A 72089-nucleotide genomic window follows, 5' to 3' on the forward strand; every position below is an offset into this window, starting at 1 on the left:
CTTAAGTGAAATACTACAAGAACAATTAAAGAAACTGATATTTTTTAAAACATAAATTTAAAATTGTTAAAGAAAACCTTATTAAACAAGACCGGGGCACTTCATTAAAATTCCACCTACCCCACACCCAATTGAAATTTGCCCTTGGGAATTCCTGCATAGGATCCTCCAGAGACAATCAATCTCTCACCTTCCATCATGACTGCAGGTGATGCTCGGTGCTGCAGAATCATCCTCATACATCTACAACAATCTGCACAGGAAACTATACCTCCACCATCACCTGCACATTGGTTGAGCTGATTATATTATCAGACTAGAGGACAGCCATTGGGATAGAGTCCTGTTGCTTAGCACCTTGATGCCTACTGTGTGGCAGGAGAGGTTGAGCATTATTTGTACATGCTCATTCCAAGCACCCACCAGAACTCTAAGTCATTTTGGAACCTGAGCAGTCTCTGTCTCCTCCATAGGTTTCAGCCCCACTGTTATTTCTTCCCTGAGGTTTATTAACTTGGGATACCCTGCTGTGTACTAGGCACACCTGGGTACATTTTGGAGAAATGGGAGAGATTCAGAGACACTTGTTGTGGTGTGTAGCTGATTCTCCACACAAGGCTCTGCAGAGAAGCCTCTATTTGAAAGTGGATATGGGGGATATGAAGTCATGTAACTGGAACTAGATGACAAGAGGGGGAAACAGGAAAACTAGGACCGTGGAGCAATAAAAAATTCACCAAGAAAGGTACATGGGCTGTACAAAGAGTACTGTTTAGAACATTAGAATTTTAATCAAATGCCTTGAAGATAACCCATTAATGCAAACTTGTGCAATCCAGGAGGCAAAGTAGTTATTTCACATTACTAGCTTTCTTGAGACTTTGCTTTGCTTTATCATAAAGTGGTGAGTTGTTATACTTGTGTGTTGTAGCGTAAAGATAATGTTTAAAGTGAATTCAATACAATGAAAGAAACAAAAATTCAACTTGTCATTTAAAAAAAATCACCATGATGATGTGATAATTTTCTGCCTATACAGCCTAAAATTCATAAACTTAAATTCGTCAGGAAGAACCTCTGAAAAAAAACACAATTTGAGGAATTTTCTTTAAAAGGATGTTTCAGCAATTATCTAATATGTTGAGATGAAGGAAATAATTGGAACATATTCAGATGAAAGAGAATAAATATACCTGAAAAAGAAATGCTATGTTTGATGAAAGACTGGACACTAAGTTTGTTTTGTACCTTTTTACATTTTTATCATTATTATTACTATTAACATCATGTTGTTCAACAAGACATGATTGGGTAATTGTTGTGGGGTCCAGGCCCCCAGATGAGATATATTTACTACAACCAGGTTAATGTAATGATTGTAAAAATTTTCCTGTGAATTCAAAATAGACTATCTCTGTTCTTAAGTGAAATAATACAAGAATAATCAAAGAAACTGACATTTTTTAAAACATAAATTTAAAATTGTTAAAGAAAATCTTATAAAAGGAATATGAAACAATGTTAAATTGGTGATAAAAGAAATTAAATAAAGACACTTCACATGTGTTGGATTCACTCCTCAGGAAGGCACAGGTTCAGATCAGGGTGAGATTAGACTGTTCTGCTTTCAAGAGATATGAGAATGGTCACATTCAGGCCACTTGGGCCTACTCTCTTGAGCTTCAGCAAATATGGGAATGGAGAGTAAAAAGATGTTTTCTTCCACTGCTAACAAACCAGCTTTCAGATCTGGAACAAAATATGTGCCACATTTGTGGTTAGTCTCTCCCAAGTCCAGTACTACATAAAAGGGGGACTTGAGGAGGCAATTCACAGTTACATCTGTAACATTCTAACTGACCATGCCAGAGTATATTTTCTCCCAGTATAGGGATAACCCTCAGGGCAATGATAACTATTGGACTGAGGAAAAACAGTATTCAGTGTACACCATGATGCCTGCTCTCTGGGAGTCTCTATCTCTGACCCCAGTCATGCCTCCAACCCATTCAACACAAAAAATATCAGCCTCTAAAAATATCATGTGTTTTCTTCATCACAGAACAACTTTGACAGTCACTTGGCATTTAGACCCAGTAATAGACTTCTGACAAGCATAAATAGTGCAAGAAATCCCACCACTAAGTCACCCATGAGCCAATCCTCATGTCAGCTATAACCAGTGGGAAGGGCAGACACAACAAATTTGTCCAAATTTCCCTGATTTAAAGTGGGTTCATTGATTGCTCATGGGCATGCCTCATGATAGGCTCTGCTAAGTGAGCACATGGGATGCTAAGCTGAATGTCTTACATCCAGTGGTAATATCTGTGACCTTGGAAATAAAAGGCAGGCTCAAGTTTGACCAGGGTCAGTTCATTAATCTTCTGTCTAACCCAAACTCAATTGGAAATTGCCCCTGGGCAGTTCTGCAGAGCATGCTCCAGGGAGAGTTATACTCTCACCATCCATTGGGGCTGCAGGTGATCCTTGTGGCTGCAGAATCATCCTTATGTACCTACAACAAACTGCACAGACCACACACCTCCACCATCACCTGCAAACTTGTGGAGCCTGTTATATTTTCAGACAACAGGGTAGCCATTGGGTTAGAGCCCTGTTGCTTGGCAACCTGATGCCTATTGTGAGGCAGGAGAGGTTCAATGTCATTTGCACATGCATATTCAAAGCACCCCCAGGAATTTTCAGAAGCTTTGGAACCTGGGTTGACTCTGTCTCCACAACAAGTTTGAGCCCCAGGGAGATTTCTTCACTCAGGATTCCTAACTATGTGTTTACTGCTCTGTATTTGATACACATGGTAAAGGGATTCCTATGTGGAGTAATAAGAAAGATTCAGAAACTCTTGGTGTGGTGTGTAGCTGATTCTGCACACAAGGCTCAGCAGAGAAGCATGTATTTGAAAGTAGATATGATGGATGTGAAGTCATTAAACTGGAACTAGATGACGAGAGGGAAAAACAGGAAACCTAGGATGGTACAGCAATAAATTACACCCCTAGGAAGATACGTGGACTTTATGTAGAGTACTGTTTATAACATTAGAAATCTTTATTCAAATGTCTTGAAGATCACCCATTAAAGCAAACTTTTGCAATGTGGGAAGCAAAATAGTTATTTCAGGTTACTATCTCTCCTCATAATTTGCTTTGCTTTATTATAAAGTTGCAATTTTGGGTACTTTTGTATTTTTGGGGCTTATTGGTAATGTTTACAATGATTTCAATACAATGAAAAAAACAAAATTTAAACGTATCATTTAAAAAATCACCATGAAGGCACAATAATTTTCTGCCAATACAGCCTAAATTTCATCAACTCAATTTCATCAGAAAGAACCTGTGAAAAAACACAATATGAGGACTATTTTTTAAATATGTAGTTCAGAAGTTTTCTAATATGTCCAGATTAAGGAATTAATTGAGATATATTGAGATGCAGGAGAATATATGTACCTGAAAAAGAAATGCCATGTTTAATATGAGACTGGACACAATCTTGTTTTGTGCCTTTCTACACTTCTATCATTATTACTATTAACATTTTGTTTGTTCAATAGGACATGATTGGGTAATTGATCAGTTGGTGTCCAGGACCCTAGATTGGATATTTTTACTACCACCAGACTAATTGAATGATTCTGGTAATGTTCCTGTGAATACATAAGAGACTGTCTATGTACTTCTGTGAAATACTACAAGAATAATTAAAGAAAATGACATTTTTTAAAACATAAATTAAAATTGTTAAAGAAAATTGTATTTTACCAGGATTATGAAACAATGTTAAATCAGTTATAAAAGAAATTAAAGACACTTCCCATATGTTGTTTTCCCACCACATGAAGGCACAGGGACATATCAGGGTAAGATTTCACTGAGCTGCTTCATGGGATATAAGAAGACTTTTCACTGTCAGTGCTACTTGGGCCTGCTCCTTTGGGCTTCAACACATTTGGGAAAGGAGAGATTTGGTAAGTCTTCTTCCTTTCCTAATAAACATGCTTTCATATGGGGACAATAGTTGTGCCACTTTCATGGCTAATCTCTCCCAAGTCCTGCACCATGTAAAAGGGGGGCTTAGAGTGGGCATTCACAGTTACATGTGTATCATTCTAAATGACAGAGCCAGATATGTTGGCTCCCAGGACAGGGATATCCCTCAGGGCAATGAAAATTCATGGACCAAGGAACAAACGGCATTCAATGTACACCATCATGCCTGCCCTCTGGGATTCTCCATCTCTGTCCCTAAACATACCTCCAAACCACAAAAAAAAAATCAGCCTGTCCACATATCATGTTTTCTCTTCATCAGAGACCACCTTGACTGTCACTCAGCATTTAGACCCAGAATGAGATTTCTGGCAAGCATAAATAGAGCAAGAAATCCTACCACTAAGACAGCCTTGAGCCGATCCTCATGTCAGCTCTAAACTGTGGACAGGGCAGACATATCAATTGTTGTCCAAATATCCCTGAGTTAAAGTAGATTCATTAAATGCATATTTGCATGCCTCAATGTAGGCTCTGCTAAGTGAACAGCCAGGATGCTAAGATGCATGTCTTAGATCCAGCAGTAATTTCTGTGCCATTGGGAAAAAAAGCAGGCCAAAGTTTGGCCAGTGGCACTTCATTAAACTTCTGCCTACACAATGCTGAATTGGAATTTGCCCTTAGACATTCTTGTATAGCATCCTCCAGTGAGAGTCAAACCCTCACCAAACATTGGGGCTACATTTGATCCTTGGGGCTGCAGAATCATCCCCATATACCTGCAAGAAACTGCCCAGGACACAACACCTTCACTATCACCTGCAAGCTTGGTAGGCCCATTATGTTTCCAGACCACAGGCAGCCATTGGGATAGAGCCTGGTTGCTTAGCAGCCTGATGCCTATTGTGAGGCAGGAGAAGGTCAGCATAATTTGTGCATGGGCATTCCAAAGCAACCATGAGAATTCTAGGCCCCTTTGGAACCTGGGCTGACTCTGTATCCTCCACACATTGTGCCCCAGTGAGATTTCTTCCCTGAGGTTTCTTAATTTGGGATTTCCTGCTGTATATTAGGCACACCTGGGTACAGGGATTCTATATGGAGTAATCAGAAAGATTCAGAAACTCTTGGTGTGGTTTGTAGTTGATTCTGCACACAAGAATCAGCAGGGAAGCCTCTATTTGAAAGTGGATATGATGGATATGAAGTCATGTAACTGGAACTAGATGACAAGAGGGGGAAACAGGAAACCTAGGGCAGTGCAGCAATAAAAAATACACCAAGGAAGATACACAGAGTTTATGAAGAGTACTGTTTATAATATTAGAAATTTTACTCAAATGTCTTGAATATAACCCATTAATGCAAACTTGGGCAAAGCAGGAAGCAAAGTAGTTATTTCAGTTTACTAACTTTCCTGAGACATTACTTTGCTTTATGATAAAGTGGTGATTTTGATACTTGTGTGTTGTATCTTATAGATAATGTTTAAAATGTTTTCAATAAAATGAAAGAAAAAATAAACTTATCATTTAAAAAAAATCACCATGAGGGCACAATAGTTTTCTGCCAATACAGCCTACAATTCATAATCTCAATTTCATCAGGAAGAATATCTGAAAAAAAAAACACAACTTGAGGAATATTCTTTTAAAGCATGGTTCAGCAGTTTTCTAACATGCCCAGATGAAGGAAAAAATTATGATATATTCAGATGAAAGAGAATAAGTATACCTGAAAAAGGCATGCCATGTTTGATATGAGAATGGACACTATTTTTTTTTTTTGTGCCTTGGGGTGGGCATTCAGTTACATGTGTTTCATTCTAAGGGACAGAGCCATGATATGTTGGCTCCCAGGTCAGGGATATTCCTCAGGGCAATGATAATTCCTGGACCAAGAAACAAGCAATATTCAGCATACACCATCATGTCTGCCCTCTGGGATTCTCCATCCCTGTCCCCAATCATGCCTCCAAACCACACAACACAAAATACATCACCCTCTCCACATACCATATGTTATCTTCATCACAGGACCACCTTGACTATCACTGATCCTTTAAGCTCAGAATCAGTCTTCTGACAAGCAAAAATAGAGTGAGATATCTCACCACTAAGACTGCTGTGCTGGTGTGAATGCATTATGTCTCCCAGATAAAGCCATATACTTTGATGCAGTCTTGAGGGGCAGACGTTTTGGTGCTGATTAGATTTGCATGGAACTGTTTCCCACACAACTCTAGGTGATAACTCTGATGGGATATTTCCAAGGAAGTGTGGCCCCACTCATTCAGGGTTGGCCTTGATCAGTGGAGCCATATAAATGAGCTGAGTTGCAGAGAGAACTCAGTGCTCTGTGCAGCTATGAGTGACATTTTGAAGAGGAGCTACAGCGAAGAGGGACACTTTGAAGAATGCACAGAAACTGAGAGAGGATCTGCAGATGAGAGACAGCTTGAAGACAGCCATTGAAAGCAGACTCTAGCTCTGGAAGAGTTAAGAGAGGACAAATGTCCCAAGAGTAACTGAGAGACACATTTGAGGAACTACAGCCGAGAGAGGAGTGTCCTGGGAGAAAGCTATTTTGAAACCAGGGCCTTGGGGCAGATGCTAGCCACATGGCTTTCCAGCTAACAGAGATTTTGCAGACACCATTGGCCATCATCCAGTAAATGTACCCAATTGCTGTTGTGTTACCTTGGACACTTTATGGCCTTAAGACTAACTGTGTAACCAAATAAACCTCCTTTTATAGAAGCCAATCCATCTCTAGTATTTTGCATTCTGGCAGTGTTAACAAACTATAACAGATTTTGATACTGAGAGTGGGGTGCTTTGCTGCTGAGTTTGCAAATACCAAACATGTTGGAGTGGCTTTTTAAAGGGATAATGGGGAGATTCTGGAAGAATTGTGAGGAGCTTAGTAGGAAAGGCCTAGACTGCTTTGAAGAGACTGTTTGTGGAAACATGGACTCTAAAAATACTTCTGATGAGGCATTGGGCAGAAATGATGAATGTGTCATTGCCAACTGGAAGGAAAGTGTTCCTAGTTTTAAAGTGGCACAGAATTTAGCAAAATTGTGTCCTGGTGTTAGATGGAGGGAAAAATTTGAAAGCAACAACCTGGAATACTTAGCTGAGATCTCCAGACTATGTGTGGAGGATGTACCCTTTCTTCTCCTTGCAGCTTTTAGTAAAATGTGAGTGGAGAGAGAAACTTAGAACTGAACACTTGGTTTCAAAGAAACAAGAAATCAATGGCCTGAAATACTCTGGGCTTCCAGGGGGTGAAACCCCAGAAGTTACAGCCCAACATGGGGATACAAGCAAATATGGAAACCAGCTGCCATTTCATAACAAGCCAAGATTGGAGAAGGAGTTAAGCAGAAAGGATTTGTGGAAAGTCCTAGTGTCTGATGGCTTTGACCACTGTGTGCTTCATATGAAGCCAACAGAAATTTTGCAAGATATTTAAAGACAGAGCCACTACTTGTCTGAACTGGAGGGGACAGACAAGGAACAAATAGAAGGAAATGTTTGTTCAAAGACAGAGCTATGGAAGTTGAGGTCTGGAGTCAAGAGGCTTTGGGCTGGGAGAGCAGAGTGTCCCACATGCATGGAAAGGGTGAGTTTGCCCCAGAGGTCGAGGGTGGACCTTCTGCCTCAATGCTCTGGAAGAGTTTTGCCATGCCAAGCCACAAACGGGGTGGAGCACATTCCCAGGGTAATCGGGAGAGCCTGGCTGCCGCCCCCCTGTTCTGAAGTGGTTGAGCATGTGCCCCAGAGATGGAAGGAAATCCAGGTGCTGCCCCGATATTTGAGGAGGGTGGGGACTAGAAGGTGGACTCCCCAATATGTGGATGTGTTGGAGCACTCACCCAAGCATTTGAAGAGGAAAGAGCTGCTGCAAAGGCCCTTAGGAAGGGTTAGAATCCCACACTCTCAAGCCCCGAGGATGCAACATCATTCTGTAAATGACTCTCAGACTTTGAAATCTAGTGGAGTTTGTTCTGCAGGTTTTAGGAAGTGTTTTGATCCTGTTTACCCTGTTTTCCTTACTATTTCTTCTTATGGCAATGGGAAAGTTTATCTTATGAATGTCCCTCTTTTTATATTGGAAGCACATAATTTGTTCAAAGTTCACAGATCCACAGGTAGAGGGGAGTTATGCCTTAGGACTGACCCTGCCTATAAGTGATTTTGATTGGATCTTGTACTTACCTACCGTTACTGAAGTGATTTAAGTTTTTGTGATACTGTGATGGGATGAATGTATTTTGTATTTGGAAAGAATATGTTTTTCTGGGTTCCAGGGGGTGGAATGTGTGGGTTTGAATGTATTATGTCCCCCAGAAAAAAGCCGTATTCTTTGATGCAGTCTTGTGGGGCAGACATTTTGGTGCTGATTAGATTTGCATGGAAATACACCCCACCCAACTGTAGGTGATAACCCTGATGAGATTTTCCAAGGAGGTGTGGTCCCACCCATTCATGGTGGGCCTTGATCAGTGGAGCCATATAAATGAGCTGAAGGGTAGAGGGAACACAGTGCTCAGTGCAGCTGAGTGACATTTTGAAGAGGAGCTACAGCCAAGAGGGATGCTTTGTAGAATGTCCAGGAGCTAAGAGAAGAGCTGCAGATGAGAGACAGTTTGAAGACAGCCATTGAAAGCAGAATCTTGCTCTGGAGAAGCTAAGAGAGGACAAATGTCCCAAGAGGAAAAGAGATACACATTTGAGGAACTACAGCCTAGAGAGGAGCATCCTGGGAGAAAGACATTTTGAAACCAGAACATTGGAGCAGACACCAGCCATGTGCCTACCCAACTAACAGAGGTTTTCTGGACACCATTGACCAAACTCCAGTGAAGGTACCCAATTGCTGATGTGTTACTTGTACATTTTATGGCCCTAAGACTGTCAGTGTATAACCAAAGAAACGCACTTTAAGAAAAGCCAATCCATCTCTGGTGTTTTGTGTTCTGGCAGCATTAGAAAACTAGAACAACAGACATGAGCCAATACACATGTCAGCTATAAACAGTGGACAGGGCAGACACATTTAAGTTGTCCAAATTTCCCTGACTTAAAGTGGGTTCATTGACTGAACATGGGCATTCCCTCATGGTAGGCTCTGCTAAGTGAGCACCTAGGATTCTAAGCTACATGTCTTAGATCCAGTGGTAATTTCTGTGCCATTGGGAAAAAAAGGTAGGCCCAAGCTTGGCCAGGGGCACTTATTAAACTCCTGACTAGCCCACTACCAAATGGAACTTGCCCGTGAGCACTCCTGTATAGCATCATGCAAGGAGAGACAAACCCTCACCATTAATCAGAGTGGCAGGTGACCCTCAGGGCTGCAGAATCAATTTCCTATACCTACAAAAAACAGCACAGGGCACAACACCTCCACAATCACATGTACACTTGGGGAGCACATTATATTTTCAAATCATGGTGCACACATCCGGAGAGAGCCCTGTTACTTAGCAACCTAATGCCTATTATGAGGCAGGAGAGGGTCACCATCATTTACATATGCACATTCCAAACACCTGCCAGAATTCTAGGTGCTTTGGAACCTGTGCTGACTCTGTCACCTCCACAGGTTCAAGAACCAGGGAGATTTCTTCCCTTCTGTATCTTACCTTGGGATATCCCACTGTATGTTAGGCACACCTGGGTACAGCAATTCCTATTTAGAGTAATGGGAAAGATTCAGAAACAACACTTGGTGTTGTGTGTGGCTGACTCTGCACACAAGGCTCAGCTGAGAAGCCTCTATTTGAAAGTGGATGTGAAATATGTGAAGTCATGCAACTGGAACTAGGTGACAAGAGGAGTAATAGGAAAACTAGGACTGTGCAGCAATAAACAATACCCCAAGGAAGACACATGGATCGTATGAAGAGTACTGTTTATAATATTAGAAATTTTAATCAAATGTCTTGAAGATAACCCATTAATGCAAACGTGTGCAATATGGGAAGCAAAGGAGTTATTTCAGGTTATTAGGTTTCCTGACACTTTGCTTTGCTTTATTACAAAGTGGTGATTTTTGATACTTGGGTGGTGTTGTAGCTTATAGATAATGTTTAAAATGAATTCAATATAATGAAAGAAACAAAAATTAAACATGTTATTTAAAGAAAAATCACCATGGGGGCACAATAACTTTCTGCCAATATAGCCTAAAATGCATAAACTCAATTTCCTCAGGAAGAACCTCTGGAAAAAAAACACAATTTGAGGAATATTCTTTAAAAGGACAGTTCAGCAGTTTTCTAATATGATAAGATGAAGGAAATAATTGAGATATATTCAGATGAAAGAATAAATATACATGAAAAAGAAATGCCATGCTTTATATGAGACCGGACACTATTTTTGTTTTGTGCCTTATTACATTTCTATCATTATTACTTTTAACATTTTGCTTGTTTGATAGGACGTGAATGGGAAATTGTTGATGTGTGCTCCAGGACCCTAGATGAGATATTTTTACTACAAAGAAGTTAACTTAAAGATTGTGGTAATATTCCTGTGAATACATGAGAGACTGTCTCTGTTCTTAAATGAAATACTACAAGAATAATTAAAGAAACTGACATTTTTTAAAAAATATAAATTTAAAATTGTTAAAGAAACCCTTATTATACAAACAATATGAAACAATATTAAATCAGTGATCAAAGAAAATAAATGAAGACAATTCACCTGTGTTGGTTCCTGCTTCATGAAAGCACAAGGTCAGATCAAGGTGAGATAACAATGACCAGCATTCATGGGATATGAGAAGAATGGTCACAGTCAGTGCCAGTTGGGCCTACTCCCTTTGGCTTCTGCAAATTCAGGAATGGATTGGTTGGGGAAGTCTTTCTTTGCTAATAAACATGCTTTCAGATCTGGAACAAAATATGTGCCATATTTGTGGTTAATATCTACCAAGTCCAGCAACATGTAAAAGGGGGACTTGGGGGTGGGCATTCACATTTACATGTGTATCATTCTAACTGACAGAGCCATGGTATGTTGGCTCCCAGGACAGGGATATCCTTCAATGCAATGATAATTCCAGGACAAAGGAACAAACAATATTCTGTGTACACCATCATGCCTGCACTCTTGGATTCTCCATCCCTGTCCCCAATTATGCCTGCAACCCACTTAACACAAAAAATATCAGCCTCTCCACATGTCATGTGTTCTCTTCATCACAGGACCACCTTGACTGTCACTCAGCATTTAGACCCAGAATGAGACCTCTGACAAGCATAAATACAGCAAAAATCCCACCACTAAGACAGCCATGGGGCAGTCCTCATGTCAGGTATAAAAATCAGACAGGGCAGACACATCAAAGTTGTCCAGATTTCTGTGACTTAAAGTGGATTCATTGACTGCATAAGGGCATAACTCATTTTAGTCTCTGCTAAGTGAGCCCCTGGGATCTAAGCTGCCTGTCTTAGATCCATTGATATTTTCTGTTCCATTGGGAAAAAAAGGCAGACCCAAGCTTCCCCAGGGGCACTTCATTAAACTTCCACCTAGGCCACACCCAACTGGAATTTGCTCTTGGGCCTTCCTATATAGCATCCTCCAGGGATAGTCAAAACTTCACCATCCACCAGGACTGCAGGGGATCCTTGGGGCTGTAGAATCATCCTCATATACCTACAACAAACTGCACAGGCTGCAACACCTCCTCCAACCCCTGCACACTTGGGGAGCCCATTATATTTTCAGACCACAGGGCAGCCATTGGCATAGAGAACTGTTGCTTAGCAATCTGATGACTATTGTGATGCAGGAGAGGGTCAGCATAATTTGTGAATGTGCATTCCAAGCAACCAGCAGAATTCTAGGCCCCTTTAGACCCTGGGCTGTCTCTGTCTCCTCCATAGTTTCAAGGTCCAGTGAGATTTGTTCCCTGAAGTTTCTTAAATGGAATTTTCTGCTGTATATTAGGCACATGTTTGTCCAGGGATTCCTATTTGGAGTAACAGGAAAGATTCAGAAACACTTGCTGTGGCATGTAGCTGATGCTGCACACAAGACTCAGCAGAGAAGCCTCTGTTTGAAAGAGGATAAGAGGGATGTGAAGTTGTGTAACAAGAACTAGATGTCAAGGGTTGTAAACAGGAAACCTAGACTGTGCAGCAATGAACAATACCCTAATGAAGATATGTGGACTGTATGAATAGGACTGTTTATAATATTAGAAATTTTAATCAAATGTCTTGAAGATAACCTATTAATGCAACTTCAGCAGTGAGGGAAGCAGAGATATTTTTCAGGTTACTAGCTTTCCTGAGACCTTGCTTTGCTTTATTATAAAGTGGTGATTTTTGACACTTGTGTGATGCTGTAGCTTACAGATGACATTTAAAATGAATTCAATACAATGAAAGAAACTAAAATAAAACTTATCATTTAAGAAAAAATCACCATGAAGGCACAATAATTTTCTTCCAATACAGCCTAAAATTCATAAAATCAATTTCATGAGGAAAAACCTCCAAGAAAAAAAGACAAATTGGGGAAAATTATTTAAATGAATGGTTCATCAGTGTTTTTGTATGTTCAGATTAAGGAAATGATTGAGATACATTCAGACAAAAGAGGATAAATATACCTGAAAAAGAATGCCGTGTTTGATATGAGACTGGACAATATTTTTGTTTTGTGGCTTTCTACATTTCTATCATTATTATTACTATTAACATTGTGCTTGTTTGTTAGGACATGACTGAATAATTGTTCAGTTGTGGTCCAGGCCCCTAGATGAGATATTTTTACTACAACCAGGTTAATTTAATGATTTTGGTAATGTTTCTGTGAATACATAAAAGACAGTCTCTCCTCATAAGTGAAATACTATAAGAGGAATTAAAGAAACTGACATTTTTTAAAACATAAATTTAAAACTGTTAAGAAAAACCTTATTAAACAAGGAATATGAAACAATGTTAAATTAGTGATAAAAGAAATTAAGCAAAGACACTTCATATGTGTTGATTACCCTCCTCATGAAGGCACAGGATCAGGTTAGTGTGGGATTACACTAACCTGCTTTCTTGGGATATGAGAAAAATGGTCACAGTCAGTGCCACTTGGACCTACTTCCAAGGGCTTCAGCACATTCTGGAATGGAGAGGTCAGGGAAGTGTTCTTCTTTGCTAATAAACTTGCTTTCTTCTCTGGAACAAAATATGTGCCACATTTGTGGTTAATCTAAGTCCAGCATCATGTAAAAGTGGGACTTGGGGTGGGCATTCATAGTTACATGTGTACCATCCTAAGTGACAGAGCCATGTTATGTTGGCTCACAGGACAGGGATATTCCTCAGGGCAATGATAACTCCTGGATCAAATAAAAAGAATGTTCAGAGTACACCATCATGCCTGCTCTCTGGGAGTCTCCAACCATTTTCCCATACATGCCTCCAACCCACTCAACACAAAGAATATCAGCCTCTCCACATATCATGTTTTCTCCTCATGACAGGACCACCTTGACTGCCACTCAGCATTTAGGCCCAGAATGAGACTTCTGGCAATCAGAAATAGAGCAAGAATTCCCACCATTAAGACAGCCATGAGCCAATCCTCATCTCAGCTATAAACAGTAGAGAGTGCAGACACATGAATGTTGTCCATATTTCCCTGACTTAAAGTGGGTTCATTGACTGCTCATTGGCATGCCTTATGGCTGGCTCTGCTAAGTGAGCACACGGCATGCTAAGCTACATGTCTTAGATGAAGTGGTAATTTCTTTGCCATTGGAAAAAAAGGCAAGCCCAAGCTTTGCCAGGGTCACATCAATAAACTTCTGCCTACCTCACACCCAATTGAAATTTGCACTTGGGCCTTCCTGTATAGCATCCTCCAGAGAAAGTCTAATGTTTGCTGTCCATTGGGGCTGCAGTTGTTCCTCATGGCTTCAAGATCATGCTTAAATCCCTACAACAACCTGCACAGAACACAATACCTCACCATCACCTGCACACTTGGTGAGCTCATTATATTTTCAAACATCAGGGCAGCCAATGGTATAGAGTCCAGTTGCTTAGCAAACTGATGGCTACTGTGAGGCAGGAGAAGGTAAGCATCATTTGCATATGTGCATTCCAAGCACCCAGAAGAATTCTTTGCCACTCTGGAAACTGGGATTACTCTGTATCCTCCAGAAGTTTGAGCCCCAGTGAGGTTTCTTCCCTGAGGTTTCTTAACATGGGATTTCCTGCTGTATCTTAGGCACACCTGTGTACAGGGACACCTAACTGGAGTAATGGGAAAGATTCAGGAATACTTGGTGTGGTGTGTAGCTGATTCTGCACACAGGGCTCAGCAGAGAAGCCTCTCTTTGAAAGTGGATATTAGGGATGTGAAGTAATTTAACTGGATCTAGATGACAAGGAGGTAAACAGGAAACTTAGGACTGTGCAACAATAACAATACCTCAAGGAAGATACATGGACTGTATGAAGAGTACTGTTTATAATATTAGAAATTTTAATCAACACTTGAAGATAACCCATTACTGCAAACTTGAACAATGAGGGAATCAAAGTAGTTCTTTCAGGTTATTAGATTTCCTGACTTTATTTGCTTTATTATAAAGTGGTGATTTTTATTGCCCTTTTTTAATACAGTTTTATTGAAATATATTCACATGCCAATCATCCATGATATACAATCAACTGTTCACAGTAAGATCATATAATTATGCATTCATCACCACAATGTATTTCTGAACATTTTCCTTACATCAGAAAGAATCAGAATAAGAATAAAAAATAAAAGTGAATAAAGAAACCCCAAACCATCCCCCATCCCATCCTATTTGTCATTTAGTTTTTATCCTTATTTTTCTACACATCCATCCATACACTAGGTAAAGGGAGTGTGGTCCACATGGTTTTCACAGTCACACTGTCATCCCTTGTCATCTACATTATTATATAATCATCTTCAGAGTCCAGACTGCTGGGTTGGAGTTGGATATCTTCAGATATTTACTTCTATATATTCCAATACATTAAAACCTGAGAGTTCTTATCTATATAGTGAATAAGAAAGTCCACCAGAGTAAACCCTTAACTCCATTTGAAATCTCTCAGCCACTGAAACTATTTCATCTCATTTTGCATACCCCTTTTGGTCAAGAAGATATTGCCCGTCACACAATGTGGTGTCCAGATTCATCCCCAGGGATCTATCCTGCATTGCCAGGGAGATTTAGATCCCTGGGGTCAAGCCCCATGTAGGGGGGAGGGCAGTGAGTTAAACTGCTGATGTGGCTCAGTTAGAGAGGGAGAGGGCCACATCTGAGCAACAAAGAGGTACTCAGGGGGAGACACTTAGGCACAATTATATGCAAGTTTAGCCTCTCCTTTACAGTAATGGGCTTCATAAATGCAAGTCCCATGATCAAGGGCTCAGCACATCAAACCACCAGTCCCAACATTTGTGACAACATCAACACTGGCCCAGATGAAGAAGTCCAGCACCTCTGCAACTTCCCTCAGCTCCTTGGGGCAGTGTAGGGGAGGCTGTAAATATATTTTTTATTATCTGCCCAAATTACTTTGGGATGTGTCACTATTTCAGTCTAACCTATACTAATCTGCCATATATCACTTCTTATTCAAAGTTCCATGTAATTGTTTTTTTTTTTTTTAACAAACTGACTGTACAGTTATACTGTTTAGAAAATATAGATCCTGCATCAAATAGACATCTCTTACTTTGGTCTCATATGGAAGTTGAAGTTTTAAAACACAGTCAGTTTCAACTTTACCCTCTGGCCCAGTTTGCCCTAGTCTTAACCAGATCTCCTTCTTTCATATCACTAATTGAAGACTGGGATCTTTTTCTGATTTTTTTAACAGTTGCTGTATGTAGTAATACTGACTTTCATATCTGCTGAGCTCTAGCTCTGATTGTCAGGTGTCTCAGAGACTAATCAGGTTATACACTAAGGGATCAGCATCCCAAAGTTTAGAGATGGGCACTACAATTCAGGAATAGAGTTAACTGCTATAAGAGCTTAAAATCTAGGGACTATTACAATAATCATGTCCATGTTAGGCTATGTTCTAAGATTCAATTCTGAGTTTACACATTGTAGTTAGTCCATATTGGTGAGGCATTATAATGTTTGCTTTTATTCCTGGTATACCTCATTCAAATACTGTGTACAGGATCCATTCACCTCATTGTGTGTCTCACAGCTTCACTCCTTCTCATAGTTGCTCAATGTTCCATAAAAGTTCACCATTCTGTTCCTCAGTCTATGTACCCTAAGGTAAAGTGGTGATTTTTGATACTTGTGTGTTGTTGTAGTTTATAGATAATGTTTAAAATGAATTCAATAAAAAGGAAGAAACAAAAATTAAACTTATCATTTAAGAAAAAATCTCCATGAGGGCACAATAATTTTCTGCCAAAACAGCCTAAAATTCATAAATTCAATTTCATCAGGGAGAACCTCTGAAAAAAAACACAAATTGAGGAATATTTTTGAAAGGATGGTTCAGCAGATTTATAATATGTTCAGATGAAAGAAATACTTGAGATGTATTCAGATGAAAGAGAATAAATATACCTAAGAAAGAAATGCCATGTTAGATATGAGACTAGACACTATTTATGTTTTGTGCCTTTCTGCATTTCTATTATTATTATTACTATTAACATTTTGCTTGTTCAATAGGACATGATTTGGAAATTAATGAGGTGGAATCCAGGCCCTTAGATGAGATATTTTTACTACAAACTGTTTAATTTAATGATTGTCGCAATGTTCCTGTTAATACCTTAGAGTTTGTCTCTGTTCATAAGTGAAATACTACAAGAATAATTAAAGAAACTGACATTTTCAAAAACATAAATATAATATAGTTAAAGTAAACCTTATATAAGGAATTTGAAACAAATTCACATCAGAGATAAAAGAAATTAAATACACTCCACAAGTGTTGGTTTCACTCCAAATGAAGGCACAGGGTCAGATCAGGGTGAGATTACACTGACCTGCTTTCATGGGATATGAGAAGAATGGTCAAAGTCAGTGCCAATTGGGCCGACTCCCTGGGGATTCAGCACATTCGGGAATGGAGAAGTCTGGGAAGTCTTCTTTCTTTGTTAATAAAGTTGCTTTCAGAACTTGAACAAAATATGTGCCACATTTGTGGCTAATCTCTCACAAGTCCAGCACCATGTAAAAGGGGAGTTTAGGGTGGGAATTCAGCACATGTGTATCATTCTGTCTTACAGAGCCATGGTATGTTGGCTCCAATAATAGAGATATCACTCAGGGCAATGATAATTCCTGGAGCAAGGGACAATCAACATTCAGTGTACAGCATCATGCCTGCCCTTTCATTGTCTCCATCCCTGTACACAATCATGCCTCCAAACCACTCTACAAACAATTTCAGCCTCTCCACATGTCATGGGCTCTCTTCATCACAGGCCACCTTGATTGTCACTCAGCAGTTAGGCTCAGAATGAAATTTCTGGAAAGCATAGAGCAAGAAATGCCACTACTAGGACAGTCATCAAGCAATTATCATGTTAGCTATAAACAGTGGACAGGGTAGACACAACAAAGTTGTGCAAATTTCTCCAACCAAGGAGGGTTCATTGACTGCACATGGGCATGCCTCAAGATAGGATCCTCTAAGTGAGCACCCGGGATGCTAAGCTGCATATCCTAGATCCAGCAGCAATTTCTGTGCCATTGGAAGAAAAAGACAAGCTCAAGCATGGTCAGGGGCACATCATCAAAATTCCAACCTACTCTACACCCAATTGGAATATGCCCTTGGGAATTCCTGTATAGAATCCTCCAGTGAGGGTCAAATCCTCAACATCCATCAGGGCTGCATGTGATCCTTGGTGCTGCAGAACAATCCTCTATAACCTACAACAAACTGCACTGGCCACAACACCTCCACCATCACCTGCACAATTGGTTGGCCCGTTATATTTTCAGACCTGGGATAGAGCCCTGTTGATTAGCAGCCTGATGCCTATTGTGAGGCAGAAGGTCAGCATAATTTGTGCATGGGCATTCCAAGCAATTACCAGAATTCTAGGCCCCTTTGGAACCTGGGTTGACTCTGTATCATCCACACATTTGAGCCCCAGTGAGATTTCTTCCCTGAGGTTTCTTAGCTTGGGATTTCCTGCTGTATATTAGGCAAACCTGGGTAAAGGGATTCCTATTTTGAGTAATGGAAAATATTCAGAAACTCTCAGTGTGGTGTGAAGCTGATTCTGCCCACAAGGCTTAGCCAAGAAGCCTCTATTCAAAAGTGGATTAGAGGGATGTGAAGTCATGTAACTGGAATTTGATGACAAGAGGGGGAAATATGAAATCAAGGACAGTGCAGCAATAAAAATTACACCAAGGTAGATATGTGGACTGTTTGAAGAGTACTGTTTATTATATTAGAAATTTTAATCAAATGCCTTGAAGATAACCCATTAATGCAAACTTGTGCAGTGCAGGAAGCAAAGAAGTTATTTCAAGTAACAAGCTTTTTGGAACCTTGCTTTGCTTTGCTTTATGATAAAGTGGTGATTTTGATACTTGTGTGTTGCAGCTTATAGATAATGTTAAAATGATTTCAATGTAATGAAGGAAACAAAAATTGAACTTATCATTTAAAGAAAATCACCATGAGGGCACAAAAATTTTCTGTCAATACAGCCTAAAATTCATGACTCAATTTCAGCAGGAAGAATCTCTGAAAAGAAACAGGACTTGAGGAATAGTCTTTAAAAGAATGGTTCAGCAGTTTTCTAATATGTCCAGATGAAGGAAAAAATCAAAATATATTCAGATGAAAGAGAATAAACATACCTAAAAAAGAAATGTTATGCTTGATAAGAGAATGGTCACTGTTTTTGTTTAGTGCCTTTCTGCATTTCTATCATTATTATTACCTTTAACATTGTGCTTGTTCAATAGGACATGATTGGGTAGTCATTGATGTGGGGTGCAGGAACCTAGATGAGATATATTTACTACAACCAGGTTAATTTAATGATTGTGTTGATGTTCCTGTGAATACATGAGACTATCTCTGTTCTTAAGTGAAATACTGCAAGAATAAAGAAACTGACTTTTTTATAACATAAATTTAAAATTGGTAAAGAAAACCTGATTATACAAGGCATATGAAACATTGTTAAATCAGTGATAAAAGAAATTAAATAAAGACACTTCACATGTGTTGGTTTCCCTCCTCATGAAGGCACAGTGTCAGATCAGGGTCAGGTTACTCTGACTTGCTTTCATGGGATATGAGAAAAATGTTCATGGTCAGTGCCACTTTGGCATACTTCCTTGGGCTTCAGCATATTCTTGAAAGTAGTGCCTGGGAAGTCTTCTTCCTTTGCTAATAAACTTACTTTGAGATCTGGAACAAGATATGTGCCACATTTGTAGTTAATCTCTTCCAAGTCCAGCACCACATAAAAGGGGAACTTGGGGTGGGCATTCACAATTACATGTGTTTCATTCTAAGGGACAGAGCCATGGTATGTTGGCTTCCATGTCAGGGATATCCCTCAGGGCAGTGATAATTCCTGGACCAAGGAACATACAATATTCAGTGTACACCATCATGCTTGCCCTCTGGGATTCTCCAACCCTGTCCCCAATCATACTTCCAACCCACACAACACAAAATACATCACCCTCTCCACATATCATGTCTTCTCTTCATCACAGGACCAACTAGACTTTCACTGAGAATTAAGCCCAGAAGGTGACTACTGGCAGGCATAAATAGAGCAAGAAATCCCTCCACTAAGACAGCCATGGGCCAATCCTCATGTGAGCTATAAACAGAGAACAGGGGAGACTCATCAATTTTGTCCAAATTTCCCTGACTTAAAGAAGTTTCATTGATTTCACTTGGGCATGATTCATGGCAGGCTCTGCTAAGTGAGCAACCAGGATGCTAAGCTGCATTTCTTAGATCTGGCAGTAATTTCTGTGCCATTGGAAAGAAAAGGTAGGCCAAAGCTTGGCCAGGGGCACTTCATTTAACTACCACCTAGACCACACCCAATCAGAATTTGCCCTTTGGCTTTCCTGTATAGAATCCTATAGGGATAGTCAAGTCATCACCAAACATCAGGGCTGAAGATGTTCCTCAGAGCTGCAGAATCATCCTCACATACCTACCACAAACTGCAGAGACCAGAACACTTCCACCATCACCTGCAGCCTTGGGTAGCCCATTATGTTTTCACACCACAGGGCAGCCACTGGGATAGAGCCCTGTTGCTTAGCAACTTGATGCCTACTGTGAGGCAGGAGAGGGTCAGCATCATTTGCACATGCATATTCAAAGTACCCATCAGAATTCTATAGTGATTTGGAACCTGGGCTGTCTCTGTCTCCTCCACAGGTTTGAGTTCTGCTGAGATTTCTTCCCTGAGGTTTCTTAACTTCAGATTTCCTGCTGCACATTAGGCACACCTGAATACAGGGATTCCAATTTGGAGTCATGGGAAAGATTCAGAAAGACTTCATGTTGTGTGTAGTTGATTCTGCACACAAGGCTCAGCAGAAAAGCCTGTATTTGAAAGTAGACATGATGACTATCAAGATGTGTAACTGGAACTAGATGACAAAAAGGGGAAAAAGGAAATCTTTGACTGTGCATTTATAAACAATACCCCAAGGAAGACACATGGACTCTATGAAGAGTACTGTTTTTATTATTAGAAATGTTAATCAAATGCCTTGAAGATAACCCATTAAAACAAACTTTTGCAATGTGGGAAGCAAAGTAGTTTTCAGGTTACTATCTCTCCTGACACCTTGCTTTGCTTTATTATACAGTGGAAATGTTTGATACATTTGTGTTTTTGTAGCTTTTTGATAATGTTTACAATGATAGAAACAAAATTTAAACTTATCATTTAAAAAATCACCATGAGGGCACAATAATTTTCTGCCAATACAGCCTAAATTTCATCAACTCAATTTCGTCAGGAAGAACCTGTGAAAAAACACAATATGAGGACTATTTTTTAAATATGTGGTTCAGAAGTTTTCTAATATGTCCAGATTAAGGAATTAATTGAGATATATTGAGATGCAGGAGAATATATGTACCTGAAAAAGAAATGCCATGTTTGATATGAGACTGGACACAATCTTGTTTTGTGCCTTTCTACATTTCTATCATTATTATTACTATTAACATTTTGTTTGTTCAATAGGACATGATTGGGTAATTGATCAGTTGGGGTCCAGGACCCTAGATTGAATATTTTTACTACCACCAGACTAATTGAATGATTCTGGTAATGTTCCTGTGAATACATAAGAGTCTGTCTCTGTACTTCTGTGAAATACTACAAGAATAATTAAAGAAAATGACATTTTTTAAAACATAAATTAAAATTGTTAAAGAAAATTGTATTTTACCAGGATTATGAAACAATGTTAAATCAGTTATAAAAGAAATTAAAGACACTTCCCATATGTTGTTTTCCCACCACATGAAGGCACAGGGACATATCAGGGTAAGATTTCACTGAGCTGCTTCATGGGATATAAGAAGACTTTTCACTGTCAGTGCTACTTGGGCCTGCTCCTTTGGGCTTCAGCACATTTGGGAAAGGAGAGATCTGGGAAGTCTTCTTCCTTCATATGGGGACAATATATGTGCCACATTTGTGGTTAATCTCTTCCAAGTCCAGCACCATGTAAAAGGGGGACTTGGGGTGGGCAATCACAGTTACATGTGTATCATTCTAAGTGACCGAGCCAGGTATGTTGACTTTCAGGACAGGCATATCCCTCAGGGTAATGATAATTCCTGGACCAAGGAACAAATGGTATTCAGTGTACACCATCATGCCTGCCCTCTGGGATTCTCCATCCCTGTACCCAGTCATACTTCCAAACCACAAAAAAAATCAGCCTGTCCACATATCATGTTTTCCCTTCATCAGAGGACCACCTTGACTGTCACTCAGCATTTAGGTCCAGAATGAGACTTCTGGCAAGCAAAAATAGAGGAAGAAATCCCACCACTAAGACAGCCATGAGCCAATCCTCATGTCAGCTATAAACTGTGGACAGGGCAGACACATCAATGTTGTCCAATATCCCTGAGTTAAAGTGGATTCATTGACTGCATATTTGCATGACTCAAGGTAGGCTCTGCTAAGTGAACTGCCGGGATGCTAAGATGCATGTCTTAGATCCAGCAGTAATTTCTGTGCCATTGGAAAAAAGGCATGCCTAAGCTTGGCCAGTGGCACTTCATTAAACTTCTGCCTGCACAACAGCAAATTGAAATTTGCCCTTAGATGTTCCTGTATAGCATCCTCCAGTGAGTCAAACCCTCACCAAACATCGGGGCTGCATTTGATCCTTGGTGCAGCAGAATCATCCTCATATACTTATAACAAACTGCCCAGGACCGAACACCTCCACCATCACCTGCACACTTGGGGACCCAATTGTATTTTCTGACTATAGGGTAGCCATTGTGATACAGCCTGGTTGCTTAGCAACCTGATGCCTATTTTGAGGCAGGAGAGTGTTAGCATTATTTGAACATGTGCATTCCAAATACCTGCCAGAATTTTAGGCGTCTTTGGAATTTGGGCTGACTCTGTCTCCTCCACAGGTTAGAGCCCCAGTTACATTTCTTCCTGAGGTTTCTTAACTTGAGATTTCCTGCTGGATATTAGGCACACCCAGGTACATGGATTCTATATGGAGTAATCAGAAAGATTCAGAAACACTTGATGTGGTTTGTAGCTGATTCTGCTCACAAGGTTCAGCAGTGAAGCCACTATCTGAAAGTGGGTATGATGGATGTGAAATCTTGTAACTGGAACTAGATGAGAAGTGGGGGAAACAGGAAACCTAGGACTGTGTGGCAGTAAAAAATACCCCAAGGATGATACATGAAGTCTATGAAGAGCACTGTTTCTAATATTATAAATTTTACTCAAATGTCTTTGAATATAACCCATTAATGCAAACTTGGGCAAGGCAGAAAGCAAAGGAGTTATTTCAGGTTACTAACTTTCCTGAGATGTTACCTTGCTTTGTTATACAGTGGTGATTTTTGATACTCTTCATTGTTGTAGCTTATACATAATGTGTAAAGTGATTCCAATACAATGAAAGAAAAAAATTAAATGGATCATTTATAAAAATCACCATATGGGCACAATATTTTTCTGCCATTACACCCTAAAATTCATAATTTCAATTTCATCAGGAAGAATATCTGAAAAAAAAATTGAGGAATATTCTTTAAAAGGTTGGTTCAGCAGTTTTTTAAAATTTCCAGATGAAGAAAATAATTGAGATATATTCTGAAGAAAGAGAATAAGTATACTTGAAAAAGATATACCATGTTTGATATGAGAATGGCCATTATTTTTGTTTTGTGCCTTTCTACATTTCTAACATTATTATTAATATTAACATTATGCTTGTTCAATATGACATGAATGGTAATTGTTGTGGTAGGGTCCAGACTCCTAGATGAGGTATATTTACTACAACCAGGTTAATTTAATGATTGTAGTAATGTTCCAGTGAATACATAAGAGACTGTCTCAGTTAAGTGAAATGCTACAAGAATTGTTAAAGAAACTGGCATTCTTTAAACATGAATTAAAAATTTAAAAGAAAACCGTATTATACAAGGAATATGAAACCATGATAAATTGGTGAAAAAAGAAATTAAAGATAGTTCACATGTGCTGGTTTCCCTCTTCATGAAGGCACAGGGTCAGATCACGGTGAGATTTTACTGACCTGCTTTCATGGGATATGAGAAGAAAGGACATAGTCTGTGCCCCCTGGGCCTACTCACTTGGGCTTCAGCACATTTGACAATGGAGAAATCAGGGAAGTCTTCTTCCTTTGCTCATAAACTTGCTTCTACATCTGGAAAAAAATTTGCCCCATTTGTGGTTAATCTGTGCCAAGTCCAGCATCATGTAAATGGGGGACTACTGTTGGGCATTCACATTTACATGTGTATCATTCTAACTGAGACCCATGATATCTTGGCACGCAGGACAGGGTTATCCCTCAAGGCAATGATAATTCCTAGACTAAGGAACAACAAACATTCAGTTTACACCATCATGCATGGCCTCTGGGAGTCTCTATCCCTGTCCCCAATCATGCCTCCACCCCACTGCACACAAAACATATCAGCCTCTCCACATATCATGTGTTCTCTTCATAACAGGACCACATTGACTGTCACTCAGCATTTAGGCCCAGAATGAGAATTCTGGCAAGCATAAATGGAGCAAGAAATGCCACCACTAAGTCACTCATGTGCCAATCCTCATGTCAGCTGTAAAGCATGGACAGGGCAGAAACATCAAACTTGTCCAAATTTCCCTGACTTAAAGAGGGTTCATTGATTTCACATGGCCATGTCTCATGGTGGGCTCTGCTTAGTGAACACCCAGGATGCTAAGCTTCATTTCTTAGATCCAGCAGTAATTTCAGTGTCATTGGAAAAAAAATCAGGCCCAAATTTGGACAGGAGCACTTCATTAAACTAACACCTAGCCAACAACCAATTGGAATTTACACTTGGGTATTCCTGTGTAGCAACCACTAGGGACAGTCAATCCTTCACCATTCTTCAGGGCTGCAGGTGATCCTTGGGACTGCAGAATCATCCTCAAATACCTGCCACAAACTGCATAAGCCACAAAACCTCCACCATCACCTGCACCTGAGGAGACCATTATGTTTTTCAGACCAAAGGGCAGCCATAGAGAAAGATCCCTGTAGCTTAGCAACCTGATGCCTACTGTAAGGTAGGAGAGGGTTAGCATCATTTCTGGATGCACATTTCAAGCACCAACCAGAATTCAAAGCCACTTTGGATCCTGAGCTGACTCTCTCTCCTCCAGATGTTCAAGCCCCAGTGAGATTTCTTCTCTGAGGTTTCTTAACTTGAGATTTCCTGTTTTATATTAGGCACACCTGGGTACAGGGAATACTGCTTGGAGAAATGGGAAAGGTTAATAAAAATTGGTGTGTGTAGCTGATTCTACACACAAGGCTCAGCAGAGGATCCTCTTTTTGATAGTAGATATGAGGGACAAGAAATCATGTAACTGGAACTAGATGACAACAGGGGGAAAAAGGAAACCTAGGAATGTTCAGCAATAAGCAATACCCAAAGGAAGATACATGAGCTTTAAGAAGATTACTGTTTATAACATTAGAAATTTCAATCAAATGCCTTGAAGATAAGCCATAAATACAAACTTGTGCAATGAGCAAAACAAAGTAGTTTTTCATGTTACTAGCTCTCATGAGACTTTGCTTTGCTTTATTACAAAGTGATTTTGATACTTGTGTGTTGTAGCTTATAGATAATGTTTAAAATGATTTCAGTACATTGAAAGAAACAAAAATTAAACTTATCATTTAAAAAAATCACTATGAGGGCACAATAATTTTCTGCCAATACAGCCTAAAATTAATAACCTCAAATTCATCAGGAAGAAACTCTGAAAAAAATAAGTTTGTGGAATATGCTTTAAAAGGATGGTTCAGCAGTTTTCTAATATGTCCAGATTAAGGAAATAATTGAGATACATTCAGGTGAAAGAGAATAAATATACCTTAGAAAGAAATACTGTGTTTGATGTGAGACTGGACACTATTTTTGTTTTGTGCCTTTCTACATTTCTAACATTATTATTAATATTAACATTATGCTTGTTCAATAGGACATGATTGGGTAATTGTTGAGTTGGGGTCCAGACACCTAGATGAGATATTTTTACTACAACCAGGTTAATTTAATGATTGTGGTATTGTTCCTGTGAATACATAAAAGACTTTCTCTGTTCTTAAGTGAAATACTAGAAGAATAATTAAAGAAACTGACATTCTTGAAACATAAAATTGTTAAACACAACCTTATACATAGAATATGAAACAATTTTAAGTCAGTGATAAAAGAAATTGAAGACACTTCACATGCCTTGGTTTCCCACCTCATGAAAACACAGGGTCAGATCAAGGTGAGATTACACTGACCTGCTTTCATGAGTTATGAGAAGAAAGGACATATTCAGTGCCACCTGGGCCTATGCCCTTGGGCTTCAGCACATTCGGGAGTGGAGAGGTCAAGGAAGTACTCTTCCTTTGCTATTAAACTTTCTTTTAGATCTGGAAAAAAACATATGCCACATTTGTGGTTAATCTCTCTCAAGTCCAGCACCATGTAAAAGTGGGACCAGTGGTGGACATTCAGAGTTACATGTGTATCATTCCAACTGAGACCCATGGTATGTTGGCTTCCAGGACAGGGATATCCCTCAGGGCATGATAATTCCTGGACAAAGGAACAAATGACATTCAGTTTATAAGATCATGCATGCCCTCTGTGAGTCTCAATCACTGTCCGCAATCATGCCTCCAACACACTCCACAGAAAATATATCAGCCTCTCAACTTATCATGTGTTTTCTTCATCACACGACCACCTTGACTGTCTCTTAGGCTTTAGGCCCAGAATGAGAATTCTGGCAAGCAAAAATAGAGCAAGAAACCCCACAACTAAGACAGCATGAGCTAATCCTCATGTCAGCTATAAGCAATTGACAGGGCAAACACATCAAAGTTGTCCAAATTTCCCTGACTTAAAGTGGGTTCATTAACTACACTTTGGCATGCCTCATGGTAGGCTCTGCTAAGTGCACACCCGGGATGCTAAGCTGCATGTATTTCAATCAGCAGAAATTTTTGTGCCTTTGGTAAAAAAAAAGGCATTCCCAGGCTAGGCCTGGGGAACTTCATTAAGTTTTCACCTATCCCACAACCAGTTGGAATTGGCCCTTGGGCATTCATGTACAGCATCCTCCAGGAGAGTCAAACCCTCATCATCAATCAGGGCTGCAAGTGATCCTCGGGGCTGCAGAATCATCCTCATATACCTACTATATACTGCACAGGCCACAACAGCTCCACCATCATCTGCACACTTGGGGAGCCCTTTATATTTTCAGAACACAGGGCATCCATTGGAATAGAGCCCTGTTGCTTAGCAACTTGTTGCCTATTGTGAGGCAGGAGTGGGTCAGTGTCATTTACACATGTGGATTCCAAGCACTGGCCAGATTTCTAGGCTGCTTTAATAGCTAGCTGACTCTGTCTCCTCAACAGGTTCAAGCCCAAGTGAGATTTCTTCTCTGAGGTTTCTTAACTTGGGATTTATAGCTGTATATTAGGCACACCTGGTTACAGGGAGTCCTATTTGGAGTAATGGTAAATTTTCAGAAAAACTTGATGTGGTGTGTAGTTGATTCTGTGCACAAGGCTCAGCAGAGAAGTCTCTATTTAACAGTGGATATGGAGTTTTGATGTGTAACTGGAACTAGATGACAAGAGGGTAAACAGGAAACCTCGTAGGGTGAAGCAATAAAAAATACCTCAAAGATGATACATGGACTGTATGAAGAGTACTGTTTATAATACTAGAAATTTTAGTCAAATGTCTTGAAGATAACCTATTAATGCATGTTTGTACAATGTGGGATAAAAAGTAGTTATTTCAGGTTACTTTCATTCCTGAGCCTTTGTTTTGCTTCATTATAATGTGTGTAGTTTTGATACTTGTGTGTTGTTGTAGCTTATAGATAATGTTTAAAATGTATTCAATACAATGAAAGAAACAAAAATTAAACTTCCAATTTAAAAAAATTCCCCATGAGGGCAAAATAATTTTCTGCCAATGCAGCCTAAACTTCATAAATTCAATTTCAATGGGAAGAAACTGAAAAAAATCTCAATTTGAGGAATACTCTTTAAAAGATAGTTCAGCAGATATTTAATATCTCCCATTGAAGGAACTAATTGAGATATATTAAGATGAAAGAGAATAAATATACCTGAAAAAGCAATGCCGTGTTTGATATGTGACTGGACCTATTTTGTTTAGTGCCTTTCTACATTTCTATCATTTTCATTAGTGTTAACATTTTGCTTAGTTGATAGGACATGATTGATTAATGAGGTGGGGACCAGGCCACTAGATGAGATATGTTTACTACAACTAGGTTAATTTAATGACTATGGTAATGTTCCTGTGAATACATAAGAGAATTTTTCTCTGCATAAATGAAATACTACAAGAATAATTAAACTGACATTTTTAAAAAGCTAAACTTAAAATTCTTACAGAAAATGTTATTATACAAGAAATATGAAACAATGTTAAATTGGTGAGAAAAGAAATTAAATAAATACCCTTTACATATGTTGGTTTCCCTCCTCATGAAGGCACAGGGTCAGATCAGGGTGATATTGCACTGACGTGCTTTCATGGGTTATAAGAAGAAAGGACATATTCAGTGCCACCTGGGCCTGCTCCCTTGGCTTCAGCATATTCAGGAATGGACAGGTCAGGGATGTCTTCTTCCTTTGCTAATAAACTTGCTTTCAGATCTGGAACAATTTATGTGTGACATTTGTGATTAATCTCTCCCAAGTCCAGCACCCTGTAAAAAAGGAACTTGGGATGGGCATTCAGTAACATGTGTATCATTCTAACTGACAGAGCCATGGTTCTGGGATATCTCTCAGGGCAATGATAATTCCTGTACCAAGGAACAAACATTATTCAGTTTACACCAACATGCTTGCCCTCTGAGAGTCTACATCCCTATCCCCAATCATGCCTCCCACCCACTCAACACAAAATATATCAGCCTCTCCAGATATCATGAGATCTCTTCATTGCAGGACCACCTTGACTGTCCTCAGCATTTAGGCCCAGAATGAGACTTCTGGATAGCACAAATAAAGCAAGAATTACCACAGCTAAGACATCCATGAGCCAATCCTCATGTCAGATAAAAATATTGGACCAGGCAGACACATCAAAGTTTTCCAAATTTCCCTGACTTAAAGTGGGTTCATTGACTGCACATGGGCATGCCTCATGGTAGGCTCTGCTAAGTGAGCACCTGGGATGGTAAGCTGCATTTAATGGATCCAGAGGTAATTTCTGTGCCATTGGGAAAAAAGGCAGGCCCAAACGGCCAGGAACACTTCATTAAACATCTGGCTGCCTCACACACTAATGGAATTTGACATTGGGCGTTCCTGTATAGCATCCTCCAGGGAGAGTTTAACCCACATCATAGCTTGGGGCTGTAGGTGATACAAGGTGCTTGCAGAATAATCCTCATAGACCTACAAAAAACTGCACAGGATGCAACACCTCTGACATCACCTGCACACTTGGGGATCCCATTATAAGCTAATAAACTTGCTATCAGATCTGGAACAAAATATGTGCCACAGTTATGGTTAATGTATCTTAAGTACAGCACCATGTAAAATTGTGACTTGGTGTGTGCATTCACAGTTACATATGTATCATTCTAACTGACAGAGCCATGGTATGTTGGCTCCCAGATTAGGGATATCCCACAGGGCAATGAAAACTCCTTGACCAAGGAACAAACAGTATTCAGTATATACCATCATGCTTGCCCTCTGTGAGTCTCCATCCCTGTCCCCAATCAAGAATCCAACCCACTCAACACAAAATATGTCAGCCTCCCCACATATCATGCATTCTCTTCATCACAGACCACCTTCACTGTCATTCAGAATTTGGGACCAGAACAAGACTTATGGCAAGCATAAATAGAGCAAGAAATCCCACCACAAATGCAGCCATGAGCCAATCCTCATGTCTGCTATAAACAGTCAACAGGGTAGACACATAATAGTTGTCAAAATTTCCTTGACTTAACTTGGGTTCATTCACTGTACATGAGCATGTCCCATGGTAGGCTCTGGTAAGTGAGCACCCAGATGCTTAGCTGCATGTCTCTGATCCAGTGTTAATTTCTGTGCCATTGGAAAAAAAGGCAGGCCCACTTTTGGCCAGGGGAACTATATTGATCTACTGCCTATGACACACCAAACTGGAATATGCACTTGGGCATTCCCATACAGCATCCTCTAGGGACAGTCAAAACCTCACCATCCATGGAGGCTGCAGGTGATCCTCAGGGTTGCAAAATCGTCCTCATATACCTTCCACAAACTGTGCAGGCCACAACTCCACAATCAACTGCACAATTGGGGATCCCATTATATTTTCAGATGACAGGGAAGCCATTGGGATAGAGCCCTGTTGCTTAGCAACCTGATGCCTATTGTGAGGCAGCAGAGGGTCAGCATCATTTGCACATGCACATTTCAAGCAGCCACCAGAATTCTAAACTGATTTGGAAATTTGGATGACTCTGTCTTCTCCACATGTTCAAGCCACAGTGAGATTTCTTCACTGAGGTTTCTTATCCTGGGATTTCCTGCTGTACATTAGGCACACCTGAGTACTTGGATTCCTATTTGGAGTAATGGGAAAGATTCAGAAACACTTGGTGTTGTCTGTAACTGATTCTGCACACAAGGTTCTGCTGAGAAGCCTCTATTTGAAAGTGGATATGAAATATTTGAAGCCATGTAACTGGAACTGTGTGACAACAAGGGTAATAGGAAAACTTGGACTGTTCAGCAATAAACAATACCCCAAGGAAGATACATGGACTATAAGAAGAGTACTGTTTATATTATTAGGAATTTTAATCAAATGCCTTGAAGATAACCCATTAATGCAAACTTGTGCAACACAGGAAGCAAAGAAGTTATTTCAGGTTATTAGATTTCCTGACACTTTGCTTTCCTTTATTATAAAGTGGTGATTTTTGATAAATGTGTGTTGATGTTGCTTATAGTGCTTAAAATGTATTCAATACAATGAAAGAAAAAAAAATTAAACTTATCATTTAAAAAATCACCATGAGGGTACAATAACTTTCTGCCAATACAGCCTAAAATTCAGAAACACTATTTCATCAGGAAGAAACTCTGGAAAAAAATACACAATTTGAGGAATACTCTTTAAAAGGTTGGTTTAGCCATTTTCTAATATGTCCAGATGAAGGAAATAATTGAGATTCATTCAGATGAAAGAGAATAAATATGCCTGAAAGAGAAATGCCATGCTTGATATGAGACTGGATTCTATTTTTGTATTTTGCCTTTCTATATTTCCATCATTATTATCAGTATTAACATTTTAATTGTTTGATAGGATGTGAATGGGTAATTGTTGTTGGGTCCAGGAACCTGGATGAGATCTTTTTACTACACCCAGGTTAATTTAATGATTGTGATAATGTTCAAGAGACTGTGTCTGTTATTAAGTGAAATACTACAGGAGTACTTAAAGAAACTGAAATTTTTTTAAACATGAATTTAAAATTGTTAAAGAAAACCTTATTATGTAAGGAATATGAAACAATGTTAACTCAGTGATAAAAGAAATTAACTGAAGACACTTCACATGTGTTGGTTTCCCTCCTCATGAAGGCACAGGGTCAGGTAAGGGTGAGATAACACTGACCTGTGTTCATGGGATATGAGAATAATGGTCACACTCAATGCCACTTGGGCCTACTCCCTTTGGCTTCTGCAAATTCAGGAATGGGGTGGTAAGGGAAGTCTCCTTCCTTTGCTAAAAGCACGCTTTCAGATCTAAGACCAAATATATGCCACATTTGTGGCTACTCTCTAGAAAGTCCAGCACCTTGTAAAAGGGGAATTTGAGGGTGGGTATTAATAGTTACATGTGTATCATTCTAACTGACAGAGGCATGGTATGTTGGCTCCAAGGACAGGGATATCCCTCAGTGTAATGATAATTCCAGAACAAAGGAACACACAATTTTGAGTATACATCATCATGCCTGCCCTCTGGGAGTCCCCATCCCTGTCCCCAATCATGCATCCAACACACTAAACACAAAAAATATCAGCCTTTCCACTTATCATGTTTTCTCTTCATCCCTTGTCCACCTTGACTGTCACTCAGCATTTAGACCCAGAATGAGATTTCAGGTAAGCATAAATACAGCAAGAAATCCCACCACAAAGACAGCTATGAGTCAATCATCATGTCAGCTATAAAAAGTGGACAGGGCAGGCACATCAAAGTTGTCCAAATTTCCCTGACTTAAAGGGAGTTCATTGACTGCACATGGGCTTGCCTCATGGTACACTCTGCTAAGTGGGCACCAGGAAGCTAAGCTGCATGTCTGAGATCCAGTGGTAATTTCTGTGCCATTGGAAAATAAAGGCAGTCCCAATGTTGGCTAGAGTCACTTCTTTAATCTTCTGCCTACACCACACCCAATGGGAATTTGCCATTGGGCATTCCTGCATAGCATCATTCAGGGAGAGTCAAAGCCTCAAAATTCATCAGGGCTGCAGAAGATCCTCAGGGCTGCAGAAACATCCTCATATACCTACAAGAAACTGCAGAGAACACACCTCCACCATCACCTGCACACTTGTGGAGCCCATTATATTTTGAGACCATAGGTCACCTGTTGGGATAGAGAACTATTGCTTAAGAAATTGATGTCTATTGGGATGCAGGAGAGTGTCAGCATCAGTTGCATATGCACTTTCCAAGCACCCACCAAAATTCTAGGCTCTTTGGAACCTGGGCTGACTCTGCCTCCTCCAAAGGTTTGAACTCCAGTGAGATTTCTTCCCTGATGTTTCTTAACTTGGGATTTCCTGCTGTATATTAGGCACACCTGTGTACAGGGATTCCTATTTGGATTAATGGGAAAGATTCAGAATCACTTTGTAGGTGTTTTGCTGATTCTGCACACAAGAATCAGTAGGGAAGCTGCTATTTGAAAGTGCATATGAGGGACATGAAGTTGTGTAACTGGAATTAGATGACAAGAGGGGGAAATAGAAAACATAGGACTGTGCAGCAATAAACAATACCCCAAGGAAGATACATGGACTATATGAAGCATACTGTTTATAGTATTAGAAATTTTAACAAAAGCCTTGAAGATAACCTGTTAATGCAAACTTGTGCAATGTGGAAAGAAAAGTACTTATTTCGAGTTACTTGCTTTCCTGAGACTTTGCTTTGCTTTGGCACAAAGTGCTGATTTTTGATACTTGTGTGTTGTTTTAACCTACAGAATGTTTAAAAGGAATTGAATACAATGAAAAACATAAATTAAACTTTTCATTTAAGAAAAAATCACCATGAGAACACAATAATTTTCTTCCAATACAGCCTAAAATTCATGAACTCAATTTCTTCAGGAAGAAATTCTGAAAAAAAAATCACAATTTGAGGAATATTCTTTAAAAAGATGGTTCAGCAATTTTCTAATATTTCCAGATGAGGGAAATAATTGAGATGTATTCAGATGAAAGAGAAAAAATATACCAGAAATAGAAATGCCATGTTTGATATGAGACTGGAAACTATTTTTGTTTTATGCCTTTCTACATTTCTATCATTATTATTAATATTAACATTGTGTCTTACAATAGGACATGATTGGGTAATTGTTTATGTGGGTTCTGTCTGCTAGATGAGTTATCTTTACTACAACTAGGTTAATTTAATGATTGTGGTAATGTTCCTGTGAATACATAAGGGATTGTCTCTGTTATTAACTTAAACACTGCAAGAATAACTAGAGAAACAGATTTTTTAAAACAAAAATTTAAAATTGTTAAAGAAAACTTTATTATACATGGAATATGAAACAATGTATTTCAGTGATAAAAGAAATTAAATAAAGACATTACACATGTTTTGGTTTCCCTCCTCATGAAGGCACAGGGTCAGAGCAGGGTGAGATTACAGTGACATGCTTTCATGGGATATGAGAAGAATGGTCACAATCTGTGCCACTTGGGCCTAATCCCTTGGGCATTAGCACATTTGGAAATGGAGAGGTGGGGAAATTCTTCTTCCTTTGTTAATAATCTCACTTTCAGATCTGGGGAAAAATATGTGCCGCATTTGTGGTTAATCTCTCCCTAGTACAGCACCATGTAAAAGAGGACTTTGGTTGGGCATTCACAGTTACATGTGTATCATTTAAACTGACATAGCCATGGTATGTTGGCTCTGAGGACAGGGATAATTGGTAAGGTGGGGTCCAGGCCCCTGGATTTGATATTTTTACTACAACCAGGTTAATTTAATGATTGTCATAATGTTTCTGTGAATACATAAGAGATTATCTCTGTTTTTAAGTGAAATATTACAAGAACAATTAAGGAAAATGACACTTTTTAAAACATAAATTTAAAATTCTTAAAGAAAACCTTGTACAAGGAATATGAAACAATGTTAAATTGGTGATAAAAGAGACTAAATAAATACACTTTACTTGTGTTGGTTTCCCTCCTCATGAAGGCACAGGTTCAGATCAGGGTGATATTACACTGACCTACTTTCATGTGAGATGAGAAGAATGCTCACAGTCAGTGCCATGTGGGCCTACTCGGGCTTCAGCACATTTGGGAATGGAGAGGTTTGTGAAGTATTCATCCATTGCTAATAAACATACATTGAGATCTGGAATAAAACATGTGCCACATTTGTGGTTAATCTTTCCCAAGTCCAGCACCTTGTAAAAAGGGGACTTGGGTTGGGATTCAGTTACATGTGTGTCATTCTAATTAACAGAGCTATGGTATGTGATCCCACAGGGCAGGGATATCCCTCAGGGAAATGATAATTCCAGGACCAAGAAACAAACAATATTAGGTGTAAACCATCATGCTGACCCTCTGGGAGCTTCTGATGCTGTCTGTAAACTTGCCTCAAACCCACTCTACACACAATATATCAGTCTCTCCACATATCATCTCTTCTTTCCATCAGAGGACCAACTAGACTGTCACTCAGTATTTAGGCCCTGAATGAGAATTTTGGCAAGCATAGAGTGAGAAATCCCACCACTAAGTGAGCCATGAGCCATTCCTCATGTCAGCTATTAACTGTGGACAGGGCAGACACCCCAAAGTTGTCCAAATTTCCCTGACTTAAAGTGAGTTCATTGATGGCACATCAGCATGCCTCGTGGTAGGCTTTGTCAAGTTAGCATCTGGGATGCTAAGCTGCATGTCTTAGGTCCAGCAGTAAATTCCATATCATTGGGAAAATGAGGAAAGCCCAATATTGGCCAGAGGCACCTCATTAAGCTTTCACCTTCCACACACCCTGTTGGAATTTGCCCTTGGACATTCCTGTATAGAATCCCCCAGGGAGAGTCAAACCCTTACAATTTATCAGGGCTTCAGGTGGTCTTTGGGACTGCAGAATAATCCTCATATACCTACAACAAACTGCAAAGATCATGTCACTTACAGCATCACTTGCAGACTAGGGGAGCCCATTTTGTTTCCAGATGACAGTGCAGCCATTGGGATAGAGACCTGTTGCTTAGCAACCCCTAGCCCACTGTAAGGCAGCTGAGGGACAGCTTCATTTGGGCAAGTGCATTCCAAGCACCTACCAGAAATATAGGTCACTTTGGAACCTCAGCTGGCTCTGTCTCCTCCACAGGTTTGAGCCCCAGAGAGATTTCTTCCATGAGGTTTCTTTCCTTAGGAATTCCTGCTGTATATTATGCACACCTGGGTACAGGAATTCCTATCTGGAGAAATGGGAAGTATTCAGAAACACATGGTGTGATGTGTAGCAGATTATGCACACAAGGCTCTGCAGAGTAGACTCTATTTGAAAGTGGATATGAGGGATGTGAAGTAATGTAACTGGAACTAGATGACAAGAGGGGGAAACAGGAAGCCTAGGACTGTGCAGCAATAAACAAACCCCAAGGAAGATACATGGACTGTATGAAGAGTACTGTTTATTATGTTAGAAATTTTAATCAAATACCTTGAAGATAACACATTAATGCAAACTTGGGCAATGCCAGACAAAGAATTTATTTCAGGTTACTAATTTTCCTGAGACATTTCTTTACTTTATTATAAAGTGATACTTGATACTTGTGTGTTGTTTTAGCTTATAGATTATGTTTAAAATGATTTCAGTAACATGAAAGAAAAATAATTAAACTTATCATTAAAAATTATCACCATGAAGGCACAATTATTTTCTGCCAATACAGCCTAAAATTCATAAACTCTATTTCTTCAGGAAGAACCTCAGGAAAAAAAAAGATTTGAGAAATATTCTTTAAAAGCAAGTTTCAGCCATTTTCTAATGTGGCCAGATGAAGGAAATTATTGAGATATATTCACATGAAAGAGAATAAATATACCTGGATGAGAAATGCCCTCTTTGATAAGACTGGACACAATTTTCATTTTGTGCCTTTCTACATTTCTACCATTATTATTACTATTAACATTTTGATTGTTTGATAGGACATGATTGGGTAATTGTTGAAGTGGATTCCAGGCCCCTAGATGAGATATTTTTACTACAACAAGGTTAATGTAATGATTGTGGTAATGTTATTGTGAATACATAAGAGATGTCTCTGTTCTTAAGTGAAATGATACAAGAATAGTTAAAGAAGCTGACATTTTTGAAACATAAATTTAAAATTCTTAAAGAAAATCGTATTATACAAGTCATATGAAACAATGTTAAATTTGTGATAAAAGAAATTAAAGACACTTCATATGTGTTGATTTCCATCCTCATGAAGGGACAGGTTAGGACCATGTTGAGATTATAGTGACCTGCTTTAATGGGATATGAGAAGAATGGTCACAGTCAGTGCCACCTGGGTCTACTCCCTTGGGCTTCAGCACATTCAGGAATGGAGATGTTGGGGAAGTCTTATACCTTTGCTAATAAATTTGCTTTCATATCTGGAAAAAAATGTGTGCCAAATTTGTGGTTAATCTCTCCCAACTCCAGAATCATGTAAAAGGGGGAATTTTGGTGGTCATTCACAGTTACATGTGTATTATTTTAACTTACAGAGCCATGGTATGTTGGCTCTGAGGACAGGGATATCACACAGGGCAATGATAATTCCTGGATCAAGGAACAAACAATATTCAGTGTACAGCATCATGTCTGCCCTCTGGGATTCTCCATCACTGTCACCAATCATGCCTCCAATGCACTCAATAAAAAAGTATCAGCCTCTCCACATATCATGTGTTCTCTTCATCACAGGACCACCTTGACTGTCACTCAGCATTTAGGCCCAGATTGAGAGTTTGGGCAAGCAAAAAAGGAGCAAGAAAGCCCACCACTAAGACAGCCATGAGTGAATACTCATGTCAGCTATGAACAGTGGACTGGGCAGACACATCAAAGCCGTCCAAATCTCCCTGATGTAAAGTGGGTTCATTGTAAATGTGCACGTCATCAGGCAGGCTCTGCTATGACAGCACCCGGGATTCTAAGATGCATGTCTTAGATCCAGTGGTATTTTCTGTGCCATTTGAAAAAAAAGACATGCCCAAGTCTGGCCATGGGCACTTCATTATCTTCTGCCCACCCCACACCCAAATGGAATTCACCCTCCAGCATCCCTGTAGAGCATAATCCAGGGAGAGTCAAACCCTCACCATACTCTGGGGCTGCAGGTGATCCTTGGGGCTGCAGAATTGTCCCCATATACCTACAACAAAATGCATAGGCCACAAAACCTCCACCATCACCTGCACACTTTGGAAGCCCAGTATATTTTCAGACCACAGGGCAGCCATTGGACTGGAATCCTGTTGCTTAGCAACCTGATGCCTATGGTGAGGTAGGAGAGGGTCAGTGTAATTTGTACTTGTGCTTTCCAAGCTCCTTCCAGAATTTGAGGCTGCTTTGAAACCTGGGATGTCTCAGTCTCCACCACAAATTTGAGCCTCAGTGAGATTTCTTCCCTGAGGTTTCTTAACTTGAGAGTGCCTGCTGTTTATTAGACACACCTGGATACAGGGATTCCTATTTATGGTAATGGGAAAGATTCAGAAACACTTTGGGTGGTTTGCAGCTGATTTGGCAAACAAGACTCAGCAGAGAAGACTCTATTTGAAAGTGGATATTAGGGATGTGATGTAGTGTAACCAGAACTAAATGACAAGATGGGGAAACAGGAAATCTAGGAGTGTGCAGCAATAAACAATACCTCAAGGAAGGTATATGGACAGTATGAAGAGTACTGTTAATACTATTAGAAAATGTAATCAAATGCCTTGAAAATAATCCTTTATTGCAAACTTCTACAATGTGGGAAGGAAAGTTGTTATTTCAGGTTGCTGGCTTATGATAATTTGCATTTATTTATTACAAAGTGGTGATTTTTGATGCTTCTGTGTGGTTAGAGCTTATAGATAATGTTTAAAATGATCTCAACGCAATGAAAGAAAGAAAAATTAAACTTCTCATTAAAAAGAAAATCACCACGAGGGCACAGTAACTTTCTGCCAATACAGACTAAGATTCATAAACTCAATTTCTTTAGGAAGAACCTCTAAAAAAACACAATCTGAGGGATATTCTTTAAGAGGTTGGTTCAGCAGTTTTACAATATGTCCAGATGAAGGGAATAATTGAGATACATTCAGATGAAAGAGAATAATATTCCTGTAAAGAAATGCCATGTTTGTTATGAAACTGGACACTATCTTTGTTTTGTGGCTCTCTACATTTATATCATTATTATTACTATTAACATTTTGCTTTTTGATAGGACATGATTGGGTCATTGTTGAGGTGGGGTCAGGGCCCCAAACTGAGATATTTTTAATAAAACCAGGTTAATTTAATTATTGTTGAAATGTTCCTGTGAATACATAAGAGACTGTCTCTGTTCTTGAGTGAAATACTACAAGAATAATTAGAGAAACTGACATTTTTTAAAACATAAATTTTAAATTGTTAAAGAAAACCTTACTGTACAAGGAATATGAAACAATGTTAAACCAATGTTAAAAGAAATTTAATAAACACATTTTACATGTGTTGGCTTCCCAACTCATGAAGGCACTGGTTCAAATCAGGGTGAGATTACACTGACCTGGTTTCATGGGGTATGAGGAGAATGGTCAAATCAGTGCCACATGGGTCTACCCCCTTGGGCTTCAACCCATTTGGGAATGAAGAATTTGGGGAAGTCTTCTTCCATTGCTTATAAACTTGCTTTCAGATCTGGAACAAGATATGTGCTACATTTTTGGTAAATCTCTCCCAAGTACAGCACCATGTAAAAGTGGGACTTTGGGTGGGCATTCACAGTTACTGGTGTATCATTCTATCAGAGAGATCCATGGTATGTTGGCTCCAAGGACAGGGATATCCCTCAGTGCAATGATAATTCCTTCACCAAGGAACAAACAATATTCAGTGAAAAATATAATGCCTGAACTCTGGATTCTCCATCACTGTCCCCAATCATGCTTCCAACCCACACAACACAAAAAATACCAGCCTCTCTTCATATCATGTGTTGTCTTCATCACAGGACCACCTTGACTGTCACTCCACATTTAGGCCCAGAATGAGACTTCTGGAAAGCATATATAGAGCAAGCAATCCCTCCACTAAGACAGTTGTGACCAATCCTCATGTCAGCTATAAAGAGTGGACATGGCAGACACATGAAAGTTGTCCAAATTTCCCTGAATTAAAGTGGGTTCATTGAATGCACATTGGCATGCCTCATGTTAGGCTTGGCAAAGAGAGCATCTGGGATGCTATGCTGCATTTCTTAGATCTTGCAGTAATTTCTGGGCCTTTTAAAAAATAAGGCAGGCTCAAGCTTGGCCAGGTGTACTTCATTAAACTTCCACCTACCATACACCCAATTCCTGTATTGAATCCTCCAGGGTGAGTCAAACCTTCATCATTCATTGGGGCTGCAGATGACCCTCAGGGCTTCAGACTCATCCTCATATATTTCCAGCAAATTGCAGAGGCCACAACACCTCCATCACCTGCAAACTTGGTGATCCCATTATATTTTCAGACCACAGGAGAGCCATTTGGATAGAGCCCTGTTGCTTAGCCACCTGATGCCTATTGTGAGGAAAGACAGGGTCAGTGTCATTTGCACATGTGTATTCCAAGCACCCACTGGAATTCTAGGCCACTTTGGAACCTGCACTGACTCTCCCCTCCACAGTTTCGAGCCCCAGTGATATTCCTTACCTTATGTTTCTTATCGTGGGATATCCTGCTGTACATGAGGCACACTTGAGTAAATGGGTTACTATTTGGAGTAATGGGAAAGATTCAGAAACACTTGTTGAGGCATGTAGCTGATTCTGCACACAAGGCTCAGAAGAGAAGCCTCTATTTGAAATTGGATATGAGGGATGTGAAGTAATGTAACTAGGACTACATGACAAGAGGGGGAAACAGGAAACCTAGGACTGCACAGCAATAAAGAATACCCAAAGGAAGATACATGGACTCTACGTAGAATACAGTATATAATATTAGAAATTTTAATCAAGTGCCTTGAATATAACCCATTAAAGCAAACTTTTGCAATGTGGAAGTAAAGTAGTTATTTCAGGTTACTAGCTTTCCTGAGACTTTGCTTTGCTTTATTATAAAGTGGTGAATTTTCATCCTTGAGTGCTGTTGTAATTTATAGATAATATTTAGTACAATTTCAGCACAATGAAAGAAACTAAAATTAGACTTATCTTTTAAAAAAATCACCATGAGGGCACAATAATTTTCTCCCAATACTGGCTAAAATTCATAAACTCAATGTCATCATGAAGAACCTCTGAAAAAAACACAATTTGAATAATGTTCTTTAAAAAGATTATTCAGCAGTCTCCTAACATTTCCAGATGGAGGAAATAATTAGATATATTCAGATGAAGAAAATAAATGTACCTGAAAAAGAAATGTCATCCTTGATATGAGACCTAACAGTATTTTTCTTTTGTGCGTTTCTACATGTCTATTATAATTATTAATATTAACATTTTGCTTGTTGGATAGGACATGATTGGGAAAGTGTTGAGGTGGCATCCAGGCCCCTAGATGAGAAATTTTTATAACAACCAGGTTAATTTAATGACAGTGGTAATGTCCCTGTGAATACATAAGAGACTGTCTCTGTTCTTAAGTAAAATACAAGAATAAAGAAACTGATATTTTTTAAAACATGAAGTTAAAATTGTTAAAGAAAACCTGATTAAACAAGGTATATGAAACAATGTTAAGTCAGTGATAAAAGAAATTAAATAAAGACACTTCATATGTGCTGGTTTCCCTACTCAAGAATGCAGAGTGTCAGATCAGGGTGAGATTACACTGACCTGCTTTAATGGGATATGAAAAGAATGGTCAAAGTCAGTGCCACTTTGGCCTACTCCCTTGAGATTCAGCACATTTGGGAACTCAGAGGTCGGGGAAGTCTTCTTCCTTTGCTAACATACTTGCTTTCAGATCTGGAACAAAATATGTGCCACATTTGTGGTTAATCTCTCCCAAGTCCAACACCATGTAAAAGGGGGACTTTGGGTGGACATTCACAGTTACATGTTATCATTCTAAGTCACAGAGCCATGCTACTTTGGCTCACAGGACAGGGATATCCCGCAAGGCAATAATAATTACTGGACCATAGAACAACGAATATTCAGTGTACACCATCATGCCTGCCCTCTGGAATTCTCCATCCCTGTCCCCAGTTGTACCTCCAACCCACACAACACAAAAAATATCAGCCTCTCAAAATATCATGTGTTCTCTTCCTCACAGGACCACCTTGACTATCACTCAGCATTTAGGCCAAGAAGGAGATTTCTTGCAAGCATAAATAGAGTAAGATATCCCAACACTAAGAGATTCATGAGCCAATCCTCATGTCAGCTATAAACAATGGGTAGGGCAGGCACCTCAAAGTTGTTCAAATTTCCCTGACTTAAAGTAGATTCATTGACTGCACATGGGCATGCCTCATTGTAGTCTCTGCTAAGGGAGCACACAGGATGCTATGATGTTTGTCTTAGATATAGGGGTAATTTCTGTGCCATTGGGAAAAAAAGGCAGGTCCATGCTTGGCCAGGGACACTTCATTAAATTTAACCCTATCACACACTCAATAGGAATTTCCCCTTGGGCAATCTGTGCTACATCCTCCAGGGAGAGTGAAAATCTCAGCATCCATCAAGGCTTCATTTGATCCTTCAGGCTGCAGAATAATCCTCATATACCTACAACAAAGTGCACAGGCCATGATGCCTCCATCTCCTGCACACTTGGGGATCTCATTATGTTTCCAAACCACAGGGAAGCCATTGGGATAGAGCCCTGATGCTTAGTAACCTGATGACAGTTGTGAGGTTGGAGAAGTTAAGTGTAGTTTCAACATGCACATTCCAAGCACCTGTGAGAATTCTAAGACACTTTGTTACCTGGGCTGACACTGTCTCCTCCACAGGTTTGAGACCCAGTGAGATTTCTTCCCTTAGGTTTCTAAAGTTGATATTTCCTGCTGTATTTTAGGCACACCACAGTTCAGGGATTCCTGTTTGGAGTAAAGGGAAAGATTCAGATGAAGTTGGTGTGGTGTGTAGCTGCTTGTGGACACAAGGCTCAGCAGAGAAGCCTTTATTTGAAAGTGGATATGAGGGATGTGTAGTCATTTAACTATAATTAGATGACAAGAGGAGGAAAAAGGAAACCTAGGCCTGCGCAGCAGTAAAGAGCATCCCAAGGAAGATAAATGGACTCTATGAAGAGTACTGTTTATAATATTAGAAATCTTTAATTAAATGCCTTGGAGATTACCCATCAATTCAAACTTGTGTAATGTGGGAAGCAAAGGAGTTATTTCAGGTTAATTGCTTTCCTGAATCTTTGCTTGCTTTACTATAAAGTGGTGATTTTTCATACCTGTGTGTTGTTGTAGCTTATAGATAATAGGCAAAATGAATTTAATACAATGAAAGAAACAAAAATTAAACTTCTCAGTTTAAAAATTAAACACCATGAGGGCACAATAATTTTCTGCGAATACAGCCTAAAATTCTTAGATTCAATTTCATCAGGAAGAACCTCTGAAAAAAATACACAATTTGAGGAATATTCTTTAAATGGATGGTTCAGCAGTTTTATAATATGTCCAGATGAAGGAAATAATTGAGATATATTCAGATAAAGAAAATAAGTATACCTGTAAAAGAAATGCCACATTTGACATGAGACTGGACACTATTTTTCTTTTTGCCTTTCAACATTTCCTCCATTATTATTACTATTAACATTTTTCTTGGTCAATACGGCATGATTTGGTAATTGTTGAGGTGGGGCCAGGTCCCTAGATGAGATATTTTTACTACAACAGGTTAATTTAATGTTTGTTGTAATGTTCCTTAGAATACATAAGAGAATGCCTCTGTTCTTAACTGAACAACTACAAGAATAATTAAGGAAACTGACATTTAAAAAAAAAATTTAAAATTCTTAAAGAAATCCTTATTATACTAGGAATATGAATCTGTGCTAAATACCTGAGAAAATAAATTAGGTAAAGACAGTTCACATGTGTTGGTTTCCCTCCTCTTGAAGGCACAGGGTAAGTTCAGGGTGAGATTTCACTGATCTGCTTTCATGGGATATGAGAAGAATGGTCACAGTCAGGGCCACTTGGGCCTATTTCCCTGGGCTTCAGCAAATTTGGGAATGGAGAGGTTGTGGAAGTATTCTTCAATTAAAAATAAACTTCCTTCAGATCTGGAAAAAAATAAGTGCCATATTTGTGTTTAATCTCTCCCAAGCCTAGCACCATGTAAAAGGGTGACTTGGGGTGGGCATTCACAGTAAAACATGTATCATTTTAACTGACAGAGTCAGTGTATGTTGGCTACCAGGACAGGGATATCCTTCAGTGCAATGATAATTCCTGGTCCAAGGAACAAAAATTATTCAGTGTACAACATCATGCCTGCCCTCTGGGTGTCTCCATCCCTGTCCCCAATCATGCCTCAAACCCACTCAACACAAAAAAATATCAGCCTCTCCAGTAATCATTTGTTGTCTTCATCACAGGACCACCTTGACTGTTACTCAGCATTTAGGCCCAGAATGAGATATCTGGCAAGTATAAATAGACCAAGAATTCTCACCACTAAGACCACCATGTGCCAATCCTCATGCCAGCTATAAACAGTGGACATGATAGAGACTTCAAAGTTGTCCAAGTTTCTGTGATTTAAGTGGGTTCATTGACTGCACATGGGCATGCATCATAGTAGGCTCTACTAAGTGAGCATTCAGGATGCTAAGCTGCAAATCTTTTGATCCAGCTGTAATTTCTGTGCCATTGAAAAAAAGATATGCTCAAGTTTGGCCAGGGGCACTTCATTAAGCTTCCACGTACCACACACACAATTGGAATTTGACCTTGGGCATTCCTGTATAACATCCTCCAGGGAGAGACAAGCCCTCACCATCCATCAGGTCTCAGGTGATTCTTGGGTCTCCAGAATCATCCTCATATACCTACAGCAAAGGTCAGAGGCCACAACACTTCCAACATCACTTGCAAATTTTGGGTACCTATTATATATTCAAACCACAGGGCAGCCATAGGGGTAGAGCCCTGTTGCTTAGCAACCTGATGCCTATTCAGAGGCAGGAGAGATTCAGTGTAATTTGTGCATGCACACTCCAAGCACCCACCAGAATTCTAGGCCACTTTGGTACCTGGGCTGACTCTGTCTCCTCCAGAGGTTTGAGCCCAAGTGAGATTTCTTCCCTGAGGTTCTTAACTTGAGATTTCCAGCTGTATATTAGGCACAATTGGGCACAGGTTTTCCTATTTGGAGTAATGGGAAAGATTCATAAGCACTTGATGTGGTGTGTAGCTGATTCTGCACACAAGGATCAGCAGGCAAGCCTCTATTTAAAAGTAGATATGAGGGATGTGAAGTCATGTAACTGGAACTAGATGACAAGTGGGGGAAAGAGGAAACCTAGGACTGTCCAGCAATAAAGAATACCCCAAGCAAGATAAATGTACTCTATGTAGAGTGCTGTTTATAATATTAGAAATTTTAATCAAATGCCTTGAAGATAACCAATTAATGCAAACTTGTGCAGTGTGGGAAGCAAAGTTATTTCAGGATGATAGATTTCCTGACACTCTGCTTTGCTTTTTTAAAAAGTGGTGATTTATGATACTTGTGTGTTGTAGCTTATAGGTAATGTTTAAAATGAATTCAATACAATGAATGAAACAAAAATTAAACTTGTCATTAAAAATGAAATCAGTATGAGGTCACAATAACTTTCTGCCAATGCAGTCTAAAATTCATAAACTCAATCTCATCAGGAAGAAACTGAAAAAAAACACAATTTTAGGAATATTATTTAAAAGGATGGTTCAGCAGTTTGTTCATTTCCCCAGATGAAGAAAATAATTGATATATATTCAGATGAAAGAAAATAATGATAAATGATAAAGAAGTGCCACATTTGATATGATGCTGGACACTATTTTTTTGAGCCTTTCTGCATTTGTATCATAATTATTAGTATTAACATTTTGCTTGCTCAATAGGACATGTTTGGGTAATTGTTGAAGTGATGTCCAGACACCTACATGAGATATTTTTACTACAAACAGGTTAATTTAATGACTGTGGTGATGTTCTTGTGAATACATGAGACTGTCTCTGTTATATGAAATAATACAAGAATAAAGAAACACAATTTTTTAAAACATAAACTTAAAATTGTTAAAACCGTACTGTAGAAGGAATAGGAAACAATTTTAAATCAGTGACAAAAGAAATTAAATAAAGACATTTCACATGTGTTTGTTTCTCTTCTCATGAAGGCTCAGAGTCAGATCAGGGTGAGGCTACACTGACCTGTTTTCATGAGATACGAGAAGAATGGTCACAGTCAGTTCCACTTGGGGCTTCTCACTTGGGCTTCAGCACATCCAGGAATGGAGAAGTAAGGGAAGTCTTCTTACTTTATTAAAAACTTGCTTTCAGATCTGGAACAAAATATTTGCTACATTTGTGGTAAATCTCTCCTAACTCCAGCACCATGTAATGGGGTGGGCATTCACAGTTACATGTGTATCATTCTATCTGAAAAATCTGATATGTTGAATCCAGGAAAGGGATATTCCTCAGTGCAATGATAATTCCTGAACCCATGAACAAACAATATTCAGTATACAACATCATGCCTGCCCTCAGTAGGTCTCCATACTTGTCCCCAATCATTGCTCCCACCCACTCAGCACAAGAAATATCAGTCTCTCCATGTAACATATGTTCTCATCATCACAGTACCACCTTGACTATCACTCAGCATTTAGGCCAAGAATGAGATTTCTGGGAATCATAAATAGAGCAAGAAATCCCACCATTAGGACATCCATGAGCCAATCCTCATGTGAGATATAAACAGTGGACTGGGCAGACACATGAAAGTTTTCCAAAATTCCCTGACTTAAAGTTGATTCATTTACTGCACATCAACATGCTTAATGGTAGGCTCTGCTATGTGAGCACCTGGGATGCTATGATGCATATCTTTTTTTATTATTATTAATTTTATTGAGATATATTCACATACCATGTAGTCATACAAAACAAATTGTACATTTGATTGTTCACAGTACCATTACGTCGTTGTACATTCATTACCAAAATCAATCCCTGACACCCTCATTATCACACACACAAAAATAAGCAGAATAATAATTAAAGCGAAAAGGAGCAACTAAAGTAAAAACGAACACTAGGCACCCTTGTCTGTTTGTTTCCTTCCCCCACCTGTCCACTCATCCATCCACAAATTAGACAAAAGGGAGTGTGATCCCTATGGTCCCCCCAATCCCACTGTCCCCCATCATAAGCCACATTTTTATACAATTGTCTTCAAGATTCATGGGTTCTGGGTTGTAGTATGTTAGTTTCAGGTATCCACCACCAGCTACCCCAATTCATTAGAACCTAAAAAGGGTTGTCTATATTGTGCATAAGAGTGCCCACCAGAGTGATCTCTTGGCTCCTTTTGGAATCTCTCTGCCACTGAAGCTTATTTTATCTCCTTTCACATCCCCCTTTTGGTCAAGAAGATGTTTTCCATCCCATGATGCTGGGTCTACATTCCTCCCCAGGAGTCATATTCCATGTTGCCAGGGAGATTCACTACCCTGCGTGTCTGATCCCATGTAGGGGGGGAGGGCAGTGATTTCACCTTTCAAGTTGGCTTAGCTAGAGAGAGAGGGCCACATATGAGCAACAAAGAGCCATTTGGGAGGAGGCTCTTAGGCACAATTATGGGGAGGCCTAGCCTCTCCTTTGCAGCAACAGTCTTTCCAAGGGCAAATTCCATGGTAGAGGACTCAATCCATCAAACCACCAATCCCCTATGTCTGTGGGCATGTTAGCAACCATCGAGGTAGGGCAGGCCAATACCCCTGCATTCTCCACCAGCTCCTCAAGGGGGCTCTGCATATTTTTTTCCTTTTTTTTTTTTTAACTTTTTTTTCTCTAAATCAACTGTATGAAAAATAAAAAAATAAAAAAGAACATACAATAAAAGAACATTTCAAAGAGACCATAACAAGGGAGTAAGAAAAAGACAACTAACCTAAGATAGCTACTTTACTTCCAATGTGTTCTTACTCTACCCCAAGAAAGTAACCTAATATAGCAACATTTCTGTGAACTTGGTACTACTATGCCCATATGATGCATATCTTATATACAATGATGCAGTGTTTTCTGTGACATTGGAAAAAAAGGACCACCAAGCTTCACCAGGTGCACTTCATTCAACTACCACCTTCCCCAAACACAATTGAAATTTGCCCTTGTGCATTGCTGTCTGGCATCCTCCAGGGATAGTAAAACACTCACCATCCATTGGGTCTGCAGGTGAACCTCAGTGCTGCAGAAACATCCTCATATATCAACAACAAACTACACAGACAACAACACTAACACTATCACCTGCACACTTGGGGAGCCCATTATATTTTAGGACCACAGTGCAGCTATTGTGGTAATGCCCTGTTGCTTAGCAACCTGATGCATATTGTGAGGCAGAAGAGGGTCACATTTATTTGCACATACGCATTCCAAGAATGCACCAGAATCTAGGCCACTTTGGAACCTGGGCTTACTCAATCTCCACAGGTTTAGGTCCCAGTGAGATTTCTTCCCTGAGGTTTTTTAAATTGTGATTTTTGGCTGTATATTAGGCAAACCTGGGTACAGATTTCCCTATTTGGAGTAATGGGAATGATTCAGAAACACTTAGTGTGGTGTGTACATGATTCTGCACGCAAGTCTCAGCAGAGAAGCCCCTCTTTGAAAGTTGATATGAGGGACTTTAAGTCATGTAAATGGAACTAGATGACAAGAGGGGGAAATGGGAAACCTAGAACTGTGCAGCAATAAACAATACCCAAAGGAAGATACATGGACTGTATGAAGAGTACTGTTTATAATATTAGGAATTTGAATCAAATGCCTTGAAGATAACCAATAAATGCAAACTTGTGCAATCTGGGAAGCAAAGTAGTTATTGCAAGTTACTAGCTTTCCTGAGACTTTGCTTTGCTGTATTATAAAGTGTTGAATTTGATACTTGTGTGTTGTTGTAGCTTATAGATAATGTTAAATGATTTCAATACAATGAAAAACACAAAAATTAAACTTACCATTTAAGAAAACCTCACCTTTGGGGACAATAATTTTCTGCCAATGCAGCCTAAAATTCATAAACTCAATTTCATCAGAAAGAACCTATGAGGAAAACAATTTTAGGAATATTCTTTAAAAGTATTTTTCAGCAGTTTTCTAATATGGCCAGATGAAGGAAATAATTGAGGTATATGCAGATGAAAGAGAAAATATATATCTGAAAAAGAAATGCCATATTTGATATGAGGCTGCTCACTATTTTTGTTTGTGCATTTCTACATTTCTATCATTATTATTACTATTAATATTTTGCTAATTTGATAGGACATGATTGGGTAACTGTTGAGGTGGGGTTCAGGCAGCCAGATGAGATAATTTTACTACAACTGGTTAATTTAATGATTTTGGTAATTTTCATGTGAATACATAATAGACTGTCTCTGTTCTTAAGTGAAATACTACAAGAATAGTTAAAGAAACTGGCAATCTTTTAAAACATAAATTTAAAATTGCTAAAAGAAACCCTACTATAGAAGGAATAAGAAACAATTTTAAATCAGTGATAAAAGAAATTAAAAACACTTCACATGTTTTTGCTTCCCTCCTCATGAAGGCTCAGTGTCAGATCAGGGCAAGATTACACTGACCTGCTTTCATGGGATATGAGAAGAATGGTCACAGTCAGTGCCACTTGGGGCTTCTCACTTGGGCTTCAGCACATCCAGGAAGGGAGAAGTTGGGGAAGTCTTCTTCCTTCACTAAAATCTTGCTTTCAGCTCTGGAACAAAATATGTGCTACATTTGTGGTAAATGTCTCCCAGCCACAGCACCATGTAAAATGGGGACATGGGGTGGTCATTGACAGTTACATGTGTATCATTCTATCTGACAAAGCCATGGTATGTTGAATCCAGGGCAGTGGTATCCCTCAGTGCAATGATAATTCCTGGACCCATGAACAAACAATATTCAATGTACACCATCATGCCTGCCTTCAATGAGTCTACATACTTGTCCACAATCATGGCTGAAACCCACTCAACACAAGAAATATCAGCCTCTCCATGTAACATGTGTTCTCTTCATCACAGGGCCAACTTTACTGTCACTCAGCATTTAGGCCAAGAATGAGATTTCTGGGAATCACAAATAGAGCAACAAATCCCACCACTAAGAATCCATGAGCCAATCCTCATGTCAGATATAAACAGTGGACTCGACAGACACATCAAAGTTTTCCAAATTTCCCTGACTTAAGGTTGGTTCATTTACTGCACATCAACATGCTGATGGTATGCTTTGCTATGTGAGTAACTGGGATGCTACAATGTATGTCTTATATACAGCAATGTGGTGTTTTCTGTGCCATTGTAAAAGGAAGGACCCTCAAGCTTCACCAGGTGCACTTCATTAAAATTCTGCCTACCCCAAACACAATTGGAATTTGCCCTTGTGCACTGCTGTATAGCATCCACCAAAGATAGTAAAACTCACCATCCATTGGGCCAGCAGGTGATCCTAGATGCTGCAGAAACATCCTCATATATCAAGAACAAACAGCACTGATCACAACACTTCCAACATCACCTGCACACTTGGGGAGCCCATTATATTTCAGGGACACAGTTCAGCCCTTGTGATAGTGCCCTGTTGCTTAGCAACCTGATGCATATTATGAGGCAGGAGAGAGTCATATTCATTTGTGCATATGTATTCCAAGAACTCACCAGAATCTAGGCCACTTTGGATCCTGGGCTTACTCAGTCTCCACCACAGGTTTGAGCCACAGTGAGATTTCTTTTCTGAGGTTTCTTAACTTGTGATATTCTGCTGTATATTAGGCAAAGCTGTGTATAGGGATTCTTATTTGGATTAATGGTAATGATTCAGAAACACTTAATGGGGTGTGTACATGATTCTGCACACAAGTCTCAGCAGAGAAGCCCCTCTTTGAAAGTTGATATGAGGGATGTTAAGTCATGTAAATGGAACTAGATGACAAGAGGGGGAAATGGGAAACCTAGAACTGTGCAGCAATAAACAATACCCAAAGGAAGATACATGGACTGTATGAAGAGTACTGTTTATAATATTAGGAATTTGAATCAAATTCCTTGAACATAACCAATAAATGCAAACTTGTGCAGTGTGGGAAGCAAAGTAGTTATAGCAGATTACTAGCTTTCCTGAGACTTTGCTTTGCTGTATTATAAAGTGTTGATTTTTGATACTTCTGTGTTTTTGTAGCTTATAGATAATGTTAAAATGATTTCAATACAATGAAAGAAACAAAAATTAAACTTATCATTTAAGAAAAAATCACCTTTGGGGACAATAACTTTCTGCCAATACAGCCTAAAATTCATAAACTCAATTTCATCAGAAAGAACCACAGAGGAAGACACAAAATTTTAGGAATATTCTTTAAAAGTATTTTTCAGCAGTTTTCTAATATGGCCAGATGAAGGAAATAATTGAGGTATATGCAGATGAAAGAGAAAAAATATATCTGAAAAAGAAATGCCATGTTTGATACGAGGCTGCTCACTATTTTTGTTTGTGCATTTCTACATTTCTACCATTATTACTACTACTAACATTTTGCTAATTCGATAGGACATGATCGGGTAATTGTTGAGGTGGGGTTCAGGCAGCCAGATGAGATAATTTTACTACAAATGGTTAATTTAATGATTGTGGTAATTTTCATGTGAATACATAATAGACTGTCTCTGTTCTTAAGTGAAATACTACAAGAATAATTAAAGAACCTGGCAATTTTTTAAAACATAAATTTAAAATTGTTAAAGAAAACCCTACTATAGAAGGAATAAGAAACAATGTTAAATCAGTGAAAAAGAAAATAAATGACACTACAAATGTCTTGGTTTCCCTCCTAATGAAGACCCATGTTTAGATCATGGTGAGATAGCACTGATCTGCTTTCAAAGGATATGAGAAGAATGGTCAAAATCAGGGACACTTTGGCCTACCCACCTGGGCTTCAGCAAATTGGAGAATGGAGAGGTCATGAAATTCTTCTTCCATTGCTAAGAAACTGCCTTCAGATCTCAAACAAAATATGTGCCACATTTGTGGTTAATCCCTCTCAACTCTAGCACCATGTAAAAGGGGTTCATCAGGTGGACATTCACAGTTAGATGTGCATAATTCTAACTGACAAAGCCAAGGTATGTTGGCTTCCAGGACAGGGATATTACTCAGGGCAATGAAAATTCCTGGACAAAGGAACAAACAATATTCAGTGTACACCATCACGCCTGCCCTCTGGGATTCTCCATCCCTGTTCTCAATCATACCTCTAACACACAAAACAAAAAAAATATCATCCTCTCCACATATGTGTTCTCATCATCAGAAGACCACCTTGACTGTCACTCAGAATTTTGCCCCAGAATGAGACTTCTGGCTAGCATAAATAGAGCAAGAAACATCACCACTAAGACAGCCATAAGCCAATTCTCATGTCACCTATAAACAGTGGACACAGCAGACATAACAAATTTGTCCAAATTTCCCTGACTTAAAGATGGTTCATTGATTTCACATTGCAATGCTTCACGGTAGGCTCTGCTAAGTGAGCACCCCAGATGCTAAGCTGCATTTCTGAGATCCAGCAGTAATTAAAGGGCCATTGGAAAAAAAGGCAGGCCCAAGCTTGTCCAGGGGCACTTCATTAAACAACCACTTAGCCCACACCCAATTGGAATTTGTCCTTGGGCATTCTGGTATAGAATCATCTAGGGAGAGTCAAACTCTCACCAAATATCTGGGCTGCAGGTGATCCTCAGGGCTGCAGAATCATCATCACATACCTACCACAAACTGCACAGGCCACAACACCTCCACCATTACCTGAACACTAGGGGAGCCCATTATATTTTTGGACCTCAGGGCAGCCATTGGCATAGAACCCTGATGTTTAGCAAACTGATGCCTATTGTGAGGCAGGAGAGGGTCAGTGTAATCTGTGTTTGCACATTCCAAGCACCTACCAGAATTCTATGGTGCTTTGAAACATGAGCTGACTCTGTCTCCTCCACAGTTTCAAGCCCCAATGAGATTTCTTCCCTGAGGTTTAACTTGGGATATCCTGCTGCATATTAGGCAAACCTGAGTACAAGGATTCTATTTTGGAGTAATGGGAAAATTTAGAAACTCTTGGTGTGTTGTGTATCTGATTCTGCACACAAGGCTCAGCAGAGTAGCCTCTATTTGAAGTTGGATATGAGGGATGTAAAGTTGTGTAACTGGAACTAGATGACAAGAGGATGAAACAAGAAACCTAGGACTGTGTAGCACTAAACAATACCCCAAGGAAGATACATGGACTGTAGGAAAAGTACTGCTTATAATATTAGAAATTTTATTCAAATGCATTGAAGATAACCCATAAATGCAAACTTGTGAAATGCATGAAGCAAAGTAGTTCTCAGGTTTCTAGCTTTCCTGAACTTTGCTTTGCTTTGTTATAAAGTGGTGATTCTGATACTTGTGTGTTGTTGAAGCTTACAGACAGTGTTTAAAATGATTTAAATACAATGAAAGAAACAAAAATTAAACTTATATTTAAAAATAAGTCACCACATGGGCACAATAATTTTCTGACAATACAGCCTAAAATTCATAAACTGAATTTCATCAGGAAGAACCTTTAAAAAAAACAGTTTCTGGAACATTCTTTAAAAGGGTGGTTCAGCAGTTTTCTAATATGACCAGATTGAAGAAATAATTGAGATATGCTCAGAAGAATGAGAATGAATATACCTGAAAAAGAAATACCATGTTTGATATGAGACTGGGCACTCTTATTTTCTGTGCTTTTCTACATTTCTAGCATTATTATTACTATTAACATTTTGCTTACTTGTGAGGACATGATTGGGTAATTGTTGGGGTTGTATTCCAGATCCCTAGATAAGATATTTTTACTACAACAAGGTTAATTTAATGATTGTGGTAATGTCCTATGAATACATAAGAGACTGTCTCTTTTCTTAAGTGAAATACTACAAGAATAAGTAAAGAAATTGGCATTTTTTAAAACATAAATTTAAAATTGTTAAGAAAACCTTATTATACAAGGAATATGAAAGAATCTTTAATTGGTGAAAAAAGAAATTAAAGACAATTTACATGGATTGCTTTTCTTCCTCATGAAGGCACAGGGTCAGATAATGGTGAGATTACTCTGACTTGCTTTCATGGGATATAAGAATGGTCAGGGAATTCTGGGAAGATGGCAGCATAGAAAGAAGTGGAAGACTTAGTCTCCCCCAGAACAATTCATAAATGAACAAAAAACCAGTAAATAACCTGGAATGGTAGTGGGGAGACAAACATGACCATATACTCAACTTCCACTGACATGAATTGGGAGGAATGCCCGAGATCACAGCATAAAATCTGTAAGTAAAATTTTGGAATTGTGCTGAGAGCCAAGAACCTAGAGCTGGGAGCCCCTCCCTCATGGAAGCCATGCCATGCACTTTCTCAGCCCAGCTTCAACTGAGATTTTAATAATAACTGCTCAATACAGACAGCAAATCCTCAACAAGCAGACAGAAGCTTTTGGTGACAACTGACCTTGGGAGAATCAGGGGAAATATTCTGTCTCACTCTCTCTCTGTGGAGAAAACCTCAGCTGCTCTCAGCCCACAAGGCATTGCAGCAAAGACAGCCTCACACAATCTGTATTCTGAAATGAGCTGAGAGCCCCGCAGCACAGCCAAGCAGCCCAGGGCTTCCCTAGAGGGATCTTGCACACTGATGATGTAGTATGGCTGCCCCCTCGGCTGAGTGAAGATCATGGCTGGGAGGGGGGATCTGCTCAAAGAACCCAGGGGCACTATGCCAAGTCTGGTGGTTTAGGGGACACCGAGAGAGAGCTGCCCTTCCTCCCTGGCCACCCATGCACGTGTCCCACATCCAGGGCAGGCAACTCCAGCGGTGTGCCCAGGCTGAGCTCTCCAACTGAACACACAAAAATCATTTCTCCTCACTATGCAAGAACTGACTGGAGGGATATAGGTGGCTCACAGACACCATCTGTTCGTTACTTAGAGAAAGTGTATGTCACCAAATTGTATCTCTGAAAACTTAGCTTGATATCCCTTTTTTTGATACAACTTGAAAGAACAATATCAAGGAAAACAAATGCCAAGAGGCCAAAAACAACAGAAAATCTTAATGCATATGATAAAACCAGATGATATGGAGAATCCAGCTCCAAACACACAAATCAAGATTTTGGAAGAAACGTTATTCCTTGCAAATTTAATTAAAGAACTACAATCAAAGAATGAAAACATGGCAAAGAATTTAAAGGACATCAAGAGGACCATGGCCCAGGATATAAACACCATAAAAAAAGACCCTAGAAGAGCGTAAAGAAGACATTGCAGGAGTAAATAAAAAAATACAAGATCTTATGGAAATAAAAGAAACTGTTGGCTAAATTAAAAAGACCCTGGATATTCACAATACAAGACTAGAGGAAGCTAAACAACATCTCAGTGTCCTAGAAATCCACAGAACAGAAAATGAAAGAACAAAAGAAAGAATGGAGGAAAAAATTGAAAAAATCACAATGGATCTCAGGGATACAATAGACAAAATAAAACGTCCAAACTTAAGACTCATTGGCCTCCCAGAAGGGGAAGAGAAGGGTAAAGGTCTAGAAAGACTATTCAAGGAAACTGTTGGGGAAAACTTCCCCAACCTTCTACACAATATAGACACATAAAGCATAAATGCCCAGTGAACTCCAAATAGAATAAATCCAAATAAACCCACTCTAAAACATATTCTGATCAGACTCTCAAATACTGAAGAGAAGGAGCAAGTTCTAAAAGCAGCAAGCAAAAAGCAATTGACCACATACAAAGGAAACAATATAAGACTAAGTAGTGAGTACTCAGTGGCCACTATGGGGGCAAGAAGGCAGTGGCATGACATATTTAAATTTCTGAGAGAGAAAAATTTCCAGCCAAGAATACTTTATCCAGCAAAATTCTCCTTCAAATTTGAGGGAGAGCTTAAATTTTTCACAGACAAACATGCCGCGAGACTTTGCCAATAAAAGATCTGCCCTACTTCAGATTCTAAAGGAAGCCCTACCAACAGAGGGACAAAGAAAGGAGAAAGAGATATAGAGAAGTTTAACAGACATATATAGTACCTTACATCCCAAATCAACAGGACACTCATTTTTCTCTAGTAATTACAGATCTTTCTTCAGAAGGGACCATAAGCTGGGACATAAAACAAGCCTCAAAAATTTAAAAAAAAAATGAATATACTCAAAGAACATTCTCCAAACACAATGGAATACAAATAGAAATCAATAATTTTTGAACTATAACTCCACTATATTTTCAGACCACAATGCAGCCATTGGGATAGAACCCTGTTGCTTAGCATCCTGATGCCTATTGTGAGGTAAAAGAGGGTCAGTGTAATTTGTATATGAATATTTCAAGCCCTCACCAGTATTCTATGCCACTTTGGGAACTGGGCTGTGAGTGTCTCCTACAGAGTTTTAAGCCCCATTGAGATTTCTTCCATGAGTTTTCTCAACTTGGGATTTCCTGCCATACATTAGAAATACAAGGGTACAGTGATTCCTATTTGGAGTATTGGGAAAGACTCAGAAACAGTTGTGTGTAGTTGCTTGTGCACACAAGGATCAGTAGAGAAGCCTCTATTTCAAAGTGGACATGAGTGATGTGAAGTTGTGTAACTGTAACTAGGTGACAAGAAGGGAAAAAGGAAACCAAGGGCTGTGCAGCAATAAACAATACCCCAAGGAAGATACATGGACTATATGAAGTGTACTGTTTAAAATATTAGAAATCTTTAATCAGATGCCTAGAAGATAACACACTATTGCAAACTTGTGCTATGGGGGAAGAAAAGAAGTTATTTCAGGTTACTTGCTTTCCTGAATTTTTGCTTTCCTTTTATAAAATGGTGATTTTTGATACTTGTATGTGGTTGTAGCTAGCAGATATTGTTTAAAATAAATTAAATAAAATAAAAGAAACAAAAATGAAATTTCTCATTTAAAAAAAAAAAATCACCATGAGGGCACTGTAATTTTCTGCCAATACAGCTAAAACTCAGAAACACAATTTCATCAGGAAGAACCTCTAGAAAGAACCACAATTTGAGGAATATTCTTTAAAAGGATGGTTCAGCAGTTTTCTAGTATGTCCACATGAAGGAAATAATTGAGATATATTCAGATGAAAGTAAATATTTCTGTAAAAGAAATGCCATGTTTGATATGAGACTCTACACAATTTTTTTTTGTGGATTTCTAAATTTCTATCATTATTATTACTATTAACATTTTGATTGTTTGATAGGACCAGATTTGGTAATTGTTCAGATTGGGAGCAGGCTCCTAGTTGAGAGATTTGTACTATAGCCAGGTTAATTTAATGATTGTGGTTATATTCTTGTGAACACTTAAGAGAATGTCTCTGTTCTTAAGTGAAATACTACAGGAATAATTATAGTGACTTTTTTAAACAAAAATTTAAAATTCTTAAAGAAAACTTTATTATACAAGGAATTTGAAACAATGTTAAATTGGTGAAAAAAGAAGTTAAATATAGACAGTTCAGATGTGTTGGTTTCTCCCTTCATGAAATCACATGGTCAGATCAGGGTGAGATTGCACTGGCCTGCTTTAATGGGATATGAGGAGAATGTCACAGTCAGTGCCACTTGGGCCTACTCCCATGAGCTTCAGCAAAATTGAGAACAGAGTGTTCATGAATGTCTTCTTCCTTTGCTAATAAACTTGCTTTCAGATCTGGAACAAAATATGTATCACATTTGTGGTTAATCTCTACAAAGACCAGTACCATGTAAAAGGGGGCCTTGGGTGGGCACTCATAGTTACATATGTATCATTCTAACTAACAGAGCTGGGGATTGTTGGCCCCCAGGACATGGATGTACCTCAGGGCAATGAAAATTCCAGGACCAAAGAACAAACAATATTCACTGTACACCATCATGGCTGCTGTCTGGATTTCTCCATCCCTGTACACAATCATGCCTCCAACCCACTCAACAAAATTGTCAGCATTTCCACATATCATGTGTTCTTTTCAATTGACTGTCATGTAGCATTTGGGTGCAGAATGAGATTTCTGGCAAGAATAAATAAAGCAAGAAATCCCACCATTAAACAGCCATGAACCAATCCTCATGTCACCTATAAACAGTGTACAGGTCAGACCCCTCAAATTGTCCAAATTTCCCTGACATAAAGTGGTTCTTTGACTTCACATGGGCATGCCTCATGTTAGGGTATACTAAATGATCACCCAGAATGCTAAGCTACTTCTCTTAGATTCAGGGGGAATCATAAGCATAAATAAAGCAAGAAATCTCACCAATAAAACAGCCATGAACCAATCCTCTCTCAGGTAAAAGCAGTGGTCAGATCAGACTCCTCAAAGTTTTCCATATTTCTCTGACATAAACTGTGTTCATTGACTTCACATAGGCATGCCTCATGGTAGGCTCTGCTAAGTGAGCACATGGTATGCTTAGCTGCTTGTGTATGATTTCCCAGGAATTGCTGTTCCACTGAAAAATAAAAGGCAGGCCCAAACTTGGCCAGTAGCACTTCATTAAAGTTATCCCTACTACACAACCAATTGGAATTGGCCCTTGGTCATTCCTGTAGAGCTTGCTCCAGGGAGAGGCAAACACTCACCATCAATTGGGGCTGCATGTGATCTTTGGAGCTAGAGAATCATCCTCATATACCTACAACAAACTGCACAGGCCACAACACCTCCACAATCACCTGCACACCTTGAGATCCCATTATATTTTTAGACCACTGGGCAGCCATTTGGATAGATCCCTGTTGCTTAGCAACCTGATGCCTTTTGTGAGGTAGGAGAGGGTCAGTGTAATTTGCATATGCTCATTCCAAGTACATGCCATAATTCTATGCCACTTTGGAACCTTTGCAGCATTTGGGCCAAGAATGAGATTTCTGGCCAGCATAAAGAAAGAAAGAAATCCCACCACTAAGACAGCCATAAACCAATCCCCACATCATCTATAAACAGTGGACAGGTCAGACACCTCAAACTTGTCCAAATTTCCTTGGCATAAAGTGCATTCATTGACTTCACATGGGCCTGCCTCATGGTAGGCTCTCCTAAGTAAGCACCTGGAATGTTAAGCTGCTTGTCTTAGATTCAGCAGGAATTTCTGTGCCATTGGAAAAAAAAGGAAAGCCCAAGCTTGGCCAGGGTCATTTCATTAAAGTTCCTACTACCCCACACACAATTGGCATTTGCTCTTGGGCATACCTGTAGAGCTTCCTCAGGGAGAGTCAACCCCTCACCATCCATCAAGGCTGCAGGTGATCTTTGGGGTTGTAGAATCATCCTCATATACCTGCAAAAAACTGCACAGGCCACAACAACTCCACCATCACAAGCACACTTGGGAATCCCATTTTATTTTCAGACCACAGGGCAGCCATTGGGATAGAGCTCAGTTGTTAAGCAACCTAATGCCTATTGTGAGGTAGGAAAGGGTCAGCATAATTTGCATATGTGCATTCCAAGTAGCCACCAGGTTTCTATGCCTCTTTGGAACCTGATCTGACAGTTTCCTCCACATGTTTGAGTCCCAGTGAGATTTCTTCCATGAGTTTTCTCAACTTGGGATTTCCTGCTGTGTATTAGACACATTAGGGTACAGGGATTCCTATTTGGAGTAAAGGGAAATATTCCCAAACTGTTGATGTGGTGTTAGGTCCTTGTTCACACAAGGCTTAGCAGAGAAGCCTCTATTTGAAAGTGAATATGGGGGATATGAAGTCATGTAACTGGAACCTGATGACTAGAGGGAGGAAAAGGAAACCTAGGACTGTGCAGTAATAAACAATACACCAAGGAAGATACATGGACTGTATGAAGACTACTGTTTATAATATTAGAAGTCTTTAATCAGATTCCTTGAAATAGCCCATTAATGCAGAGTTGTGCAATGCAGGATGCAAAGAAATTATTTCAGGTTACTTGCTTTCTTGAAAGATTCCTTGGCTTTGTTATAAAGTGGTGATTTTTGATAGTTGTGTGTTTTTGTAGCTAATAGATACTGCTTAAAATAAATTCAATAAAATGAAGGAAACAAAAAGGAAACTTCTCATTTAAAAAATATCACCACCAGGGCCCCATAATTTTCTGCCAATACAGCCTAAAACTCATAAAGCCAATTTCATCAGAAAGAACATATGAAAAGGAACAGTTTGAGGAATATTCTTTAAAAGCATGTTTCAGCAGTTTTTAAGTATGTCCAAATGAAGGAAGTAATTGAGATATATTCAGATGAAAGAGAATAAATATCCTTGTAAAAGAAATGCCATGTTTGACATGAGACTGGACACTATATTTTTTTGTGGTTTTCCACATTTCTATCATTATTATTACTATGAACATTTGGATTGGATGATAGGACATGATTGGGTAATTGTTCAGGTGGGGACCAGGCCCCTAGATGAGATATTTGTAGTACAACCAGGTTAATTTAATTATTGTGGTAATATTCCTGTGAACACTTAAGAGAATGTCTCTGTTGTTAAGTGAAATACTGCAAGAATAATTAAAGAAACTGACATTATTTTAAACATACATTTAAAATTCTTAAAGAAATACTTATACAAGGAATATGAAACAATGTTAAATTGGTGAAAAAAGAAATAAAATAAAGACAGTTCACATGTGTTGGTTTCCCTCCTCATGAAGGCACAATCAGGTCATGGTGAGGTCACACTGACTTGCTTTAATAGGATATGAGAATGGTCACATTCAGTGCCACTTGGGGCTATGCCCATGGGCTTCAGCAAACTTGGAAATGGAGATGTTAGGGAGGTCTCCTTCCTTCACTAATAATCTTTCTTTCAGAACTAGAGCAAAATATTTGCCAACTTTGTGGTTAATCTCACCCAAGTCCAGCACCATGTAAAAGGGGGACTTGGGGTGGGCATTCACAGTTACATGTGTATCATTCTAACTTACTGAGCCAGGGTATGTTGGCCCCCAGGACAGGGATATCCCTCAGTGCCATGATAATTCCTGGACCAAGCAAGAGACACTACTCAATATACACCATCATGTCTGCCTTCTGGGAGTCTCCATCCATGTCTCCAAACATGTCTCCAAACCACTCTACACACAAAAATAGCAGTCTTTCCCAATATCATATGTTCCCTTCATCACAGGACCACCATGACTGTGTCTCAGCATTTTGTCCCAGAATCTGTTTTCTGGCAAGCAGAAATAAAGCAATAAATCCCACCATTTAGACAGCCAAGAGACATTCCTCATGAAAACTAAAACAATGAACAGGGCAGACACCCCAAAATTGTTCAAATTTCCCCAACTTAAAGTGACTTTGTTGACTGCACATGGGCATGCCTCATATTAGGCTCTGCAAGGTGAGCACCCATGTTGCTAAGCTGCTTGTCTTAGATTCAGAAGTAATTTCTGTGCCATTGGAAAAAAAAGGCAGGCCCAAGCTTGGCGTGGGGCACTCTTTTAATATTCACTCCTCCCCACACCCAACTGGAATTTCCCATTGGGCATTCCTGTAAAGCATCCTCCAGGGAGATTCAAACTCTCACCATCCTTCAGTGCTGCAGTTGATCCTTGGGGCTGCAGAGTCATCATCATATACATACAAAACCTGCACAGGCCACAGCACCTCCACCATCAACTGCACACTTGGGGGTCCTATTATATTTTCAGACCACAGTGCAGCCACTGGAATAGAGTCCTGTTACCTAACAATCTGGTGCCTATTGTGAGGTAGGAGAGGGTCAGCATAATTTCTATGTGCACATTGCAAGCACCTGCTGGAAATCTATGCCACTTTTGAACCTTTGCTGACACTGTCTCCTCCACAGGTATGAGCCCCAGTAAGTTTTCTTCCTTGAGGTTTATTAACTTGGGATTTCCTGCTGTATAACAGGCACACCAGGATACATGGATTCCTATTTGGATTAATGTGAAATATTCTGAATCCCTTGGTGTGGCGTGTAGCTGCTTGTGCAAACAAGGCTCAGCAGAGAAGCCTCTATTTGAAACATGATATGAGGGATCTGAAGTCACATAACTGTAACTACATGGCAAGAGGGGTAAAAAGGAAACCTAGAAGAGTCCAGCAATAAAATATACCCCAAGGAAGATACATGGACTGTATGAAGAGTACTGTTTATAATATTAGAAATCTTTAATCAAATGCATTGAAGATAACACATTAATGCAAGCTTGTGCAATATGGGAAGCAAAGAAATTATTTCAGGTAGCATGCTTTCCTGAAACTTTGCTTTATTATAAAGTGGTGATTTTTGATACATGTGTTTTGTTGTAGCTTATAGATAATATTTAAAATGAATTCAATACAATGAAAGAAAAAAAGGAAACTTTAAATTTAAAAAAATTTACCATGTGGGCACCATAATATTCTGCCAATACACCCTAAAATACATAAACTCAATTTCATCAGGAAGAACCTGTGGAAAGAAACACAGTTTGAGGACTAATCTTTAAAAGAATTCTTCAGCAGTTTTCTAATATGTTCAGATGAAGGAAATAATTGACATATATTCAGATGAAAGAGAATAAATAAACATGTAAAAGAAATGCCACATTTGATATGACACTGGACACTATTTTTTTGTGTGCCTCTCTACATTTCTATCATTATCATTACTATCAACATTTTGCTTTGTCGGTAGGACATGATTGGGTAATTGTTGAGTTGGTGACCAGGCTCCTAAATGAGATATTTGTACTACAGCCAGGTAAATTTAATGATATTGGTAATATTCCTGTGAATAAATAAGAGAATGCCTCTGTTCTTTAGTGAAATACTACAAGAATAACTAAACAAACTGACACTTTTAAACATAAATTTAAAAATGTTAAAGAAAACCTTATTATACAAGGAATCTGAAATAATGTAAAATTGGTGACAAAAATTAAATAAAGGCAGTTCACATGTGTTGGTTTCCCTCATCATGAAGGCACAAGGTCAGGTCTGGGTGAAATTACACTGATCTGCTTTCACAGGATATGAAGAGAATGTTCACACTCAGTGCCACTTGGGCCCACTCTCTTGGGTTTCAGAAAATTTGGGAATGGCAGGTTTGGGTGAAGTCTTATTCCTTTGCTAATCAACTTGCTTTCAGATCTGGAACAAACTCAGTGCCTACTATCTGGTTAATCTTTCCCAAGTCCAGCACCATTTAAAAGGGAGACTTGGGGTGGGCATTCACAGTTCCATATCTATCATTTTAAGTAACTAAGCCAGTGAATGTTTTCTCCCATGGCAGTGATAAACCTTAGTGCAATGATAATTCCTGGTCCAAGGAACAAAGAATACTCAGTGTCCACCATCATGCCTGCCCTCTGGGAGTCTCCATCCCTATCCCCAATCTTGCCTCCAAAGCACTCAATACAAAAAATAACAGCCTCTCCATGTATCATGTGTTCTCCTCATCACAATACCACATTGACTGTCATGCAGCATTTGGGCCTAGAATGAGATTTCTGGCAAGCATAAATAAAGCAAGAAATCCCACCACTAAGGCAGCCATGAACCAATCCTCATGTTAGCTATAAACAGTGGACAGTTCAGACACCACAAAGGTGTTCATATTTTCCTGACATAAAGTGGGTTCTTTGACTTCTCATATGCATGCTTCATGGCAGTCTCTGCTAAGAAAGCAACCAGGATACTAAGCTGCCTCTGTTAGATTCAGCAGGAATTTCTGTGTCATTGGAAAAAAAGGCAGTCCCAACCTTGGCCAGGGGCAGTTTATTAAAGGTCCCACTATCCCAAGGCTATTTGGAATTTGCCCTTGGGCATTCCTGTGGAGCTTCCTCCAGGGAGAGTCAAACCTTAACCATCCATCAAGGCTGCAGGTGATACTTAGGGCTGCAGAATAATCCTCATACACCTACAACAAACTTCACAGGCCACAAATCCTCCACCATCACCTGCACTCTTTGGGATCTCATTATATTTTCAGACCACAGGGCAACCATTGAGATAGAGCCCTGTTGCTTAGCAACCTGATGCCTATTGTGAGGAAAGAGAGGGTCAGAGTAATTTGCATATGTGCATCCCAAGCACCCTCCAGAATTCTATGCCACTTTGGAACATGGGCTGACACTGTCTCCTCCAGCCCCAGAGAGATTTCCTCCATGAGTTTTCTCACATTGTGATTTCCTGCTGTACTTTAGACACAACAGGTTACAAGAATTCCTATTTGGAATAATGAAAAATATTCAGAAACAGTTGGTGTGGTCTTTATCTGCTTGTGCACACAAGGCTCAGCAGAGAAGACTCTATTTGAAAGTGAATATGAGGAATGTGAAGTTGTGTAACTGGAACTAGATGACAACAGGGGGAAAAGGAAACCTAGGACTGTGCAGCAATAAACAACACAGCAAGGAAGATACATGGATTGTTGCTGCACAATGCTAAGTTTGATATGAGACTGGACAATGTTTTGTTTTCTGGATTTCTGCATTTATATCATTACTATTTCTCTTAACATTTTTATTGGTCATTAGGACATAATAGGGTAATTGTTCATGTAGGGCCCAGGCCCCTGGTTGAGATATTTCTACTACAACCAGTTTAATTTAATGATTGTGGTAATGTTCCTGTGAATATATAAGAGAATGTCTCTGTTCTTAAGTGAAATACCAGAAGAATAATTAAAGACACTGACATTTTTTAAACATAAATTTAAATTCTTCATGAAAACCTTATTATACAAGGAATATGAAAGAATGGTAAATCAGTGAAAAAAGAGATTAAATAAAGACAGTTCACATGTGTTGGTTTCCCTCCTCATGAAGGCACAGGGTCAAATCAGTTTGAGATTACACTGAACTGCTTTAATGGGATATGAGAAGAAATGGTCACAATGGCACTTGGGCCTACTCTCTTGGGCTCCAGCAAATTCAAGAAAGGAGTGGTTGAGGAAGTCTTCTTCCTTTGCTAATAAGCTTGCTTTCAGTCTGGAAGAAAATATGTGCCACATTTGTGGTTAATCTGTCCCAAGATCAGCACCATGTAAAAGGGGGCCTATGGATGGGCATTCACAATTACATGTGTATCATTCTAACTGACAGAGCCAAGGTATATTGGCCCAAGGACAGGGATATCCCTTAGGGCAATGATAATTCCAGGACCAAGGAACAAACAGTATTCAGTGTACACCATCATGCCTCCCCTTGGGAGGTATCCATCTCTGTACCAAATCATGCCTCCAATCCACTCACCAAAACATATCAGCCTCTCCATGTATCATATGTTGTCTTCATCACAGGGCCATCTTGACTGTTATGCAGAATTTGGGCCCAGAAAGGGATTTCTGGGAAACATAAATAAAGCAAGAGATCCCACCACTAAGACAGCCATGAATGAATCCTCTGTCAGGTATAAACTGTGGACAGGTCAGACAGTTCAAAGTTGTCCAAATTTCCCTGACATAAATTGGTTTCATTAACTTCACATTGGCATGCCTCATGGTAGGCTCTGCTAAGTGAGCACCTGGGATGCTAACCTGCTTCTCTTGGATTCAGCAGGAAATCTGTGCCATTTGAAAAAAAAACACAGGACCAAGCTTTTCCAGGGGCACTTCATTAAATTTCCCCCTACCCCACACCCAATTGGAATTTGCCCTTGGGCGTTCTTGTGGAGCTTCCTCAAGGAAGAGTAAAACCTTCACCATCCATCTGGGCTGCACATGATCCTTGGGGCTGCAGAATCATCTTCATATACATACAACAAACTGCAGAGGGCACACCTCCACCATCACCTGCACCCTTGGGGATCCCATTAGAATTTCAGCACACAGGGCACCCATTGGGATAGAGCTCTGTAGCTTAGCAACTTGGTGCCTATTGTGAGGTATGAGAGGGTCACCATAGGATGCATATGTGCATTCCAAGCAACTGCCAAAATTCTATGCCATTTTGGAACCTGGGCTTACACTGCCTGCTCCACATATTCAAGCCTCAGTGAGATTTCTTCTAAGAGTTTTCTCAACTTGGATGTCCTGCTGTATATTAGACAAAACAAGGTACAGGGATTCCTACTTGGAGTAATGGGAAATATTCAGACACAGTTGGTGTGGTGCGTAGCTGCTTGTGCACACAAGGTTCTGCAGAGAATCCTCTATTTGAAATTGGATATGAGGGATGTGAATCATGTATCTGGAACTTGCTGACAAGAGGGGGAAAAGGAAACCTAGGAGTCTGTAGCAATGAAGAATACTCCAAAGAAGATACATGGACTGTGTGAAGAGTACTGTTTATAATATTAGAAATCTTTAATCAGATGCCATGAAATAACCCATTAATGCTAACTTGTGCAATGTGGGAAGCAAAGTGGTTATTTCAGGTTATTTGCTTTCCTGAAACTTTGCTTTGCTTTATTATAAAGTGGTGATATTTGCTACTTGTGTGTTTTTTTTGCTAATAGATAATGTTTAAAATAAATTCAATGAAATGAAAGAAACAATAATGAAACTTCCCATTTAAAAAAAAATCACCTTGAGAGCACCATAATTTGCTGCCAATACAGCCTAAAACTCATAAACTGAATTTCATCAGGAAGAACCTCTGAAATGAAACACAATTTAAGGAATATTCTTCAAAAGAATGGTTCAGCAGTTTTATGGTATGTCCAGATGAAGAAAATAATTGAGATATATTCAGATTAAAGGGAATAAATATATCTGTAAAAGAAATGCCACGTTTGATATGAGACTGAACTCTATTTTTGTTTTGTGCCTTTCTACATTTCTATCATTATTATTACTATTAACATTTTGTTTTGTCGATAGGACATTATTGGGTAATTGTTGAGGTGGTGTCCAGGAACCTAGATGATATATTTGTACTACCACCAGGTTAATTTAATGATCATGATAATATTCCTGTGAATCCATAGGAAAATGTCTCTGTTCTTAAGTGATAAAAGAATAATTAAAGAAACTGACAGTTTTTTAAACATAAATTTAAAATTCTTAACAAAAACCTTATTATACAAGAAATATGAACCAATGTTAAATTGGTGACTAAAGAAATTAAATAAAGACATTTCACCTGTGTTGGTTTCCCTCCTCATGAAGGCACAGTGTCAGATCAGGGTGAGATTACACAAATCTGTTTTCTTGGGATATGAGAAGAATGGGCACAGCCAGTGCCACTTGGTCTTACTCCCTTGGGCTTCAACACATTCAAGAATATAGTGGTCAGGGTGTACTTCTTCCTTTGCTAATAATTTTTTCTCAGATCTGGAACAAAATATGTGCCATATTTGTGGTTAATGTCTCCCAAGTCCAGCACCATGTAAAAGGGGACTTGGGGTGGGGATTCATTCTTACATGTGCATCATTCTAACTGACAGAAGCAGGGTATCTTGGCTCCCAGTATAGGGATACCCTTCAGGGCAATGATAATTCCTGCACCAAGGAACAAAAATTATACAGTGTATACCATCATGCCTGCCATCTGAGTGTCTCCTTCCCTGACCCCAGTCATGCCACTAACCCACTCAATACAAAAAGTATCAGCCTCTCCACATGTCATGTGTTCTCTTCATCACTGGACCACCTTGACTCTCACTCAGTATTTAGGCTCAGAATGTGACTTCTGGCAAGCATAAATAGAGCAAGAATTCCCACCAACAAGACAGCCATCAGCCAATCCTCATGTCAGCTATAAACAGTGGACAGGGAAGACACATCAAACTTGTCCATATTTCCCTGACTTAAAGTGGTTTCATTGCAGATGGGCATGCCTCATGGTAGGCTCTGGTAAGTGAGCACCCAGTATGCTAAGCTGCATGTCTTAGAGCTAGTAGTCATTTCTATGTCGTTGGAATAACAAGGCAGGACAAAGCTTGAGGAGGAGAAATTCCTTAAACTCCAGCCTACCCCACATTCAATTGGAATTTACCCTTGGGTATTCCTGTTTGGCATCCCCCTGGGAGTGTCAAATCCACACCATCTATTGGGGCTGCAGGTGATCCTTGGGGATGCATATTCATCCTCATATGTCTACAAAAATTGTACAGTGTTCAAGACATCCACCATCACTTGCACTCTTGGGGAACCCATTATATTTTCAGACCACAGGGCAGCCATTGGGATAGAGCCCTGTTGCTTAGCCACCTGGTGCCTATTGTGAGGCTGGAAATGGTCAGCATCATTTGTGAATGCACAATCCAGTTGCCCACCAGAATTCTAGGCCACTTTGGAACCTGAGCTAACTCTGTCTCCTCCACAGTTTCATGCCCCAGTGAGATTTCTTCCCTGAGGTTTCTTAACTTGGGATTTCCTGCTGTATATTAGGCACAGCTAGGTAAAGGGATTCTTATTTGGAATAATGTGAAAGATTCAGAAACACTTGGTGTGGTGTGTAGCTGATTCTGCACACAAGGCTCAAAAGAGAATCCTCCATTTGAAAGTGGATATGAGGGATGTGAATTTGTGTAAGTGGAACTAGATGACAAGAGGGGGAAACAGGGGCCCTAGGACTGTGCAGCAATAAACAACACCCCAAGGAACATACATGGGCTGTATGAATATTACAGTCTATAATATTAGAAATTTAACCAAATGCCTTGATGATAAACCATTAATGCAAAGTTGTGCCCTGCAGGAAGCAAATTCATTATTTCAGGTTACTAGCTTTCCTGAGAATTTGCTTTGCTTTATTATAAAGTGGTGATTTTTGATAATTGTATGTTTTGAAGCTTATAGATAATGTTTAGAATGAATTCAATACAATGAAAGAATCAAAAATTAAACTTATCTTTAAAAAAATCACTATGAGGGCACAATAACTTTCTGCCAATACAGCAAATAATTCATAAACTCTATTTCATTAGGAAGAACCTCTGAAAAAAAAAACACCATTTGAGGAATATTCTTTAAAAGGATGTTTCAGCAGTTTTCTAATATGTCCAGGTGAAGAAAATTATTGAAATATATTCAGATGAAAGAGAATAAATATACCTGAAAATGAAATGCCGTGTTTGATATGAGACTTGAAACTATATTTGTTTTGTGTCTATCTACATTTCTATAATTACTTTTAAAATTAACATTTTGCTTCTTTGATAGAACTTGTTGCATAATTCTTGAGGTGGTGTCCAGGACCCTAGAGGAGATAATTTTACTAAACCCAGGATAATTTAATGATTGCAGTAATATTCCTGTGAATATGTAAAAGACTGTCTCTGTTCTTAAGTGAAACACTATAAGAATAATTAAAGAAACTTACATTTTTTGAAACATAAATTTAAAATTGTTAAAGAAAACCTTATTAAACTGGGAATATGAAACAATGATAAATCAGTGATAAAAGAACTTAAATAAAGACAATTCACATGTGATGGTTTCCCTCCTCATGAAGGCACTGGCTCTGATCAGTGTGAGATTTCTCTAATCTGCTTTCATGGAATATAAGAAGAATGGTCACAGTCAGTGCCACTAGTTGCTACTCCCTTGGGATTCAGCACATTTGGGAAAGAAGAGGTTGGGGAATTCTTCTTCCTTGCTAATAAACTTGCTTTCAGATCTAGAACATATGTGTCACATTTGTGGCTATCTCTCCCAAGTGCAGCACCATGTAAAACGGTGACTTGGGGTGGCATTCACAGTTACATGTGTATCATTCTAACTCACAGAGCCATGGTATGCTGGCTCTCAGGATAGGGATAACCCTCAGGGCAATGATAATTCCTGAACCAAGGAAGAAGGACTATTCAGTGTACAACATCATGTCTGCCCTCTGGGAGTCTCCACCCCTTTTCCCAATCATGCCTCCAAAACACTCAACGCAAAAAATATCAGCCTCTCCATATGTGTTTTCTTCATCCCAGGACCACCTTGACTGTCACTCAGCATTTAGGCCAGAATGAGACTTCAGGCAAGCATAAATAGAGCAAGAAATCACACCACTAAGACAGCCATGGACCAATCCTCATGTCAGCTATAAACTGTGGACAGGACAGACACATCAAAGTTGTCCAAATTTCACTGACTTAAAGTGGGATCATTACACCTTGGCCTGCCTCATGGTAGGCTCTGTTAAGTGAGCTCCTGTGATGTTAAGTTGCATGTCTTTGAACCAGCAGTAATTTCTGTGCCATTGGGAAAAAATGCAGGCCCAAGTTTGGCTAGGGATGGTTCATTAAACTTCCTCCTTCACCACACCCATTTGGAATTTGCCCTTGGGCATTCCTGTATAGCATTCTCCAGGTAAAGTCAATCCCTCAACCTCCACTGGGGTTACAGGTAATCCTCAGGGCTGCAGAATAATCCTCATATATCTACAACAATCTGCACAGGAGACAACACCTCCACTATCACCTGAACACTTAGGGAGCCCATTATATTTTTAGACCACTGGGCAGCTATTGATATAGAGCCCTATTGCTTAGCAACCTTATGCTGATTGTGAGATGGGAGTGGATCATTGTAATTTGCTGAAGCTCATTCTGAACTCATGCCAGAATTCTAGGCTGCTTTGGAATCTGGGCTGACTTGGTCTCCTCCACAGGTTCAAGACTCAATGAGATTTCTTCCCTGAGGTTTCCTAACTTAGGATTTCCTGCTGTATATTAGGCACATCTGGACACAGTGTTTCCTATTTGAAGTTCTGGTAAAGATTCAGAAATGCTTGGTGTGGTGTGTAGCTGATTCTGTACACAAGTTTCAGCAGAGAAGCCTCTATTTGAAAGTGGATATGAGGGATGTGAAGTTGTGTAACTGGAACTAGATAACAAGAGGGGGAAAGAGGAAACCTAGGACCGTGCAGCAAGAAAAAATACCCCAAGGAAGATACATGGACTGTATGAAGATGAATGTTTAAAATATTAAAAATTTTAATCAAATGCTTTGAAGATAACCCTTTAATGCAAACTTGTGGAAAGTGGGGAGCAAAGTAGTTATTTCAGGTTACTAACTGTCCTGAAACTTTGCTTTATTATAAAGTGGTTATTATTGAAAATTGTTTGTTGTTGTAGCTTATAAAGTTTAAATGAATACAGTACAATGAATGAAACAATAACCTAACTTATCCTTTAAAGAAATTTCATCATATGGACAAAATAATTTTTTGCCAATGCAGCCTAAAATTCATAACCTCAATTTCATCAGGGAGGACCCCTGAAAAAAAAACACAATTTGAGGAATATTCTTTGAAATGATATTTCAGCAGTTTTCTAATATTTCCAGAATGAAATAATTTATATATAATCAGATGAAAGAGAATAAGTATATCTGAAAAAGAAATGCTATGTTTGTTATGAGACTGGATACTATTTTTGTTTGTGTCTTTCTACATTTCTATCATATTATAATTATTAACCTTTGCTTGTTTGATAGGACATGATTGGGTAATTGAATGATTGTGGTAATATTCCTGTGAATACATAAGGGACTGTCTCTGTTCTTACATGAAATACTACAAGGATAATTAAAGAAACTGACTTTTTTATAACATAAATTTAATGATGTTGAGGAAACCTTAATATACAAGGAATATAAAACAATGTTAAACTGGTGATAAAGAAATTAAAGAGATTTCACTTGTGATGGTTTTCCTCCTCATGAAGGCACAGGGTCAGATCAGGGTGAGATTACACTGACCTGCCTTTATGGGATATGAGAAGAATCATCACAATCAGTGCCACTTGCACTGACTACCTTGTGCTTCCTCACAATTGGGAATAGAAAGGTCACAGAAGCCTTCTTCCTATGCTGATAAACTTGCTTTCAGATCTGGAACAAAATATGTGCCACATTTGTGAATAATCTCTCCCAAGTCCAGCACAATGTAAAAGGGAGACAAGGTGGGCATTCACAGTTACATGTATGTCATTCTAACTGATAGACCCAGTGTATGTTGGCTCTCAGGACAGGGATATCCCTTAGGGCAATAGAAATCCTGGACCAAGGAACAAACAATACTCTGTGTAAACCTTCCTGCCTGCACTCTAAGAGTCAGCATCCCTGTCCCCAGTCATGTCTCTAAATCAGTCAACTCATAAAATATCAACCTCTCCACATATCATGTGTTCTGCTTCATCAGAAGTACTCTGTCACTGTCACTCAGCATTTAGGCCCAGAATGAGATTTCTGGCAAGCATTAGAGCAAGAAATCCCACCACTAAGACAGCCATAAGCCAATTATCATGTCAGCTATAAACAGTGGACAGGGCAGACACACATCAAAGTTGTCCAAATTTCCCTGAATTAAAGTGGGTTCATTGACTGCACATGGGCATACCTCATGGTAGGCTCTGCCAAGTGAGCTCCTGGGATGCTAAGCTGCATGTCTTACATCCAGTGATAATCTCTGTGTCTTTGGAAAAAAAATTCAGGCCCAAGCATGGCTAGAGGCACTTCAATTATCTTCTGCCTACCCCACACTG

The sequence above is a fragment of the Choloepus didactylus genome, chromosome 26 (assembly GCF_015220235.1).
Source record: "Choloepus didactylus isolate mChoDid1 chromosome 26, mChoDid1.pri, whole genome shotgun sequence".
Classification (NCBI taxonomy): domain Eukaryota; kingdom Metazoa; phylum Chordata; class Mammalia; order Pilosa; family Megalonychidae; genus Choloepus; species Choloepus didactylus.